The 72089-nt window shown below is 50.0% G+C and overlaps 1 protein-coding gene and 1 pseudogene across 1 annotated transcript; both read left to right on the top strand.

Moving 5' to 3' along the window:
• The first annotated feature begins 15086 nt into the window (after window positions 1-15086).
• Window positions 15087-25733, top strand: LOC116937967 (MAD2L1-binding protein-like). Its single transcript, XM_076059543.1, has 3 exons — window positions 15087-15148; window positions 20401-20707; window positions 23306-25733. Exons 2-3 carry the CDS (start codon window positions 20555-20557, stop codon window positions 23819-23821), a joined length of 669 nt encoding a protein of 222 aa, XP_075915658.1. The 5' UTR covers window positions 15087-15148; window positions 20401-20554; the 3' UTR covers window positions 23822-25733.
• A 4124-nt stretch (window positions 25734-29857) lies between these two features.
• Window positions 29858-38599, top strand: LOC116937966 (heat shock protein HSP 90-alpha-like; annotated as a pseudogene).
• The last annotated feature ends 33490 nt before the right edge of the window (window positions 38600-72089 follow it).

Genomic DNA, 72089 nt, shown 5'->3' with positions numbered 1-72089 from the left:
GTCAAAATGCAAACAAAAGAGACAACTCTGATAATAATATTGGCACTGTCCTTGAATTTTATTGGTCCACACCCGAGACGGCTTTTCTTAGAGCCTTCCCTGATCAACAAATTAAACCAATTTCAATGTTTATTTTGCCTCTATCAGCTACATTTGGCCCCAATCACGCGACAAAATGTTGCGCCTTTTGGCGTCATCATCACCTGGTCTAACACCGCAAGTGTGAGACGTCATCATCATCTGGTCTAACACCGCAAGTGTGAGACGTCATCATCACCTGGTCTAACACCGCAAGTGTGAGACGTCATCATCATATGGTCTAACACCGTGTGTGTGACGTCATCATCACCTGGTCTAACACCGCAAGTGTGAGACGTCATCATCACCTGGTCTAACACCGCAAGTGTGAGACGTCATCATCATCATCTGGTCTAATACCGCAAGCGTGAGATGTCATCATTACCTGGTCTAACACCGCCTGTGTGAGACGTCATCATCACCTGGTCTAACACTGCGTGTGTGAGACGTCATCATCACCTGGTATAACACCGCAAGTGTGAGACATCATCATCATCTGGTCTAACACTGCGTGTGTGAGACGTCATCATTACCTGGTCTAACACCGCAAGTGTGAGACGTCATCATCACCTGGTCTAACACCGCAAGTGTGAGACGTCATCATCATCACCTGGTCTAACGCTGCAAGTGTGAGACGTCATCATCATCTGGTCTAACATCAGAAGTGTGAGACGTCATCATCATCATCTGGTCTAACACCGCAAGTGTGAGACGTCATCATCATCGCCTGGTCTAACACCGCAAGTGTGAGACGTCATCATCATCTGGTCTAACACACCGCAAGTGTGAGACGTCATCATCATCACCTGGTCTAACACCACAAGTGTGAGACGTCATCATCACCTGGTCTAACGCCGCGTGTGTGACATCATCATCGTCTGGTCTAACACCGCAAGTGTGAGACGTCATCATCACCTGCTCTAACACCGCAAGTCTGAGACGTCATCATCACCTGGTCTAACACCGCAAGTGTGAGACGTCATCATCATCTAGTCTAACACCACAAGTGTGAGACGTCATCATCACCTGGTCTAACACCGCAAGTGTGAGACGTCATCATCATCTGGTCTAACACCGCAAGTGTGAGACGTCATCATCATCACCTGGTCTAACACCGCGTGTGAGACGAGGCTCTAAGGGAAGCTGTCTCGGGTGTGGACTTATCAATTCCACCGCCAATACATTATCAGAGCTGCCTGTTTTTTGTTTGCATTCCGACCGCAGCTATTGTGCTCAATGCACAAACAATGACTCCTTGTACACGAAAAACATTGGTGTCAGTTTTGTTGCCAGATGAAAGGGTTAATTTTTTTTTATCATATTGTGCTACAGGCAAACGAGGTTCAAATGGTGGAACAAAACGTTAATTTAGTGTAGTGTATAGTGTAATGTAGTGTGTAGTGTAGTGTGTAGTGTAGTGTATAGTAGTGTATAGTGTAGTGTATAGTGTAGTGTATAGTAGTGTATAGTAGTGTATAGTGTAGTGTATAGTGTAGTGTATAGTAGTGTAGTGTATAGTAGTGTAGTGTATAGTAGTGTATAGTAGTGTAGCGTATAGTAGCGTATAGTAGTGTATAGTGTAGTGTATAGTAGTGTATAGTGTAGTGTATAGTAGTGTATAGTAGTGTAGTGTATAGTGTAGTGTATAGTAATGTATAGTAGTGTAGTGTATAGTGTAGTATATAGTGTAGTGTATAGTAGTGTAGTGTATAGTGTAGTGTATAGTGTAGTGTATAGTAGTGTATAGTAGTGTAGTGTATCGTAGTGTAGTGTATAGTGTAGTGTATAGTGTAGTGTATAGTAGTGTGTAGTATATAGTGTAGTGTAGTGTATAGTAGTGTATAGTGTAGTGTATAGTGTAGTGTATAGTAGTGTATAGTAGTGTATAGTGTAGTGTATAGTGTAGCGTATAGTGTAGTGTATAGTAGTGTAGTGTATAGTAGTGTAGTGTATAGTAGTGTATAGTAGTGTAGCGTATAGTAGTGTATAGTAGTGTATAGTGTGGTGTATAGTAGTGTAGTGTATAGTAGTGTATAGTAGTGTATAGTGTAGTGTATAGTAGTGTATAGTAGTGTAGTGTATAGTGTAGTGTATAGTAATGTATAGTAGTGTATAGTGTAGTATATAGTGTAGTGTATAGTAGTGTAGTGTATAGTGTAGTGTATAGTGTAGTGTATAGTAGTGTATAGTAGTGTAGTGTATAGTGTAGTGTATAGTGTAGTGTATAGTAGTGTATAGTGTAGTGTATAGTAGTGTATAGTGTAGTGTATAGTGTAGTGTATAGTGTAGTGTATATAGTAGTGTATAGTAGTGTAGTGTATAGTATAGTAGTGTATAGTGTAGTGTATATAGTAGTGTATAGTAGTGTATAGTGTAGTATAGAGTAAAGTAGTGTATAGTGTAGTGTATAGCGCAGCGCGCGTGAGACCCACCCAGCTCCTCCCACATGGCGCGCTGGCACGCCAGGAAGCCGTCACGGATGGCGTGGCAAACTCCCGCGGGGTCGGCGGCGCCCCACAGCCCGGGCTGGGCGCGGATCGAGGGCCAGAGGCAGCGGCGGGCGAATCGAGCGGCCTGGGGGCCGCCGTGGCCGTCGAACACGGCCAGGAAGATGGCATCCCCGTCGCCCTCGGTGGAGACCTGTGGGCACGGGGCGGCGAGGGGAACGTCACGTGACGCGAGCGGTGCATTGTGGGTCGGTCCTAGGCCTCGACCGGCGACCCGGCGGACAAAGAGGACAAAGATCCCCCGTGCAGCCTTAGCGGACCGTGGAGGCAAGTGCCGTTAGCGAACGGCGCCCGCGATGGCCGCGAGGGCACACGAGGGGGTTGGTGGCCGGCACCACGCCCGGCCGCCTTTGTCTCCCCAGTGGCGATGTTCACGCACCGCACCAGGTACTCGTTTGAGGCCGAATCGACCTAGGGAGAGGCCCAGGACCGGTTGAGATAATCGTCACTGGGCGTTGGCCGTGAGCGGGAATCGAACCCGGGTCGCCAGGTTCATAGTGCAGCGCGCTAACCGCTACACTATCGCTCCCCACACACACAGAGACACACACAGAGACACACACAGAGACACAGAGACACACACACACAGACACACACAGAGACACACAGAGACACACACACAGAGACACACAGACACACACAGACACACACAGAGACACACAGAGACACACACAGACACACAGACACACACACAGACACACACAGAGACACACAGAGACACACACAGACACACACACAGAGACACACACACAGATACACACACACACAGACACACACACACACAGACACACACACAGAGACACACACACACAGACACACACAGAGACACACACACAGACACACACAGACACACACACAGAGACACACACAGAGACACACACACACACAGAGACACACACACAGACACACACACAGAGACAAACACAGAGACACACAGAGACACTCACAGACACACACACAGAGACACACACACACAGAGACAACAACAACAACCGCCATTCACCACTAAGTGGCGGTGACGTCACCACGATGCTTGTGCCAGGCTATGTGCACCGTGAGGCCACGTGAAGTGTCGAACGCCCGCTGGCAGGAGGTCACGGGGCAGACCCAGGTGCCACGGGTCGACTGACTGAGATGACTGGCTGATGCACCACCTGTGCCCCCTACTGTGCCAACCTGCTGTGCTTTAGCCACCCGGAGCTCCGCTCGTTGTTCTGAGCGTCGCTCCTCCGCCCTCCGTTGTTGTTGGAGGGCGACTGCCTCCAACTGCCCAGTAGCATCCTTCACGAGCCTCCTCCACAGAGGCCGATCTTGACACCGCTGGTACCAGTCATCGGCAAGTCCACTCAGCTCCACGTCCTCCTGTACCACATTACTCCATCTCTTCTCTAGCCCGTGCCGCGCCCGCTTAGACCCCTCAATCCGGCCAAACAAAAGCTGTTTCGGCATGCGGTGGCTGGGCATGCGGGCTACATGACCCAGCCATCGCAGCCTTGCCTGCCGGAGGAGCTCACCGATGGGATCCTGAACAGATCTTTCAAGGATTTGTGAGCTCCTCACACAATCCAGTCTGGTTAAACCCAGGATGGATCGTAGGCAGGCCAGCCTAAATGTTTCTAACCGGCGAAGATGTTCCATTAGGGGGGTCCACGTTTCGCAAGCGTAGAGAAGGGAGGGAATGACCGTGGACGAGAAGACCTGAAGCTTAGTGCGGAGCGACAGACCAGGTAGCTTCCACACAGCGTTACGCAACCGATGAAAAGATATTGCCGCTCGACTGATTCGGAGTGAGACCTCTGCTGTTAAACTGCAGCCAGTCATAAGCACACTGCCCAGGTATGGGAAACTCTCCACTCTCTCCACAACTGCCCCATCACCGATTGGGAGTTCTGGGGGTGGAGTGTCCGATGGTACGCAATACCCAGGCAGGTGCTTAGTTTTGGTGGGGCTGATGGTAAGGCCCCACCTCTTAGTGGCACGCTCCAGTCTCAGCAGCAGCAGCGTCTCCAACTCCTCCTCTGACTGAGCAGCTATTACCAAATCATCAGCATACATAACGTGGTTGAGCAATAGGGAGACATCCCTTGACCGCACCCGGGCATCGATTAGCCTCCCATTATATCTGTACCATATGGAGATTCCCCCGGTACAGCTATTGAAGGCTTCACGAACTACGTGGTCAAAATAGATGTTAAATAATGTGGGAGCCAGAGGACATCCCTGTCACACCCCAAGGTGTACAGGGAATGGCTCTGACTCCCGGCCACGTAGTTTTACCCGGGCCCGCTCACCATCATGAAGGTCCTTAATGATCGTGAGCAGAGGGTCAGGTACTCCAAAAGCACGAAGAACGACCCAGAGCCCAGGCCTACTGATGGTATCATAGGCCTTGACCAGGTCAATAAAGCAGAGATGTAGGTCTTGTTGGAATTCCCTACACCTCTGCTGTAGCAGACGGACAGAAAATATGGCATCTGTGCAGGACCGCCCTTTCCTGAAACCGGATTGGGGCTCCGCAAGCCTCTCCTCAGCGTGCCTGGCAAGGCGATGCTGAATAATCCTTGCCAGGACCTTTCCAGGCACACTGAGGAGTGAGATGCCCCTGTAGTTGTTACAGTCTGTGCGGTCCCCCTTCTTAAAAAGGGGGACCACCAGGGCATCCTTCCAATCCTGCGGAACCCGTCCAGTGGTCCAGACTGTTGTTATGATGTCATATAGGGCAGTCTGTGCACAAACGCCACCCTCCCTCAGCATTTCGCTTGGGAGATCATCTCTGCCCGCTGCCTTTCCTGGTCTCAGACTCCGGATCGCCTTCAATACTTCCTCAGCAGATGGCACCTCAGCCAGCCACTCACAGGGGGTGACTTCTTCCAATATTTGAGGCACCGCAGCCTCAGCAGGGTCATCCTCACTTTGTGCCACGATGTTTTCCCGGCTGAGGGATTTTCCCTCCCCCAGGACCTCACAGAAATGCTCAGCAAATCTGCAAACCTGTTCCTGGGGGTCGGAGATTGGATCACCGTTTTTTCCCCTAATGATGGTAATAGGTGTGGCGCTGCAGGTTACTTTTTTGATGGAGTTAAATAGAGATTTGTGATCACGGGCCACTGAGGCAGACTCCATCTCCTCAGCAACCCGCGACCACCACCCATCCTTGCAGCGCCTCACGGCTCTCCGAACCTCCGAGCGAAGGCTGCGGTAAGCCTCATTCTCTGACGTGGGATTCTGTAGCCGATGACGGTGGGCCTGTCGCTTTTTCTCAACCATCCTGGACACCTCCTTTGTCAGCCAGGGTCTCTGGGGAGGTCTGGACCGCGTACCCAAAGCAGCCATTGAAGCTGCATGAGTCACAGTCCTAAACCTCGCCCATTTACCCTCGACATCAGGAGTCGGGGACGATGCCAATCCCAGCCGCAAGCGATGATGAAATTCTCGCTTGCAACTTTCATCAGATAACTGAGACCAGGCCACTTTATGTTGGAATGGGGTCCTGGGTGTACACCCACCACCGGAGTGGAAGAATGGCAGGCGCATCTTACAGATGACTAGTCGATGGTCAGAGGGCAGATCAGCTCCACGGTAGGTCCTGGTGTCAAGGACATGGGCTCACATTCGCTGGTCTGTCACTATGTAGTCCAGTAGATGTTCTTGCTTGGACCCGGCATGCATCCATGATGTTGTGTGGATGCGCCGATGCCGGAACTGCGTGTTGGTAATTACAAGCCCATGGGCTTTACAAAAATCTAGCAGCCTCCTACCGTTGTTATTGAGCTGATCTGGCCCATGCCCTCCAATCACTCCAGACCAGGTGCCAGTATCATGACCAACTCGGGCATTGAAGTCACCCAACATGATGACTCTATCCCGAGGGGCCACTTTAGCCAGCACCTGTGACAGGAGGTCATAGAAGGCATCTGACTCATCGGCTTTGCCTGCATCACTCCACGGATGTTCATCTTCGGTGCGGGCATAAGTAACCACGACCACCATTCCTCGCCTCCGGTTGATGGGAAGGCGAGCCCAAAGTAGCCTGGGGCTTACAGCTTCCCAGACCTCACCGCTACACTCCCACGCCCCCTTCATTCTTTTGTTCAAAAGAAGACCCACACCCTGTTGTTTGGCAGTCTGCTGCCCCGAGTAGAGGACTGTCCACCCCTCATGGTGGCAGGAGCCAGAGCCGGTCCACCGAACCTCCTGAATGCCATATAGATCCAGGCGGTACCGGTCCAGCTCCCGACAGAGGAGTGGCAGCCTCTCCTCTGCAGTGAGCGTTCGAACATTCCACGTGGCCACCCGTAGTGGCTTTTAGTTGTTTCTGGAGTAGCCCCGAGGGTAGGTATTCAATCTCCTGGCTCTGCCAATTGGGGTTTGGCCAGGAGACGTCATAGATGCCTGGCCCCCCGGGGCCTCCGGCACAAGCTTATTAGTTACATATTTCAGTTTAATTCGTGGTAATTAATTGAAGGTGGAGGGGTTACCAGCCCCTCGCACCCGTCCAGAGCCCCCGTTTAGCCCCTGTGGTGGACACATATGCCATGAGGGGAGGAGCCAATCAAAATTGGATCTCCCCCCACAGCACTGTCCACGACAGAGTTGCCTGTCCGGCACACAGAGACACACACACAGACACACACACAGAGACACACACAGACACACACAGACACACACAGAGACACACAGACACACACACACAGACACACACACAGACACACACACACAGAGACTCCGCCCACCTCTGTGATGTGCTCCATGTAGCGCTGCCCCCCACGGTTGGAATCGGCGCTCACGATCAGCTTCAATGGGCTCGACATGGTGCAACCTTAACACACACACAGAGACAGACACATACAGACACACAGAGACACACACACATACACACACACACAGACACACACACACAGAGACACACACACAGATACACACAGACACACACACACAACAACCTGTGTCTCTATGTGTGTGTGTGTCTGTGTGTGTCTTTGGTGCAACCTTACCCCACACATACACACACAATAACCTGTGTGTGTCTGTGTCTGTGTGTCTGTGTGTGTCTGTGTGTGTGTGTCTGTGTGTGTGTCTGTGTGTGTGTCTCTGGTGCAACCTCACCCCACACACACACACAACAACCTCTATGTGTCTGTCTCTCTGTGTGTCTGTGTGTGTGTGTGTCTGTGTGTGTGTGTCTCTGGTGCAACCTCACCCCACACACACAACCACCTCTGTGTGTCTGTGTCTCTTGTGCAACCTCACCCCACACACACAACCTGTGTGTCTGTGTGTGTCTCTGTGTGTCTGTGTGTGTCTCTTGTGCAACCTCACCCCAAACACACACACACAACCTGTGTGTGTGTCTCTGTGTGTCTGTGTGTGTCTGTGTGTGTGTCTCTTGTGCAACCTCACCCCACACACACACAGACACACAACCTGCGTGTCTGTGTATGTCTGTGTGTGTGTAGTCGTGCTCTCAGTGCGGGCTACTCACAACACTGATGACAAATGTCGCCGTGACTACCACGTTTTTGCCGTCGTAAAATGACAGATTAATAATAAACAAAAATTAGGTTAATAATGAAAAATGACAGATTAATAATACACACAAATTAGGTTAATAATGAAAAATGACATATTAATGACAGACTCATAATCAACAATGACAGATTAATAATGAAAACCACAGACTAATCATGGAAAATGACAGATTAATAATAAACAGAAAAGCCTTAAAGCTCTAAGCGTGTTGTGGTGGCAGCAGCAGCAGCAGTGACAAGGCACACCACGTAACGTTGCCGGGGCAAGCCAGGGCAAGCCAGGGCAACACACGCCTCACACCACACACACAGCCTCACACTACACACACACAGCCTCTCATTTACACGCCGACCCCCCTGGTTCCATCTGTGGGGGGCTAGTGCCCCCCTCCACACTCCCCATTAGGTGGGGGGGGACTGATCTCCCCCTCCCCACTCCCCACTAGGTGGGGGGGGGGCTGATCTTCCCCTCCCCCCTCCCCCGCGAGCGGGTGGGGTGACATCAGCACCCCTCCACCCCCCCCACTCGCCGCTGGCGGCTGCTCAGAGTTAATTATTTATTTATACTAAGCCGTTGTGTCAACAGCCAACGGGCGCTGGACGGCCCTCCCCCACCCACGTGACCCCCCCACCCACGCGCGTGGGTGCGGGCAGCCGTAGTAGGGTAGTTTAATATGCACGCGCTGGGTAAGCAATTAATTAATTAATCTCTGCGCGCTCGCTTGCGGTGAAAGTCAAACGTCCCTCTGTTTAATTATTTATTTACGGGTGCCTATGCTGATTAAAGCCACCCACACACACGCACAGCGTGGTACGCCGATCGCTGTCCCACCGCTCTTCACAAAGATCCCCCATATAACCTTAACAGACTGTAGGGGCAAGTGCTGTTAGCGAGCAGCACCTATGAAGGCCGTAACCGCTCTTCACACATGCACACACACGCACAGCGTGGTACGCCGATCGCTGTCCCACCGCTCTTCACACACACACACACGCACACACACACACGCACACACATGCGTCACAAAGTCAGTAGTCTGCGCTAAAATTTATTTCCCGTGTATGTCCCCCTCCAGCCAGCAGCAGCCCTTCCTCCTCTCTCACCTACCCGTCTCAGAGTGCGTCCACCGCCTGAGCCCGAGCCGACCGAACTGACCTCCTTTGTCCGTGTCCGCCGCTCACCTCTGCGGCCGCTGCCGCCGCTGCCCGACGGGACCGAGGGAGATGTTTCTCTCTCTCGCCTTGGGGGACTGTGTCGTCGATCGCTCTCAGCTCCACCCTGCAGGCGTCCCGAGCGCGGACCCTGAGGACGGCTAGCTCCTCTCTCTCTCCGCTGCCGCCGCTCCAGAAGGACTCTGCCACAAATTCTCCCTCCTGCACCACACTTATATATGTAGCAAGCCCCTTAACCCCGCCCCCCAACCCCCCTGGGTCATGTGACATCATCCCACTCATCCAATCGAATCCTCTTTGCGGCCGTTAGGAGCGCTCTGGCCGTTAGGGATGGGGGGAGGGGGGAGTCACGTCATCCCCCTGTTGTATATATAGGTGTTATGAAAATTGATGAAAATAATGAGAATTAAATGAAATTTGAAATCAGCATAATTTATCCGAAATTATGTTAATTGTGTAATTATGCGCATAAATTATGCTGATTCGAGAGATAATCGTATTAATTTATGCGAGTGGGCGTGGTTATGATAATGCAGGTCATTATGGATTATAAGGTCGAGCCTCGGTGACGAGGATTGTGTTATGAATTGGAATAACGCAATTAATCGTATGCAGTGACGCAGGCATTGTGAGCGTGAATGAGAGAGAGTCGATTCGACTCTGCTCTTTAATTCCGTATTATCGATAAGGATACGATTACTCTCGATTGAACATTATGAATTATGTGTGTTATGGATTATGTGTGGTGATAGTGTGCTTATGATAGGTCCCCAGGATTCAGATCTCATACACAGAACAATATTATGCAGAATTTCAGGAAGAATCACACACAAACCTTCTGCTTTGATCAATTTTATTTTCTAGCTAACTTTAATTTTTGGATAATATGAAAAATCAATCTCGGGATGTTGGAATTTCAACACAGCGTTAACATGATACCATCACGATTGCGTTGTTTCACCTCGATAGCGGCACCTGTGGTTAATTCCCGACGCGTAACGCAATCGATCAGTTGTTGAGAGAGAGATTAAAAACAAGCGAACTATTCTATCAAAACCTTAACCTTATAATATGCAAACTCGTATTCTTGAATGATTACACAGCACGGCACTCGGTCTTTGATTCGTATCCAATCCTTAACACATTCTGATATGCGAAATTATTATGCTTGAAATCGTCAGCACAGTACCACGGCGATGTTCGTTCAATTAAAGCGTTCGACTGAAATAATTCTGATTGCCTCATCAACGTAACTCAATGGGTGGCGATGTTTTTCGTTATCAGCTAATAGTTGACGCAGTTATCATGAGTCTTGTATGTTTAATGGGAGGGTTGTTGATTTCTTGCGTTGAGCAAACACCTAGGTTGATTTCCTTGTCAAAAAAAATGTTTATTCGTTGTGTAGCGGTGGGGGAGTGAGAAGGGAGTGTGGGGGAGGGGCATACGAACGACTGCCAGTTTCTGTCCACCGCTGGCTGGATGAGTCAGCACGATGCTCGCCGTCGTCGCGCCGATGGGTGTTGAGTGCGGGGCCGCTGCCCTCTCAGCCCTGGTGACGCGAAGTTGCGTGCTGTAGCACGCTGGTGGCACGCTGTTGGCACGCGCTGGTGCTGGTGGCACGCTGGTGGCGCGCTGTTGGCACGCGCTGGTGCTGATGCTGGTGCTGATGGCACGCTGGTGGCGCGCGCTCCCTCTCCTTGAAGATGCGCGAACGCGCCCGTGCTGGTTCGCTGATAGCAGTTTCTCTCCACTGCTGGCTGAGCTGCTGCACGCTCTTGCTTGGCGTTGCTGGCCGCGCTCTTTCTCCTTGAAGATGCGCGAACGCGCCCGTGCTGGTTCGCTGACAGCAGGTTTCCTCCACTGCTGTATGACTCACTTTTGTTGATACATCGCGACTCAGCGATCCTCGCTACTCAGCGAGGCTCGGAGCCAGCCGCTCCATGCGATTGCTCGTCCCGTGGACGTCTTGACTCGCTGATCTGTCTTGACTCTTGACTTAACTTCACTCTTTTGAAAATGCGGCTGACCGTTATATTCAAAGACAATTCTCTCTGCGCAGTGGAAAAGGGGGGGCGGGGTCTGTGTGTGTGAGTTCGTGTGTGTACAGATGGCTCCTGCGATAACGATGTTTACCCTGGCGTGAAATTCCTCTCTCGCGCTCTTCGGGAGAGACACGGTGGTAGGGAGTACCTATCTCTTTATACTTTCGACTTTATATTTCTCAAATACCATTTGGTCCCATGTTCGCCAAGACTCGTGTTTGTAACTACGTCCTCCCGACACCCCTCTCGGGTTACCGAGGTTCGCATTGATATGATGGAGTTATTAGAAAGAAAAATAATTTTCATCCTGAGTTTAAGAGGTCCGTTTCCAGATTGTTGGAATCCATATCCCTTGGTTCTGTAAGGTTCTATAATGGAATATCGTTTAAGGTTAACACGTTATTATTAATGTTATATTGCAATTTTCTTTAAAACTTTGTTTGCCTTGTTGCCGTTTGTGGGGTGGGGTGTGTCTCCTCATCAAACCCGGCTGGCTTTTCCGGATGGCCCCTTGTGATAAGGTGTAATTCCTGCTTCTCCGCGCTGTGAGAGAGACAAAGGTGGTCGGGGTTGCTTGGGATATTGTTTAAACTCTTTCGTAAGTTTGCCCGTTCGCCTCATTCCTTCTCGATAACCTTTGATGTGACTCGGTATTTTGTCTAAAAGCTTTGTTTTAACAGTAAAAGTAATAAAGGTGAAAATCATTTGATAGCGAATTAATTATTGGATAATAATTCACTGATGTATCTTGTGGCCTGGTCTTGATTGGAGTGAGCGCGAGGACCGCTAACTTTAGCTTTTTCTTGTTATTGCATTTTAAATTTGAACCGTTGTTTTAATGACAAAGGAAAAAAATATATATGGTTTAACCCGTGGGCGTCCTCGTTTCTGGCTTGCGGAGGGCTTCCCTCTGTGTGACCTCCCTTAGGGCACATCAAACTCTTGTTCATCTGGAGATCTTCGCAGATAGCTGCTAACATCCTCGCCTCGAGAGTTTTATTATTTCTTTATTTTTTAATGGTCTGTTTATGATCGACATCTGGTTTTTCGTGTGCCTGGCTTACGGGTTTTATTGATTTTTTTTTTGTTAAAAAAAATATTATATATAACGCAAATATTATTGTTAATATCAATTTTGGAAAAGACTCATATACAACAACTACCTCGCCTGGTCTACAGGAGGTTGTGGGTTCGACCCCGACGCCTACTGCTGCTGTATATTTGCATCTCTCTCCCCATGGTCGCGTGGATTTTTCTAATCCACATTTAGAATCAACATCGATGACCCGTTTAGAGTATTTGACTGCCGCTATAAATGTCCACGTGATGATGATGATGACGACGCTTCGCCACTCAGTTGAGCTGTCGTCTGTGATGGTCGGGTCGCTTCTGAAAAAGTGGTACACAGCAGCTCAGTTGGCTGTACACAGGCGGCACCCTGGTGCCACCCGGTGTGCCACCAGTGTGCCACCCGGTGTGCCACCAGTGTGCCACCCTGGTACCACCCAGTGTGCCACCAATGTGCCACCAGTGTGCCACCCGGGTGCTGCCCAGTGTGCCACCAGTGTGCCACCAGTGTGCCACCAGTGTGCTACCAGTGTGCCACCCGGGTGCTGCCCAGGGTGCCACCAGTGTGCCACCAGTGTGCCACCAGTGTGCCACCCGGGTGCTGCCCAGGGTGCCACCAGGGTGCCACCCAGTGTGCCACCCGGGTGCTGCCCAGGGTGCCACCCGGGTGCTGCCCAGTGTGCCACCCGGGTACTGCTGCAGCACTGGACGGTGTGCTCCGCGATTGGTTTGTTATTTTCGCTGTTCAATGGTGGTGGGTTTTTTACATTTTATTTTTAACAACCTTGGACCTTATTGCTTTTTTTATATATTTGTAGTCACCAAATCATGGGGGTTTTGATAACAAAAAGGGATATGCACCGGAGGGCATCCCATGCCTATCCCCAGAGTCACACGAGGACACGCTGCACAGCAATAACAAACAACCCCTCTAATGCCCGATGATGCTGGATGTAATTTCCAGTGAAACGTCGTATTAAAAAAAATGTGTAAATGTTGTGGATTCACTCTTCAACACACCGGTGGGCTAAAGTAGTGAGCTATTTTGTCTTTTGTCAACGTGACACTTTTTTTGCTGATTGGCCGTGTCGGGTGGTGGAGGGTTATGACACCCACCCATCATCCACTCACCCACTTACACACCCACTCACTCACCCACTCACTCAGCCACTCACCCACTCACTCACTCACCCACTCACTCAGCCACCTATCCACCCATTCACTCAGCCACCCCACCCACTCACTCACCCACCCACTCACTCACTTACCCACTCACTCACTCACCCACTCACTCAACCACTCACTCACTCAACCACTCACTCACTCAACCTCCCACTCACTCACTCAACCACTCACTCAACCACCCACTCACTCAACCAGCCACTCACTTACTCATTCACCCATCATCCACTCACCCACCCACTCACTCACCCACTCAACCACCCACCCACTCAATCATCCACGCAGCCACTCACTCACTCACCCACCCACCCATTCACTCACCCACCCACTCAGTCACTCACCCACCCACCCATCCACTGGCCCACCCATCCACCCACACCCACCCAGTCACTCACCCACCTAGTCACTCACCCACCCACTCAGTGACTCACTCACCCACTCACTCACACTCAATCACTCACCCACTCACTCAATCACTCACCCACTCAATCACCCACTCACTCATTCACCCACTCACACCCACTCACTCACCCACTCATTCACCCACTCAATCACACTCACTCGCTCACGCTCACTCACCCACTCACTCACCCACTCACTCACCCGTTCACTCACTCACCCACTCACGCTCACTCACCCACTCACTCATCCGTTCACTCACTCACCCACTCACTCACCCACTCATTCATTCACCCACTCACTCACGCTCACTCGCTCACTCACTCACGCTCACTCACTCACTCACCCACTCACTCGCCCACTCAACGACCTCCACTCAGGAGCAGGCCGCGTGTGTCGGGGTAGAGTGTGGACACTCACAACCTCTCCCAAGGCACCTGGCCCGTGTGGAGAAGTAGGCTAAGTTTACCCACTAAGAGGGCCTCTCTTAAGAGTTCCTTCTGCTTGAGCAAATAACGTGGTGATGCTGCGCTGTCAGTGGTGCACAAATAGCAAAACGACTCACCACCGCACGAGTCAATAATACTGATTTTTCATGGTAAAAACAGTGCACGTTGTGATTGAAGCTTCCAGTCAAAGTCTCCTCCGCCAGCCGTGAGTGGTCTGAGCAAGCAATTGCAGGGGCTGCGCCTTTACACACACACACAGATCCCCCGTGTAGCCCTGACAGACTACCGGGGGTATTGTTAGCGAGCGCCTATTAAGGCCGACACGGCACACCGTGGCCAACGCCACGCGCCCGTCCGCCTTTGTCTCCCCAGTCGCGACGTTTACTACGCACAGGTACCCAGGGTGCTCATTTGAGGCCGAGTCGACCTAGGGGACTCCCAGGACCGGTTCAGAATGATCGTCACTGACGGTGTTGTCCGTGAGCAGGAATCGAACTCGGGTGGGCCGGGGTCGTGGGGTGACTCGCTGACCACCGCTCCTCCCCCCCCACCCACCCACTCACGCGCACGCGCGCGCATTTCGCACGAGGCGGCCACCGATTGGTCCCCCCAAGAGGGGGCCGTCCTCAAGGCCACTCCCCCACCCCCCCCCCACGTGGTCCTGTAGACCACGTGACACGCCTCGAGGGCCTTCACTCCGTCAGTAGCACTTGGCAACGCTGGTAAGCACCACAACACTTTTATACATTTATTATTAACTTTTATTTATTATTAACTTGTATTTATTATTAACTTATATTTATTATTAACTTGTATTTATTATTAACTTTTATTTATTATTAACTTATATTTATTATTAACTTATATACATGATTAACTTTTCTACATTTAAAATGAACTCTACATCACCGACATCGATTAAACAACACTCGGTGATTGGTGACTGCGGCTGCCTTAGAGAGCCCGAGGTGTTATCGTCGATTGTTTAATGATATAAACAAAATCTTTATAATAATTAAGGTCTTAAATGTTAAAAGTTACAAGTATAATGAACGTCTTGCGAGCTTTTAGACGTTAACTTTGTTGTTGGGGGTTTTCCCGCCTTTTTTTGCGCTGGAAAATCAATTGGAGCATAACAAGATGTGGTTATTAATGATAATTATTACAGTACTACTAATACTGTATTCATCGCTTCTTTTATCGATCCAAATCGGAATGACATCGACGCGACCGAGTTGGAAGATGGCTTTAGAGCGTTTTGGTGAGGAAAGTGCGATGTTATGTAATAGTCGATAACGCCTTGTTAATAATAATAACAACAACGTACAGTGGTACCTCGGTACGCGTCGTTAAATCGTCCCAGAAGGTAGGAGGACTTATACCCAAAATGACGAACACCAAACGCAATTTTTCCCCAAAAGAAATAAAGTGAAAGGAAATAATCCGTTCCAGAGTGTAAGAAATGATATTTTATATGGCATATTATACATTAGTGGAGTTGTATAATATAATGTAGACTCTACTTTTGATTTAAAGATGTCGTGACTGCAGTAATTCTTATTCTTAGCTCTTTCGGTAAAGTCACGTTGAAGGGAAACAATAATAATATATATAAAACAATATATTGTTTCCCTTCAACGTGACTTTACCGAAAGAGCTAAGAATATAGACTCTACTTATTACTAAAATGCATACACACATTAAAATAAATGCATAAATAAATTGAAATAAAAATAAAATTTAACGTCACTTTACCTCGCTGAGAGGAGTTGATAGCCTACGAGGATGGTGGTGAGGAGGAGGAGCAGGAGGAGATGTTATTCTTTGGAAGGAGAATTCCCCTTCCATTAAAACTTCAGGAAGCTGAAATTCTGGGGGATTTTTTTTAAATCTCATGTCTTTTTTCTTGACTCGGCCCTGGTTGAGGCTCACCAGGTTTGAGTTTTACTAAAAGCCTGTCCATTGAAGTTTGTTTTTTTGCCTTCTAAGAACGTTCCTGAAGTGTGACATTGTCTGGTCATTCCACACAATACTCTTACGGCCTTGTCAGAGCTTTATTGGGGTGGTATTTTTCTTGCAACACTTTGCACTTCCATGCATTTTACACACGTTTCTTTAATCAGTGAAGTGGGGGCTTCCTCTATCTCCTCCTCGCCTGAAGAGAGTGCCTCCATCTTCACCTGGTGTTCCTCCCTCTCAAGCTGCCGCAGCTCCTCAGTGGGTGCAGCTCTTCCTTGTGCTCCTCCACTAACTCCTCCACATCATCATCACCATTGACCTCCAGGCCCATGGACCTGCCCAGAGAGACAATATCCTCCACAATAGGCACAGCCTCAAAGCCCTCAAAGTCCCTTTCAGTTACGGCTTCTGGCCACAAATTCCTCCAGGCAGAGTTTTTTTACTTGCTTCCTGCCAGGTTTTTGTGTATAAGAGTTATATATATTCTTAGCTCTTTCGGTAAAGTCACATTGAAGGGAAACAATAAAATATATATAAAACAATAAAAATTCTCATGACGTTTCGACCATAACACAAACGGTCGTCATCAGGTGCGTCGGTTTGCATTTATTTATTTTTAACGGTGTATTTATTTATAAAAAAACGTCAGCGCCACGCGCAGCGATTTGGCAGTTTATTTAGAAGGACGAGTCCATCTATGTTCTGAAAAGAGGAGGGGGGAGACGAAAAATTAATGTATGCTGTCTGAAAGCCACTGTAAGCGTGAACAATCAATTAAGACCTGAAATGGCTTAGCAATCATTGGAAAGATTTGATTAACTATTTCAGGTCTTAATTGATTGTTCACGCTTACAGTGGCTTTCAGACAGCATACATTAATTTTTCGTTTCCCCCCTCCTCTTTTCAGAACATAGATGGACTAGTCCTTCTAAATAAACTGCCAAATCACTGCGCGTGGCGCTAACGGTTTTTTATAAGTAAATAAATACACCGTTTAAAAATAAATAAATTAATGCAAACCGGCGCGCCTGATGACGACCGTTTGTGTTATGGTCGAAACGTCGTGAGAATTTTTATTGTTTTATATTTTTTTTATTATTTTATTGTTTCCCTTCAACGTGACTTTACCGAAAGAGCTAAGATTATGTTTGAAACTTGTTTGGGCTTTGGTGTAAGCAGATGTGGTTTTTGTACCACTGCCTCTACTAAACGTAATGGCAGTGTTTTCATTGCAGCAGGATATATTTTTAATCGATCACCACGCTCTATGACTGCGTGTCGTCCTCTGTTTTGTTCAGTAAAGCTCAAGTGCCAGGAATGCAGAAATAAATCACTTGAGAAATTGCGACGAGTCCTTCGTACCTCAAATGCCAGACCCACGTCAATCTAACCTCCCCTCAACGCTTCACCGCAATTGTCTTTCCCCCAGCACCTCCGATTAGCACGCTTGGCGACGTACGGTGCGAAAGATATTCTGCGTAATAAAATGACCTCGCCACAATCATCCCTAAACTCGGTCTGACCTCACAACAATCACCCCTGTCCTCTTTTCACCACAAGCCTAACCTCCTGTAAAGGCATGCCCTAACTCCAGCCCATCGGTCAACGCCTTCCACAACGCATATATTTATTACTATGATTGTTTACCGACTCGAGACCTTTAATACCACAGTCATTTCAACTTGTAAGGCGCCGCTGAGCAGTATTCACTCTTGCCGAGAGAGGGCGGGAGGAGGAACCACGTGTTTTGTGTTTTTATGTTGTGGTTGCACCCGATTCAAGAGCCAGATGGCTCACAGGGCTATACCAAAAAATAAACTGGACTGAAACTGAACCACAGACGAGAGGCTGAGCCGGTGAAGGCGTTATCGGCCAATTCATGAGCGTTTACATCTGGGAGGGGACGAGCATACGGGGGGAGAAGCCCTTCCATGCAGGTGGGGCCCGTGGAGCCCACAGCTTGGCTCTGCAGTAGCGCCTCCTTGCGACCCAGGGCACGGGCTCACTGCCGACACCCACGGGAAGGGAGTTGCGCAACGTCCGCGTGCGATGATTCACCAACCCTGGCTGGGTGGGAGGGGTTGATTAGGTGGGGCGAGGGGTGGAGGGTTGGAGGGGTGGGGGGTTTGAGGGGAGGGGTAAGGGGGTTTGAGGGGTTGGGAGAGTTTCATAGTTTTCATTTATTTTGTATAGCCCTGTGAGCCATTCGGCTCTTGAATCGGGTGCAACCGCAACAAACAAAAAAACATGAACAAGAAAACATCTTAAAGTGACTTTGTGCATGTGCAAACAGAAAATACAGGGAAAAAAAATCAAAATATTGAAGGGAGTGGAGGGGAGGTGAAGGGAGGAGTTTGGTAATGAGTAAAACTTAGCAGGACCCTCTGGCTATGCACAAACCCCTCCCCTCGACTCCCCCTTACCTCATCATTGGAAACCTCAATTGCCAGTAACAAAATATGATCATTGTTTTTTTTTACCCTTTTATCTGGCAACAAAACTGACACCTTTTTTTACAAGGAGTCATGTTTACATTGACCACAATACCTGCGGTCGGAACGCAAACAACAAAACAACAACTCTGATAATGTATGTGGCACAGTCCTTGAAATTGATTGGTCCACACCCGAGACAGCTTTCTTCAGAGCCTCGTCTCACATGGTGTTGGACCAGAAGATGCCAAAAGGCGTCACACAACTCAAAGACAATGCACCATCAGAGTATGAGAGCTCGGGGTAAGCATTTACACCATTGGAAACCTCATTTGCCAGTAACAAAATATGATAATTGTTTTTTTTACCCTTTTATCTGGCAACAAAACTGACACATTTTTTTACAAGGAGTCATGTTTACATTGACGACCCCCCTCAACCCCCCCCAACCAATCCCTCCCCTCAACTCCCGCTAACCTATTCTCAGCTCTTTCAGACAGCAAACATTAATTTTTCGTCTCCCCCCTCCTCTTTTCAGAACATAGATGGACTTGTCCTTCTAAATAAACTGCCAAATCGCTGCCCGTGATGCTAACGGTTTTTTGGGTTTTTTAAAAAGAAATAAAACACCGTTTAGAAATAAATAAATACCGACACTTCTTTCAAATGTTTCTTGCCGTTGCTTTTCACACCTGATGATGACCGTTTGTGTTATGGTCGAAACGTCGTGAGAATTTTTATTGTTTTGTATATATTTTATTATTTTATTGTTTCCCTTCAACGTGACTTTACCGAAAGAGCTAAGAATATGAATTACTGCAGTCACGAAAGCTTTAAATAGAAATTCCCCCTTACCTCTCCACGCAACGCCTCTCACCACCCCCCTCAAACCCCCCCAACCAACCCCTCCCCTCACCACCCCTCTAAAACCCCCCCAACCAACCCCTCCCCTCACCAAACCCCTCCCCTCACCAAACCCCTCCCCTCACCCAACCCCCAACCAAACCCCTCCCCTCACCCAACCAAACCCCTCCCCTCACCACCCCCCTCAAACCCCCCCAACCAACCCCTCCCCTCACCAAACCCCTCCCCTCACCCAACCCCCAACCAAACCCCTCACCAAACCCCTTCCCTCACCAAACCCCTCCCCTCACCAAACCCCCCTAACCAACCCCTCACCAAACCCCTCACCAAACCCCCCTAACCAACCCCTCCCCTCACCAAACCCCTCCCCTCACCAAACCCCTCCCCTCACCAAACCCCTCAAACCCCCCTAACCAACCCCTCACCAAACCCCTCCCTCACCAAACCCCTCCCCTCACCAAATCCCCCTAACCAACCCCTCCCCTCACCAAACCCCTCCCCTCACCAAACCCCCCTAACCAACCCCTCCCCTCACCAAACCCCTCCCCTCACCAAACCCCTCCCTCACCAAACCCCTCCCCTCACCAAACCCCCCTAACCAAACCCCTCACCAAACCCCTCCCCTCACCAAACCCCTCCCCTCACCAAACCCCTCCCTCACCAAACCCCTCACCTAAGCCGCGCCCCTTCTTCCCGTCGTGTCCTTTTCTGGTGGGTAGGCCACGTGACGCCGTTTTGAACTGTTCAGTTTATTAACTGTGAGACGACTAACGGGCCAGCGGAGCCGGGCGAGCGAGGGGAGTGAGAAGAAGAGGAAGAAGAGGAGAGAGGAGGAGGAAGGAGAGGAGGAGGAAGGAGAGAAGAGTGGCGGCGATGTCGGCGCGGCGCTGCGAGGTGACGGTGCGCGGCGCCGTGAGCCAGCGGAGCCTTGGCGCCCTGGTCTGGGAGATCTTCGCTCACGCCCTGTACCAGCGCGGTCAGCTGCCGCTTCCCTACCCGCAGCTGCTGCACTTCCACAGCCACCTGGTGAGGGGAGTGGTGAGGTGGGGGTGGAGTGTTCAGGGGTGGAGTGTTCAGGGGTGGAGTGTGCAGGGTGGAGTGTTCAGGGGTGGAGTGTTCAGGGGTGGAGTGTTCAGGGTGGAGTGTTCAGGGGTGGAGTGTGCAGGGTGGAGTGTTCAGGGGTGGAGTCTGCAGGGGTGGAGTGTTCAGGGGTGGAGTGTTCAGGGGTGGAGTCTGCAGGGGTGGAGTCTGCAGAGGTGGAGTGTGCAGGGTGGAGTGTTCAGGGGTGGAGTGTGCAGGGGTGGGGTGTTCAGGGGTGGAGTGTTCAGGGGTGGAGTGTGCAGGATGGAGTGTTCAGGGGTGGAGTTTTCAGGAGTGGAGTGTTCAGGGGTGGAGTGTTCAGGGGTGGAATGTGCAGGGTGGAGTGTTCAGGGGTGGAGTGTTCAGGGGTGGAGTGTGCAGGGGTGGAGTGTTCAGGGGTGGAGTGTGCAGGGGTGGAGTGTTCAGGGGTGGAGTGTGCAGGGGTGGAGTGTTCAGGGGTGGAGCGTGCAGGGGTGGAGTATGCAGGGTGGAGTGTTCAGGGGTGGAGTGTGCAGGGTGGAGTGTTCAGGGGTGGAGTCTGCAGGGTGGAGTGTTCAGGGGTGGAGTCTGCAGGGGTGGCGTGTTCAGGGGTGGAGTGTTCAGGGGTGGAGTGTGCAGGGTGGAGTGTTCAGGGGTGGAGTCTGCAGGGTGGAGTGTTCAGGGGTGGAGTCTGCAGGGGTGGCGTGTTCAGAGGTGGAGTATTCAGGGGTGGAGTGTGCAGGGGTGGAGTGTTCAGGGGTGGAGTCTGCAGGGGTGGAGTGTGCTGGGTGGAGTGTTCAGGGGTGGAGAGTGCAGGGGTGGAGTGTTCAGGGGTGGAGTCTGCAGGGTTGGCGTGTTCAGGGGTGGAGTGTTCAGGGGTGGAGTGTTCAGGGGTGGTGTGTTCAGGGGTGGAGTGTTCAGGGTTGGAGTGTGCAGGGTGGACTGTTCAGGGGTGGAGTGTGCAGGGGTGGAATGTTCAGGGGTGGAGTGTTCAGAGGTGGAGTGTTCAGGGGTGGAGTGTTCAGGGGTGGAGTGTGCAGGGGTGGCGTGTTCAGGGGTGGAGTGTGCAGGGGTGGAGTGTTCAGGGGTGGAGTGTGCAGGGGTGGAGTGTTCAGGGGTGGAGTGTGCAGGGGTGGCGTGTTCAGGGGTGGAGTGTGCAGGGGTGGAGTGTTCAGGGGTGGAGTGTGCAGGGGTGGCGTGTTCAGGGGTGGAGTGTGCAGGGGTGGAGTGTGCAGGGGTGGAGTGTGCAGGGGTGTAGGCTTTGAGGGTTCAGCAATTTGGGTTTCGGTGTGTGGGCGCAAGGTCACCGATTGGTTTAGACCTGACCCCGGGTCGTGTGTGGAGGCGGAGCGGCTGTGGACGCGAAGGGTGGACACGAGCGGGCTACATTCGACATGAAATTAAGGTTTTAATAATTTCGGTGATGTTTATACAGTAATAGAAATCTCCATATATATAAAAGGCAAAGTTGTGATTGTGTGTCTGTTCGAAATGTTTAGCGTACTTCCCGACATGCAACAAACTGGAAATTTGCCATGTGGGTACTTTCCAGACTGTACACCATGCAAAAATTATAAAAATACACTTTCTTATTTTTCGGAGGGGGGTTGGGGAGCTCAATAATGCATTTATTTTTTGCACGGCAAGTGAGCTGTGATTTCAGTTCTGTCACGTGACCCACGCATGTGGAAGCGTAACGCATTGTAGTGTAGTGGTTAGCGTTGTCTGTGTTTGTGTGTCTGTGTGTGTCTGTGTGTGTGTGGAAGAGTAACGCATTGTAGTGTAGCAGTTAGCGCGCCGCACTACAAACCCGGCGACCCGAGTTCGATTCCCGCTCACGGCCACCACGATTATTTGAACCGGTCCTGGGCCTCCCCTAGGTCGACTCAAACGAGTAACTGGTGTGGTGTGTGAACATCGCCACTGGGGAGACAAAGACGGCCGGGCGTCCCGGGCGCAGCCAGGTAGTCAAGCTAGTGAGATTATAAAAAGTAAAGATACATTTTATCATTATGGCTGGTGTCCTTCACGTGTTAGATGATGCTGTACCCATGGAGTACAGTCGCTGAACTACAGCATCTCTTAAGGACTCGTACATGTGGCGATGGTGGCGAGGTGGCAGTTTAATGTTGGATGGGGTGATAGTCGATGTTGCTGCTGATGTTAAATGTGATGGTGGAGGTGAATGTGATGATGGATAATATGTGCCGGATATAGTGGTGGTGATAGTATGGTGTGACAGGTGACTGTTGCGATGTTTGTGGTAGAGGCCGACCGAAAACGAAACCAGACCGAAAGTTAAAAATTTACTTTCGGCCGAAACCAAAACTATGCCGAAAGAGGCCATTTGCCAACTTTCGGCGCCCAAACCGAATTTCGGTCGGCCTCTAGTTTGTGGTGACGGTGATGGTAGAGGTGGATATATTGATGTGGGACACAACGTAATAATGCTGGACGTGATGTTTATAATATCCGCAATTGCATCTCAGGGCAGCAGTTCTGTTGGTGGCTGAAGACCGTGGCTTTCGTCCTGGTGTGAACGCCTCCCTCCCCTCTTCCCTGCAGGCAGAGGTGCCCCCCAGGTTAAGGCAAGAAGCACGCATGCTGACGGCCCTGCGCGAGCTGAGCGGCCACCTGGAGACGCTCTTCTCCCTGTCGCACGTGCCCCGGGTCCTCATCCTGCTAGGGCCGAGCCCCATGTCGCCGCTTGAGCTCTACGAGCTGGACTTTCACGAGCTGGCGCTGGGAGGCAGCGGCGATTCACTGTGCCACGCTCGCTACAGCCGCCACGTGTTTCACTCACTCTTCGTGCAGAATGTGTTTGGCGAGCCGCGCGCTCTGCCTGTCACCTCGGCCACACTGCTGCTGTGGGCGCACAGGGACTGCGGCGTCGACTGGTTCAATCCCAAGCTCAACTACAAGCTGCCCAACCGCGGGAGGAGGGTCGTCGTCGCGTTTAGCAACAGCCTGGAGGAGCCGCTGGGCACGGCCCTCGGCCAGCCATGCGAGAACGACTGCGTGTGGTTCCAGGCCCCTGTGGCCATCAAGGGCGTCCTGGACAGTGGGTCAGGCCAGGGTTAGAGGGGCTGATGGATGGGACCAGCTAGGCCAAAATTCTAGGGATACTGCAAATTTTAATATTACTTATTTCAATATTATATCTGAATCTCCTTCCTTATGGTCAATCAAGGCCAACTATTAAAGATTCTGCCGTAAACGTATTCATCCATTAAATTGCCTAGTCTCACGTTTATATTTGGGGCAGTGCGAATTCACGCGCTACGTGGTTTTAATTTCGGAGCCGCAGTTGCACACAGGAGAGTCTCTGATTCGCAACTTGTGCATCGGGCGTTTGCAACTCGCGTGCTTCGTGTGGGTCCGGGTATGTGCTGCCCCGTTGTTCCCATGGCAGTTGGAAGCCAGGGAAGTCGAGCTGGAATATAGTGCTTGCAAGGGTGTCCAGGGTATGGGGACACTTTAGTACATCGTACGATTCAAGGTCTGCAATAACACAATTTTTTTTGTTCCTGGGTAGTGAGTGTTATTTCCTAATTGCTTATGCCTCAAAAGTACAGAAAATGGCTATTATTCCCCACAAACTTTGCTTTTGTGACCAGGAGAGTGATATTTAGAAATTATCCTATTTTCCAGAACATTCCAGATAGATTCAGTGCTGAGTAAACTTGTAGTAACTTCTAGAACATTCTGGAACTTTCCAGTAATATAAATAGTATAAATACAGGGGCCTTAAGCCCACCAGTTCAGTTTAGTTCCAGCTGCCTAAGTGGATACATATCTGCATTTTTCTGAGATGGCATCAAGAGGCTGCAAGCATCCGGCAGACGCATTTTGCCATGTCTGCGGCCAATTTATCAAGACAAGAGCGAAAAAGTACTCTGTGGAAGCATTACATATACATACACAGATACTCAGCTATTGTGAAAGCCTGGTGGGCCGTTTGCCCATTTCTCCACTAACAAAATTATAAGAGGCTTGCAGAAGTCTAAAGAGTTAAGAAATTGGGGAGTAAATATTTGATATAAAAGGTTCCCGAAAATTGTCGACCCCCCCCCCTCAAAAGCAAAGTATGTGCTTTGGTAACAAAGTTTGTGGGGAATAATAGCCATTTTCTCTACTTTATAGGCATAAGCAATTACGAAATAACACTATCCATTTCCAAAATAACATCACATTGTGATAATCTATACTGATTATGGTTTTTAAAATGTTATTTCCTGATTATTTTGTGAGATAAACTTTGTCATAAAAGTTGTCAATTTGTAGCCGTTACCCACAACATTGGTGCTTTGCAAAATGTCATGCAGAGTAATTGAACAGTGCTGGTTTTCATGATAATGTTAATAGTTCATTTATTTAATAGTTTTTGTTTTCATTTTACCGAAAGCATATACATGGTGAATGTTATATGTTGAAAAGTTTTAATGTTTGCAAGACTCATAGGCTCATGCTGGATGAACTGCAGTGGAAAGAGTTTACCGGTCTTTATTGGCACTGGAAGCCATCAAGGGTATAAAGACTGTCAAGGCAGCAGGCATTCGGACATCTGCACTGAACAGTTAAAGAATGTTGCACTAAAAACAAGGGATTGGCTCTTGAGAATGTTAAATTTCTTTGCTCATACCCAAGACACGGAAGACTTGTCACGTTTCCAAAGCCAGGAAAAGACCCATCTGACCCTAAGAGCGTCTGACCAATGTCCTTGTTCTGCTACCTCTTCAAACTTTTTGAGAGACTTATCTTGAAGCAGCAATCACCTATACTGGAGGAACAACTCTTTCCAGAACAATCTGATTTCCAGCCGCGCAAGTCCTGCACTGGCCAAGTGCTAAACCTCACCCAGTACATAGGAGACGGTTTCAAGAACAACCAAATTACTGGTGTCGCCTTGGTCAACCTATCAGCAGCATATGCCACTTGTTAACCAGATGTGTGTTAAATTTTAGTATTTGGGTGCTATAAATTTCCACATACACCGCTTCGTTGAGCTATCAGTTATGTCCAGATGGCTTTTGAAAAAGAGCTATATAACTCAGCAGGCCTTACCTGGTAGAATAAAACATAGTTTTAAATCGTGTTTTTACAGTCGCTGCTAAACCCAAAGCATATTACATCTACAGACCATACCCACCCTACAGCCTGTGTTCAAACCACAGACCATGCTCAACCCATGAAGTGTGTTCAATCCACAGACCATGGTTAACCCATGCAGTGTGTTCAATCCACAGACCATGCACAACCCTTAGCGTGTGTTAAATCCACAGACCATGCCCAACCCATAGCGTGTGTTAAATCCACAGACCATGTCCAATCCATTGCGTGTGTTAAATCCACAGACCTGTGTTCAATCCACCGACCATGATCAACCCATAGCGTGTGTTAAATCCACAGACCATGTCCAATCCATAGCGTGTGTTAAATCTACAGACCTGTGTTCAATACACAGACCATGCCCAACCCATAGCGTGTGTTAAATCCACAGACCATGTCCAATCCATAGCGTGTGTTAAATCTACAGACCTGTGTTAAATCCACAGACCATACCCAAACCATAGCGTGTGTTAAATTTATAGACCATGTCCAATCCATAGCGTGTTAAATCTACAGACCTGTGTTCAATCCACAGACCATGCCCAACCCATAGCATGTGTTAAATCCACAGACCATACCCAAACCATAGCGTTTGTTAAATCCACAGACCATGCCCAACCCATAGCGTGTGTTAAATCAACAGACCATACCCAAACCATAGCGTTTGTTAAATCCACAGACCATACCCAAACCATAGCGTGTGTTAAATCCACAGACCATGTCCAATCCATAGCGTGTGTTAAATCCACCGACCTGTGTTCAATCCGCCGACCATGCCCAACCCATAGCGTGTGTTAAATCCACAGACCATACCCAACCCATAGCGTGTGTTAAATCCACAGACCATACCCAACCCACAGCGTGTGTTAAATCCACAGACCATACCCAACCCATAGCGTGTGTAAAAATCTACAGACCATACCCAACCCATAGCGTGTGTTAAATCCACAGACCATACCCAACTCATAGTGTGTGTTAATCCACAGACCATACCCAACCCATAGCGTGTGTAAAAATCCACAGACCATACCCAACCCATAGCGTGTGTTCAATCCACAGATCATACCCAACCCATAGCGTGTGTTAAATCCACAGACCATGTCCAACCCATAGCGTGTGTTAAATCCACAGACCATACCCAACCCATAGCTTGTGTTAAATCCACAGACCATACCCAACCCATAGCGTGTGTAAAAATCCACAGACCATACCCAACCCATAGCGTGTGTTAAATCCACAGACCATACCCAACCCATAGCGTGTGTTAAATCCACAGACCATACCCAACCCATAGCGTGTGTAAAAATCCACAGACCATACCCAACCCATAGCGTGTGTTCAATCCACAGATCATACCCAACCCATAGCGTGTGTTAAATCCACAGACCATGTCCAACCCATAGCGTGTGTTAAATCCACAGACCATGCCCAACCAATAAGCGTGTGTTAAATCCACCGACCATGCCCAACCCATAGCGTGTGTTAAATCCACAGACCATGCCCAACCCATAGCGTGTGTTAAATCCACCGACCATGCCCAACCCATAGCGTGTGTTAAATCCACAGACCATACTCAATCCCTGGTGTGTGTTAAATCCACAGACCATGCCCAACCCATAGCGTGTGTTAAATCCACAGACCATGCCCAACCCATCGCGTGTGTTAAATCCACAGACCATGCCCAACCCATAGCGTGTGTTAAATCCACAGACCATGCCCAACCCATAGCGTGTGTTAAATCCACAGACCATACCCAACCCATAGCGTGTGTTAAATCCACAGACCATGTCCAATCCATAGCGTGTGTTAAATCCACAGACCATACTCAATCCCTGGTGTGTGTCAAATCCACATACCATGTCCAATCAATAGCGTGTGTTAAATCCACAGACCATGCCCAACCCATAGCGTGTGTTAAATCCACAGACCATACCCAACCCATAGCGTGTGTAAAAATCCACAGACCATACCAAACCCACAGCGTGTGTTAAATCCACAGACCATGCCCAACCCATAGCGTGTGTTAAATCCACAGACCATGCCCAACCCATAGCGTGTGTTAAATCCACCGACCATGCCCAACCCATAGCGTGTGTTAAATCCACAGACCATACTCAATCCCTGGTGTGTGTTAAATCCACAGACCATGCCCAACCCATAGCGTGTGTTAAATCCACAGACCATGCCCAACCCATCGCGTGTGTTAAATCCACAGACCATGCCCAACCCATAGCGTGTGTTAAATCCACAGACCATGCCCAACCCATAGCGTGTGTTAAATCCACAGACCATACCCAACCCATAGCGTGTGTAAAAATCCACAGACCATACCCAACCCATAGCGTGTGTTAAATCCACAGACCATGTCCAATCCATAGCGTGTGTTAAATCCACAGACCATACTCAATCCCTGGTGTGTGTCAAATCCACATACCATGTCCAATCAATAGCGTGTGTTAAATCCACAGACCATGCCCAACCCATAGCGTGTGTTAAATCCACAGACCATACCCAACCCATAGCGTGTGTAAAAATCCACAGACCATACCAAACCCACAGCGTGTGTTAAATCCACAGACCATGCCCAACCCATAGCGTGTGTTAAATCCACAGACCATGTCCAACCCATAGCGTGTGTTAAATCCACAGAGCATACCAACCCATAGCGTGTGTTAAATCCACAGACCATACTCAATCCCTGGTGTGTGTTAAAATACACAGAGCATACTGGCCTTAGAGAACACCGCTCGAGCACGTGTGTGCCACTGTTGTCGAGTGCCCGCCACAACAATCCATCTCCCCAGCCCGCCGCGGGCTGCCTGCCACACGGCACAATGGAGCCGAACTGCGGCGAACAGAGCGCCCAGTGAGGCCCGGCGAGCCCGTGTCCCCGTACTGCTCGCGGCCCGGTGAACAGCACAAAGACCCCGCTAGCTGGAGCCACGGGCCACGATGACCGCCGGGCGTGTGGCTCCGCTTCACGTGAGCCCGTGTTGCGGCTACTTCTAGAAGCGTCCTCGGTCGGGGTTCTTAGGGTTCGCCGTAGTGGAGTGATTCACGCCGACACGCAAAGGGCTCCGCAATGTGGAGTGGGATGCCGACGCGTTCCGACTCAACGCGTGCCAAGACCGAACTCAGCAGTGGATTCAAACGAAGGTCACAAAGAAGAATGCCCGTAAAATAAAATAGTTATGTTTTCTGTTACACGTTTAGTAGTCTATGGGTAATGTTTTTACCATTACATTCCATCGGCATTGCTGGTACCACGATAGTCTATGGGCATTACTGACACACCACGGTAGTCTATGGGCATTACTGTGATACACCACGATAGTCTATGGGCATTACTGTGATACACCACGATAGTCTATGGGCATTACTGTGATACACCACGATAGTCTATGGGCATTACTGTGATACACCACGATAGTCTATGGGCATTACTGTGATACACCACGGTAGTCTATGGGCATTACTGTGATACACCACGGTAGTCTATGGGCATTACTGTGATACACCACGATAGTCTATGGGCATTACTGTGACACACCACGGTAGTCTATGGGCATTACTGTGATACACCACGATAGTCTATGGGCATTGCTGTGATACACCACGATAGTCTATGGGCACGTGGAAGCGAAAGCGCTTTGAGAATTCTCGAGAGCGAGGGGGCGGGGCTTTGAGAATTCTCGAGAGCGAGGGGGCGGGGCTTTGAGAATTCTCGAGAGCGAGGGGGCGGGGCTTTGAGAATTCTCGAGAGCGAGAGGGCGGGGCTTTTAGAATTCTCGAGAGCGAGGGGGCGGGGCTTTGAGAATTCTCGCGAGCGAGGGGGCGGGGCTTTGAGAATTATTGAGAGCGAGGGGGCGAGGCTTTGATAATTATCGAGAGCGAGGGGGCGGGGTTTCGCGAAACTTCCACCAATCACCGGAGCACGCCGGGGCGAGACCCCCGCCCGCGTCTTCTCGAAATTTCGCGTTCGCTATAAGCAGCGGCGCCGGCAGCCGCCGCGCTCACAGAAATCTGCCGCAGCCACCGCGAAAGCGCGAACCACTGCGCCTTGACGACTTCTCACTGCTACGGCAGAACGATACGAGGTAACGACGGCGTTATTGAGAGCAGTGTACGGTGTATGCGTCGTGCTCGGCGATGCTTGTAATGTTGAAGTAGCGACTGTCGGCTGGCTACTCGGAGGTGCAGTGGCTGCTCGGTGTCACGTCGAGTTGCACCACCACTCGGTCGGCCGTAAACCGGAGACCATCGGGCGGCGCCCGCCACTGACGGGGGACGCGAGAGAGCGAGCGAGGCGGTGGTGGGTGCCGTGGGGGTGCCGTGGGGGTGCCGTGGTGGGGTGCCGTGGTGGGGTGCCGTGGGTGGATGCCGTGTAGGGTGCCGTGGTGGGGTGCCGTGTGGGTGCCGTGGGGGTGCCGTGGTGGGTGTCGTGGGTGGGTGCCGTGGGGGGGTTCCGTGGGTGGATGCCGTGGGGGGGTGCCGTGGTGGGGGCCGTGGATGGATGCCGTGGTGGGGGCCGTGTGGGGGTGCCGTGGGTGGGTGCCGTGGGGGGTGCCGTGTGGGTGCCGTGGTGGGTGGGCGATGGTGCAGGCGGAGCGGTCAGCGGGTGGTGCCCGTGAGAGGGAACATTCTGGAAGGTCCATAGGGACTCTGTGCCTGCATAGGGGCTCCGTGTCTGCATAGGGGCTCCGTGTCCGCACAGGGGGCTCCGTGTCCGCACAGGGGGCTCCGTGTCCGCACAGGGGGCTCCGTGTCCGCACAGGGACTCCGTGTCCGTACAGGGGGCTCCGTGTCCGCACAGGGACTCCGTGTCCGCACAGGGGGCTCCGTGTCCGCACAGGGGGCTCCGTGTCCGCACAGGGACTCCGTGTCCGCACAGGGGGCTCCGTGTCCGCACAGGGGGCTCCGTGTCCGCGTGTCCGCACAGGGGGCTCCGTGTCCGCACAGGGACTCCGTGTTCGCGTGTCTCCACAGGGGCTCTCTAGAGGCTCAGTGGGTGCCCCCACGCGTCTCCTCTCCTGCGCTGCTATCTCCACAGATGCCCGAGGTGTCGGAGACGACGCAGCCCATGGCGGGCAGTGGCGAGGAGGCGGAGACCTTCGCCTTCCAGGCGGAGATCGCCCAGCTCATGTCCCTCATCATCAACACCTTCTACTCCAACAAGGAGATCTTCCTGCGCGAGCTCATCTCCAACAGCTCCGACGTACGGAACCACTCACACCCCGCTCCTCGCACACACGGACACACCATGCTCCACACACACGGACACACCCCGCTCCACACACACGGACACACACCGCTCCTCACACACCCTGACACACGGACACACCAGGCTCCACACACACGGACACACCCCGCTCCACACACACGGACACACACCGCTCCTCACACACGGACACACACCGCTACACACACACCCTGACACACGGACACACCAGGCTCCACACACACGGACACACCAGGCTCCACACACCCTCACACACGGACACACCCCGCTCCACACACCCTCACACACGGACACACCCCGCTCCACACACCCTGACACACGGACACACCCCGCTCCACACACCCTCACACACGGACACACCCCGCTCCACACACCCTGACACACGGACACACCCCGCTCCACACACCCTCACACACGGACACACCCCGCTCCTCACACCCTCACACACGGACACACCCCGCTCCACACACACGGACACACGGACACACCCCGCTCCACACACCCTCACACACGGACACACCCCGCTCCACACACCCTCACACACGGACACACCCCACTCCACACACCGTCACACACGGACACACCCCGCCACACCCCTGACGCCACCGGCCCCCCACGCTATTAAGGGGGAGGGGATGCTAGGACCCCCCCCACCCGCCCCTTCACACATCCAAAGTATCGTATGGGCCGCTTGCGGTCTAATTGTGATTTTAGATTAACGTTGCTGCTGTCATTGTGAGTGGCCCCATGTCCACTGCTACTGTGTAGACTGCTTGCCAATACACTTCCATGACTGACAGTGTGGAAATGAGGCCTTCATCCAACAGTAGATTGGCAGACATCTTTGCAATGTATTATTTTATTTACTCCGCTTGTTTACCTCAGAGTCCTAAGACTCGTTTTCAGGAGGGTCCTGCAAAGTTTTTGTGGTTGGGGACGATGTTACTTGGTGTGTGTGATCCAAATTGAGTAATTTGCCGGTATTCTTTCAGCCAGCATTGGGATGTTTTTGGCCAATATCTCGATATAGGAAGTTGATGCGTTCCTGGAGCTTCATTTGTATATCAAAAGTTGTTACATTGAATAGCATGTACGTTAGTACTCTGAGGGTGCGTTCCAATTTCATACAATAAACATTCAATAACTTCCCATTCGTATCAAGATCATTTATATTGAAAATATTTTATTCTGTACAGTATTAAAATACAAAAACCGTCATAATTAAAAGAAACCGTGTAATGTACTGAAAAAATATTCACACTAGCCAGTGTAGTCTTCGGTGCAGTCATGAGGGGCTACATTGCCCACCAAACACCATATCACCGTAACAGTGTATTGTTGCATGCTGATTGGCCGAGACGAATGTAGACACAATTTCTATAGCCGATCTCAATGCTCATAAAACTGTATCTTGTAATTTTATTCTTATTTATATTGAACTGTAGATGGGCTATTTTATTTATCAAATTTCAGTGAATTTATTTTTTGCCATTAATATAATAGTAATAAATCCAAAGTTTGTATATCGAAAATTTGCTTATCGAGGTATTATTTACCAAGTTACATAACCAAAGTATTGTTCGCTATGGGAGGAAACCTGAGCAAACCTGATGAAGCCCATGAAAAATAGGGGGAGAGTGTATAAACTCCAGGCACCCTCATAGTCAGTAATAAAACCCAGGCCCTTCTTGCCGTGAGGCACATGAGTTGCCACTGTGCCGCCACCCTGCCGCTTAGTCGTAGATTCCGGAATTTGGTCGAGCCGTGAATGTGATGGTCGTGGATGTGGTAGCATGCGTCGATCTGCTGTTGCCATGGCATTGTAAACATCACTGTGCGGTCCCCCGTCTGCCCAGGCGCTGGACAAGATCCGCTATGAGAGCCTCACTGACCCCAGCAAGCTGGACACTGGCAAGGAGCTCAAGATCGACATCGTCCCCAATAAGATCGACCGCACACTCACACTCGTCGACACGGGCATCGGCATGACCAAGGCCGACCTCGTCAACAACCTAGGCACCATCGCCAAGTCGGGCACCAAAGCCTTCATGGAGGCCCTGCAGGCGGGCGCCGACATCTCGATGATCGGCCAGTTCGGCGTGGGCTTCTATTCTGCCTACCTGGTGGCCGAGCGCGTCACCGTCGTCACCAAGCACAACGACGACGAGCAATATGTGTGGGAGTCTTCGACCGGCGGCTCGTTTACCGTGAGGCCCGACAACGATGGTGAGTATGAGCTCCCGGTGGAGCACGCGTGGCTCTCGCCATGCCGCACGCCCAGCACACCCCGCTGCCGGGTGATGAGTTTGCTAATCTCGAGTGGCTGCGATGATGCGGTGCAGGGGAGCCTCTCGGTCGTGGCACCAAGATCGTGCTCCACATTAAGGAGGACCAGACTGAGTACCTGGAGGAGAGGTCAATTAAGGACATTGTCAAGAAGCACTCCCAGTTCATCGGCTACCCCATCACGCTTTACGTGAGTAACGTGCTGCGTTTCGTACATTCGACCAACTCGGACCGCAGTCCGTTTGTTTCATCGCTGTTTTGGTGAGCAACCTCCATCGTATGTCGTCTGAAGTTTGGGTAATCCGTCTGTTGCAGGTGGAGAAAGAACGCAACAAGGAGGTGAGCGATGACGAGGAGGATAAGGAGGAGGCGGCTCCTGATAAATCTAAGAGAGGTCTGACGACGACACTCCCAACATCGAAGACGTAGGCTCCGATGAGGAGGAGGACAAGGCCAAGGACTCGGACAAGAAGATAAAGAAGAAGATCAAGGAGAAGTACACGGACAAGGAGGAGCTGAACAAGACAAAGCCGCTGTGGACACGCAACCCGGACGACATCACGGCGGAGGAGTATGGCGAGTTCTACATGAGCCTCACCAACGACTGGGAGGACCACCTTGCCGTGAAGGTGAGCGTGGTGGTGCCGTTGTCTCTGGACATAGTGGAGGTGACGAGCCAGGGCCTCGTGGCTGCCGTATGTGGCCTGGCGTGTGTTGCCCGTCTGTTGACTTGTGCGATGATGCGGCCCAGAGGGTAGCATGTTCGCTGCTTGTTACAGAGGTTTGTTCAATTGTTAAGAGGCCTGCCTGGTTATAACTGCGGGGTGTATGAACCGTAAAAATACGCTATATCTGCCTCGGTGTACGGTTCAGAGATTGTGTGACGTAATTTGTGTTGTGGCATCATAGTCCAAATTCACTACATTTGTAACGTTAAACCACAGCGTTGCTTAATTGGAACAACAAGTGGCAACATTGCCTCCCCCCTCCTCCACCCAACTGTGAAGCAACTGCAGACTTCAAAAGGTGCCTTCGTGATGAGGGCCATGCGCCACAGGAAATGCGCAAGTACAAAATGTACTGAATGCCTATTGCACATGGCGTGTTTGTGCTACAGCACTTCTCGGTGGAGGGGCAGCTGGAATTCCGGGCGCTGCTCTTCGTCCCCCGGCGGGCGGCTTTCGACCTCTTTGAAAACAAGAAGAAGAAAAACAACATCAAGCTGTACGTTCGACGTGTCTTCATCATGGACAACTGTGAAGACCTCATCCCGGAGTATCTCAGTAAGCGGGGATGCATGCAGGCTTGAGAGCAACTCGTAAACAATGTCATTTTTTTCCTCCCTTAAAGCACTTCTATTCAATGGTTTCTCTAGAGTTTTTACAGTGATAAATACTAAAGCCGTGAATGTTCACCGTGTGCAGACTTCATGAAGGGAGTGGTGGACTCCGAGGACCTTCCCCTTAACATCTCGCGTGAGATGCTGCAGCAGAGCAAAATCCTCAAGGTGATCCGCAAGAACATCGTCAAGAAGTCCATGGAGCTGTTCGCGGAGCTCGCCGAGGACAAAGATAACTACAAGAAGTTCTATGAGCAGTTCTCCAAAAACATCAAGGTGGATGCTCTCACCATTTGCCGAATTTCTGCAGCGGTGTGGATTTGAATATTTTGCGATTCGTGCTTTTCCCGTCGTTCAGTTCGTCAGGGGGAAATCTGACCCTGTCGCTCTGCCTTTTATCGTTATTCCCCACAGCTGGGAATCCACGAGGACTCTCAGAACCGGAAGAAGCTGGCGGAGCTGCTCCGCTACCATACGTCCATGTCGGGCGAGGACATGTGCTCGCTGAAGGACTACGTGTCTCGAATGAAAGAAAACCAGAAGCACATCTACTACATCACCGGTGCGGGCAGACACGCACGTGCCAACAGCACCACACGCGCCACGACACCACACTCCATGGCACCACACACGCACTGCTGCACGACACACGATGCTCTTCACACAGCCTGCTAGCACTTCCTGGCTAAGAACGTTGCCCAAGTATTGAACTTAAGTGTAGACTGTACAAGTAATCTAATTGTGAAGCTTTGCAGACTGTTAATCGTCCCTCGGTCTATAAATAGCATTCCACTTTGTGGTTGTTAACAGTGGTTCTCCTTTAGATTAGTCTTCGTCAAAGGAATCTGGAATGGGACTGTAAACGGGAGATGAGCATCGTCGCGATGCTCATTTGAGCGGGAATTTGCCAAACCGTTAGACGAGGCCGTGGTGCCGGAAGGCTAATTTGTGAACCGCGATTTCGCTCGCAGGCGAGTCAAAAGCGCAAGTGGCCAACTCTGCGTTTGTGGAGCGCGTGCGCAAGCGTGGCCTGGAGGTGGTGTACATAGTGGAGCCCATCGATGAGTACTGCGTGCAGCAGCTGAAGGAGTTTGACGGGAAGACCCTCGTCTCCGTCACCAAGGAGGGCATGGAGCTTCCGGAAGATGAGGAAGAGAAAAAGAGACAGGAGGAGGCCAAGGCCAAGTTTGAGAATCTCTGCAAGGTGGTCAAGGAGATCCTGGAGAAGGTGGAGAAGGTGAGCACTCGGCAGGACTTGTGATGTGAACCTGTCTGGGGTGGGGAGCCACCCCCAAACTGAAACTAAATTATTTTTAGCTTACCAGGCAAGGCCCACTGAGCTATACAGCTCTTAGAAGCGATCTGGCCACAAATGATAGCCCAATGAAGTGGCTTATCATGTGGAAATTTCTAGGAGCTATATACTCTCGATCCATGTTTCTAAATGTGGAGAGAACAACCGGAGGTATTGGAGAAAAATCCATGTGACCACGGGGAGAACATGCAAACTCCAAATATCCAGGTGTCAGGACTGGGATCGAACCCACGACCTGTATACCAGGCGAGGTAGTTAACATCTCAACACTGCGGCACCCAGTTCCTACCTCGCTGTGCTTGTTATAATTCAATGTAGAGTAGGTTTATGGTTGATGCAGCACTCCATCCAGTCACTTATTCAACGATGGTCAGTCCCCTCATCAATCTTCTATCGCTACGACCATGGTTTACTGTCCCCATCAACTTGCCCCTGATCCCTGCACCCAATGTTTGGCCTCATCGACACTTCGACCAATCCCAGTTCCTGTAAAAACACTTTCTGCGTCTTCACCTCACACTGCGCCTCTTTGAAATACCCTCCCCATTGTTTCCTTTTCCAAGCCTTGCATAACCTTCATCACTTCAAGACACATGTCACACTCTTACCTATTACAATTTTGATAGTACTGATAGTACTGTTTGTTGCTGGCCGCTTGACGTATTTGGGCCTGTGCTCGGCTGCTGTCAAGAAAAATCCACTTGACGCTTGGATGATTTCCACGAGGGCTCTGCTCACTTTTTTTCTGCGTAAATACAACGGCACTTGTCCACCGTGCTCATTGTTAATGCGCGTTCCCTTCTGTGCCGTGCAGGTGACCGTGTCAAATAGGCTGGTCTCCTCTCCGTGCTGCATCGTGACCAGCACCTACGGCTGGACGGCCAACATGGAGCGCATCATGAAGGCGCAGGCCTTGCGAGACTCCTCCACCATGGGCTACATGGCCGTCAAGAAGCACCTGGAGATCAACCACGACTACCCCATCGTGGAGACCCTGCGTCAGAAGGTGGAGGTGGACAAGAACGACAAGTCGGTGAAGGACCTGGTCATCCTGCTGTTTGAGACGGCGCTGCTGTCGTCTGGATTCACGCTCGAGGACCCACAGACGCATGCGAGCCGCATCTACCGCATGATCAAGCTGGGACTTGGTAGGCCTCGCATCGATTCCCTCTCGCAACAACTTGCAATTCCCCACCGTTAAATAGGCAACAAAATACAAAGAGAATTGGCCTCATTCCCGTTTCTCTCCATATACACACAGGCTTCTCGGAGTGTAATTTCAGCAGCATTTGGTACTACACGAGCCAATTCTGGACCAGTTTTGATGATCATTGTCCCATCAGCAGAGCCAGGTTTGCTTGAACCAATGCTGCTGAGATGTTTATGTTTTTAACATGGGTACTATCCATAATACATAGTCAAAGCTTTTTTGGGTACTAGTTTTTGTATATTGTACATAACACAATAATTACACTTAGCTATGCGAAGGAGGCATGCTGTCTGCTTATTTTATTTTTTATATCCCCCTTGCCACCACTTCTATTTTGTGTCAAAATGAGGTGGCTTGGGTGAGGGCAATTATTTTAATGGTCATCTTGTGTAGGTGATGTAATGGTGTAGACTGCCCATCCTGACCATCCTGCGAGGGTGACTACGGTCCCCAGAGCTGATAACAGCCGCTGCGTAGGCCACACTAGTTGACACATTACACCTGCTACACAAGGTGTGACCGCTCTCCCCAGTGAGGTGGGGTTGTTGGATGTGGAGCGTTAAGTGGAGCCTGTGTGTGTGGCAGGCATCGATGACGATGAGTCGACAATTGAAGACATCCCTGCCGGTCCCGCAGACGACCTTCCACCCCTGGAGGGCGACGACGAGAACGTGTCGCGCATGGAGGAAGTCGACTAGAGGAGGAAGAAGCCCCCCCCCCCGCCCTGTTCTCCCTCACACGATGTTATTCGTTGTGACCCTAGGGCTCTGCACATTCATAACAATTTTAAAGCGTTCACAAATATGAAGACTGGACCATGTAAAGGCTCCCAGTGTCTTTTCTTTTTAACCCACATGCCGAGTGAGCATGGCTCCACAAGCCCAAAACGTGAAGTGGTCACAGCAACAAACAGCACTTTCTTTCAAAGTTGTCATGGATCCGAGTGAACAGATTTTCCCGAAATTGAGCAAGATTCTTACAAGAGTGGGCAAAGCGATGAAGTATGATGGGAGGAGGGTATTTACAAGTGGAGCAGTGCGGTGAAGGAAGTGCCGCGTCCTGATTAATTATCCTACAGAGGTGTGTTGATTTCTGTATACTGTTAATGCTTCTATATAGTTCTGTGCTTATTCCATAGGCTGTTATTCCACTGTAAATGGTCGGTGTGCAGACAGCTGCTGGGAGAGTGGGTATGTCGACAAAACTCCCCTCCCTTTGCAGAACAAGCTACGATATACTGCATGCAGTGAATTTAAGTTATGTTTTTTTAAACGTTGGCTGCACCGTTGTCAATTCCATTCTGGTGCTTCTTTTAATTTCCTTGGATATTTTTTAATAAAAATTACACGCACATTACTGGGTTTATTCCTAAATGCGTCATGGCTGTTCATTGGTTTCTCGGCGGTGGAGCGAGTGGCTCGGAATCTGAAGGTTGTGAGTTCAAATCCTGATTTTGGGGTTGACTCGGCCCAACGTCCCTCTGGGATACAATAAGCAACACTGGGGAGAAAGCCAACGGTGTTTATACAATGGAGATACTTTTCTCACATGGGAATGAGGAATTTAAAATTGAGCTGCAAATGGGAGGTGACCGTTACCTCATTGCTCATTTGAGCAGAACAATGTAGCGCCACGTAGCGGCTGCGAGGGCTGTGGTTATGTGCACAGGGGTTACCCTGCGTGTCCCCTCGCGTTACAGTACTTTGTAGACCTGGCAATCTTGAGATGCTGCTGGCTGTGTTTCCAGCCCAAGGGTCTGCAGCCTGGTAGGTGACAAGGGGGTGCTGGTGGGGCGAGTTGCCTACAGATGGGGAACTAGTGCCGATGGGTGATGATGGTGGGTGACTTTATTTTTGGCACAGGTAAACCTCGGCAATGCATGGCCATTTTCGTTGGGGACATGGTTATACAGAAACCTGGTTACAGCAAAATATAAAAAACTACTGTATTGCAAGATGCCGAATGGCAAGGTCGTGTGCATTATCCTGGTGATACAACCAGCACAAAGAACGCGGTGAGTAGAATGCACCACATACAACAAATGGTGCAAAACAGCACCGGTAAGATTGTCAAAAACTTAGTCTTTAAAGCAAATCAATTGGTAAGTTGCTACCAGAACGATAGTGGGTGGCAATGACCACTGTCTGCTGTTGGAGGCGGAGCGAGGTGGGTGGACTCGGGAAGGCTGCTGTTGAGTCGTGGTTCTACTGATTGTGGTGGTGACCTTTCCAGTGTCACAGCAGCGGTATACGACACGAGAAATGCACTGCGACCAGAAATGAAGCCACGTGACGCAACGAGTGGGGGTGGAGCACAATATTTTTCAGGTGGCAGTTTTAATACAAAAACAACAATAATGCATTCGCTTTTCAACGGTGGCGAGTTGTACCCCACTCAGGTCGCCACCTGTGCACGGTTTGGCCCGGCCCAGTCCAGGAATTGACGTCTGTGTTCAGGTGGCAGCAGGAATTGATTTGTACCCAGATCTGATACCGGTACGATATTGTGTTGAACCATACCACATGAAAGTGCAGTTTCCATAGACGCCGTGTCTCTTTGGTCACGTAGGTACGTGACTTTACCGAAAGAACCAAAGTATGGATCCTTGCAGTCACGAAAACTTCAAATCTAGAACGCCGTGTCTGAATGATGACATGCGTTGTGCGGATTTGGCCTACAGTGGGGGAGGTGTGGATTTCCTGGTGACACCGAGGAGGTGAGGGACCCCCCAGTGATCCCATCGAGCTTATTGGAGGCTTACACCCTCGAAAATAGAATCTCAAATCCCTGGTGGGCGCTTGCCCCCCTAATCCACCCCGACATCCCGTCCACCAGGGCACCGTGGTGGCGAGATGTTAACTACCTTGTCTGGTATGCAGGAGGTCGTGGGTTCAATCCCGAGCCTAACGCCTGCTGCATCTTTGAAGTTTGCGTGTCTCTCTCCCCGTGGTCGCGTGGATTTTTCTCCGGGTCCTCCGGTTTTCCCCTCCACATTTAGAATCAACGTGCGTTTAGAGTATTTGGCTGCTATAATTTTACACGTGATAAGCCACTTCGCTGAGCTATCATTTTTTGATAGCCAAGTCACTTATAAAAAAGAGCGATGTAGCTCGGTGTGCCTTACCTAGTGAAAGGTACATATCTTAAATAGAGTTTGTTTGGGTTAGATCGCATAAATATTCATGCGTCGTTAAGCCCGCCACTGCCCGACACAGCCAGAAGTAAGGTTTGTCACGTAAACAAAACGTGCCAATTAGTTACTAGTTCAGCACACTGGTGTGTGGGAGAGTAAACCCACGACATTTACAATTCAAGTACGACGTTTCGCCGGTGATTACAAAACCAGCCTCAGGCGACAGCCAGGATTGTGGATAAATCCTTCTGTTTCGGCGTTAAATAGAGGAATAAAATGTTATATCGTCAATGTGAGCAAATCAAGTCCAGGGGGTAGGGGGGTAAGGAGCAGATTAGTGGATCTCTATTATTGATCTATTCACAGTCAACATACAGAATGCACATAACGTATGCACATTAACGACCTGAGGACACGAAAATCGTCTCAAAAACGCCAGAGGCCCACCTCGCTTGCGGGTTTACTCTCCAACGCACCGGTGCTGCTGAACGAGTAACTAACTATTCTTGGGTCTTTCGGTAAACTCACGTCGATAGGTTAAAAGAAAACCTATCTACGTTACTTTACCCGTAAGACCCAAGAATATGAATTCCTAGCAGTCACGAAAGCTTTCGGTCAATGAGTAACTAATTGACGCGTTTTGTTTACGTGACAAATCTCACTAATTGGCCGGGTGGTGACGGGCTTAATTACACAACCACCCCATCCTCTATTAGGAACAGGTAACAAGCTGAGATTAGGAGCACTCCCTTTAAGAGTGTGCTCCTAATCTCAGCTCATTACACCTGGGAGCCAGAAATCTTTCTGATTGAGAGGGGGTCAAATACTTATTTCCCTCATTAAAATGCGAATCAATTTATAACATTTTTGACATGCGTTTCTCTGGATTTTCTTGTTGTTATTCTGTCTCTCACTGTTCAAATAAACCTACCATTAAAATTATAGACTGATCATTTCCTTGTCAGTGGGCAAACGTACAAAATCAGCAGGGGATCAAGTACTTTTTTCCGTCACTGTAGGCACACAGAGAAACAACGCCTCTGTGTTGAGGCCTTAAACAGAGAGAGAGAGGGGGGCAGAGAGAGAGGGGAGGGGGTGTAGAGAAATCCGCGAGTCAACGCAAGGCCGTAGCCATGGAGTCAACATTGGGGGGGACCAAATCTACCAGGGGCTCTGGGGTCCTCCCCCAGGAAAAAAAAAATATCTCAATTTGAAAACTAATTTCCTGACATTTACTAAAATATTGAAAAATTTCACTAACACATGGGATGGAATTTTTGTATTATTTGATACAATAATGTATAATATTGTATTGTATTTACATTGTTCTGTTGTTTATTTTTTTTACTTTTCTTGTTTCATAGTATGTAATGGCAGAGATTAGGGGTTCATAAAGTACAAGGCAATCATACAAACACAAATCTACGTATTGTTATATGAAGACAAGTCCACATTTTGTGGCCAAGGTTTAGCGAAATTGTTGTTTTTATTAACATAGCATAGCAATTATTATTTAAAAATATATATTTTTATAGCAATATATTGGGGGGGACATTTTGAGCATGTTTGATTATTGGGGGGGGGATATGTCCCCCCCTAATATATATTATAATTATTATTACATATTATAATTATTATAACATTATAATTACGGCCTTGTGTCAAAGAGAGATTTGGAACTTTGGTGACTGCAGGAAATAATAATAACACGAGCACACGCAGAGAGAGAGAGAGAAAGCACACTTATATTCTTGGTTCTGTCGGTAAAGTCACCACGTAGAAGGGAAACAATAAAATAATAAAAATATAAAACAATAAAATTCTCACGACGTTTCGACTGCAACACAAGAAGCAATCATCATCAGGTGTGAAAACCACAGCGCGAAAACCACAGCAAGAAAATGTGAATACCTTGGTGACAAGAAAATGTTCTTGCTGATGGTTTTCACACCTGACGATGATTGCTTGTGTTGCAGTCGAAACGTCGTGAGAATTTTATTGTTTTATATTTTTATTATTTTATTGTTTCCCTTCTACGTGGTGGTGACTTTACCGAAAGAACCAAGAATATGAATCCCTGCAGTCAAGAAAGCTTTAAATCAAAAGCACACTTAATCAAACAAACTGAGTAAAACTCGGAAATGTAATGCAATGCAACACAGAGAGTCGGTCAACACACAATAAACGCATAGCCTGGTAGATTACTTTCTTACAAAGATTGTTCAACTAAGCGAGATAATTAAAGTAAACGCGATCAGGCGAGGGCAGGAGGCAAGGCCCCGCGTGGCTAGGCCCCGCGTTGTAAAGTTCCAACCTGGACATCGATTCCCATGCTCGCTGCTACTCAACTGACATCCCTACGAGAGAGAGCGAGGCTCTACCTGGGTAAACAACAACAACAACCACCACCACCACAACCGCGATGAGAATTTCTCACCTCGGATTTCAGTTCACGCGCGGAGCGGCAGATTTGTTACCTCATGACGTCACGCGGCAGCAGGAGATGACGTCACTTGCGTGGTACGAGACACTCCCCTCCCGCGACGAGCGGGTCTTAATTTAAATAAATTATGTTAATGAGCCCGGCCCATACGTGGAGGGATGGTGGCGTGGGTGCTGAAACCCGTCGCAATAAACTCGCAACGGCCTTCACGAATATATTATGTTAATGAGCCACCAGTCACCGGGCGTAGCTTTGCCCAAATAAGGATTGTACTTGAACAGATAACGCAAGTTGACCCAGGCAGAGGTGACGTCACGCTCAAGGGTGCGGTAGACGGGGTGGGGTGAATACCTTGGTGACATGACGTCACTGGCGAGGTACACCTCCCCCTGGCGTTTCACGCCGATGAGGTGATGCTGAGTAGTGACGTCACAGAGCGGGATTGGAGTTTAAGTTGATTTAGATTCATTTTCCATTGCTCCCTCCCTTGAACTCAGCAACAACAACGTGGACATTGCATCCCACTGGAATTTTTAGCACACAGCGTTGGTGTACGGTGCTTTTTTCAGGAACATTTTGCTGTTTTTTTCATGGATTTTCTGTTTGCAGAGTCACACAAAGTAGTAACTTTAAGATGTGTTTCTTGTTCTTGTTTGTGTTTGTTGCACTTGATTCAAGAGCCGAATGGCTCACAGGGGTATACCAAATATATATCAACTGAAACTATTGTGTACACACTGTGTGTGTATGTAAACTGTGTGTGTACACTGTGTGTGCGTACACTGTGTGTGTGTACGCTGTGTGTACACGTACACAGTGTGCACTGTGTGTGTGTACAGTGTGTGTACACACAGTGTGTGTGTACACACACTGTGTGTACACTGTGTGTGTGTACACTGTGTGTGTGTACACTGTGTGTCACTGTGCCTGGCACAAGCGTCGTGGTGACGTCACCGCCACTTAGTGGCGAATGGCGGTTGTTGTTGTGTCACTGTGTGTGTGTGTACACTCTGTGTGTACACTATGTGTCACTGTGTGTGTCACTGTGTGTGTATATACACTGTGTGTGTACCCTGTGTGTGTACACTGTGTATACACTGTATGTGTGTAAACTGTGTGCGTGTACAGTGTGCGTGTACACTGTGTGTGTGTACACTGTGTATACACTGTGTGTGTGTACGCTATGTGTGTATACACTGTGTGTGTGTACACTGTGTGCATGTGTACACTGTGTGTACACTGTGTGTACATTGTGTGTGTACACTGTGTGTGTGTACACTGTGTGTACACTGTTTGTGTCCGAACCCCCGGCAAGGCCATCTACTTAATGAGGAGAGAAAATTCACACGAAATGTCCTTTTCAATGAAGTCTTCCAGATGTAAATTGATACAAGCTTTTAATGAAGAAATAAAATAATCTAATTCAAAACACAACACAATTCAAAGATGTTTCATTTTAAAACTTCAAAACGGAGCATGGGGTACTTGCGTGAATGCGTCCTTCGTGTGCCGTAAATGTTGTGACTTTCCTGGCCTGAAGGCCGTCAATGTGTTGGACCATTATATTCAACCGCATTAATTGATCAATCTAAACAGTTTTCGTTGAAACCTTCTGCTGCCAGGCCACCAAGATTATACGGCTTACCAAAAATACATAAAGTAGATACACCCCTTCGTCCCATCGTCTCTACTATCAACTCCCCCACCTACAAACTGGCTCGTTTTTTGTCTGAAACCCTGCGTCCTTTCACTGGAAAAACCACCTCTGCGGTACAAAATTCTACTCACCTGGCATCGACAATCAAGGGTATTTCCCTGTCCCCAGACGACCTGCTTGTCAGTTTTGATGTAGTTTCCTTATTCACCAAGGTTCCTGTAGCTGACACCATTGCAATCATTGAAGACTTGGTTCATCAAGGACTAAACACTGAGGTACCCCCCCTGGTGAGACACTGTTTAACCAATACATACTTCACTTGGAATGGAACTTTCTACAAACAAACTGAGGGCACCCCAATGGGCTCCCCCCTCCGGTTATAGCTAACATTTTCATGGAGAAATTTGAGACTTACGCCATCCAGACTGCCACTCTGCGCCCAACCTTATGGAAGAGGTACGTGGATGACACTTTTGTCATCTGGCCACATGGCCGGCCTGCTCTACACCAATTCTTCGTCCACATCAATTCCATACACCCAGCCATCAGATTTACCATGGAAGTAGAAATAGATGGCAAGCTACCTTTTTTGGATGTCCTGATTAAAAAGAGACCTGATGGTTCAATGAGCCACTCTGTCTACAGGAATGCTACCCATACGGATGCTTATCTGAAACCGGATTCCCACCACCATCCATCACAGAAGAATTCTCTCATCAAGACTCTGTATCATAGAGCCCAATGCATATCCGACCAGGAACACATAGGCAGTGAACTCAAGCACGTACACCAAGCTCTTAAGGCTAATGGTTACTCCGACTATACAATCCGCAAAGCTATCACTCAAACCATGAAGAAGGACCCTCTTGAGGAGCCTTTCAAAACCATCACTTTACCCTACATTGCGGGGATCACAAAAAAGATCTCCAAAATCTTGAATAAACACAAGATCCAGGTCCGTTTCAACACATTACATAAAATCCGTGTTCTGGTTCCGTCTGTAAAAGATGTGATTCCGGACATACAATACCCTGGTGTCTACAAACTAAGTTGCCTCTGTGGTAGTAGTTACATTGGAGAAACCAAACGCCATGTCTCAGACCGCATTCGTGAACACAAAGCAGACCTTAAACACGGTAGGACCAACACCTCGGCCGTGGCAGATCATTGTTATAATTCAGTAGGCTCACATGACATTGACTTTTCCAAGACAGAGGTTCTTTGTAAGCCATCTGGCTACCATGAGAGATTCGTTCATGAGGCTATCCACATATACAAGCACAGAGACAATTTCAACCGAGAAGATGGATTCTGGCCTAGCAATCATTGGAAAGATTTGATAAACCATTTCAGGTCTTAATTGATTGTTCACGCTTACAGTGGCTTTCAGACAGCATACATTATAAAAAAAAAATCGTCTACCCCCTCCTCTTTTCAGAACATAGATGGACTAGTCCTAAATAAACTGCCAAATCACTGCGCGTGGCGCTAACGTGTTTTTAATAAATAAATAAACACACCGTTTAAAAATAAATAAATTTATGCAAACCGACACACCTGCAGACGACCGTTTGTGTTATGGTCGAAACGTCGTGAGAATTTGTATTGTTTTATATATTTTATTATTTTATTGTTTCCCTTCAACGTGACTTTACTGAAAGAACTAAGATTATGAATTACTGCAGTCACGAAAGCTTCAAATAAAAATTTAACCGCCTCTACGGGGCGGGTTTTCACATAACTTTAAGATCCTTCAACAAACTCCGGGATAAGAAGGCTCAGCTGATCGAGTCTCTCACCTTCCTGAAGAGATGCCGCGACTCTGGGGTAATACCAATCGCATTTACACTGACCTCTGCTGCTGTAACTTCTTCTAATGCGAAACGAATTCTTTTCAAAACTAGCTTAGCTCTTATCTCAGAAAAAATCAGACTTATACGCACCGAACTAGATCAGTTAGACAAGACACTCTACAAATCACACTTATCATTGACGGCAACAATGTCCACATCGGATTGGGAACATGTAGACAATATGACTGCCTCTTCAGCTGCTACTATGTCGAACAAATGTAAGGACAACCTAATTTCCAAATTTAACCTCCTCTTCAACAAAAGACCGGACCCACACACCAAAAAGTTAGACGTTAACAAAGTCGTAATTAATCGCAGTAACAGTTCTATTTCCGATGGTCTGAAATCCGTTTTAGCTAAAGGTCTAAACTTTGCAGTCACACCTAAACAAATACCAGTTAATGATATAATTGCCCAAGTAGACGTTGCTCTCAGGGGCCTGAGTCACATCGCTGCAGACGTAGCAAGATCTGAAATCGCTGCAACCCTCAAAAACGCTAAGTTGCCAGCTAGCAACCTCAGCAAAGATGAGCGTTTTGAATTATATAAATTAAAAAAGAGGGATGATATTGTAGTCCTCTCAGCTGACAAAGGCAATGCTACTGTCATCATGGATAAAATAGAATACAACAACAAAATTAAAGAATTACTCGACGATGGTAGTTATACAAAAATAAAAAGAGATCCCACCAACAGCCTCGTCACACAAACCAACAAAATAATTTCTGATTCAACCGCATTAATTGATCAATCTAAACAGTTTTCGTTGAAACCTTCTGCTGCCAGGCCACCAAGATTATACGGCTTACCAAAAATACATAAAGTAGATACACCCCTTCGTCCCATTGTCTCTACTATCAACTCCCCCACCTACAAACTGGCTCGTTTTTTGTTTGAAATCCTGCGTCCTTTCACTGGAAAAACCACCTCTGCGGTACAAAATTCTACTCACCTGGTATCGACAATCAAGGGTATTTCCCTGTCCCCAGACGACCTGCTTGTCAGTTTTGATGTAGTTTCCTTATTCACCAAGGTTCCTGTACCTGACACCATTGCAATCATTGAAGACTTGGTTCATCAAGGACTAAACACTGAGGTACCCCCCTGGTGAGACACTGTTTAACCAATACATACTTCACTTGGAATGGAACTTTCTACAAACAAACTGAGGGCACCCCAATGGGCTCCCCCCTATCTCCGGTTATAGCTAACATTTTCATGGAGAAATTTGAGACTGACGCCATCCAGACTGCCACTCTGCGCCCAACCTTATGGAAGAGGTACGTGGATGACACTTTTGTCATCTGGCCACATGGCCGGCCTGCTCTAGACTAATTCTTCGACCACATCAATTCCATACACCCAGCCATCAGATTTACCATGGAAGTAGAAATAGATGGCAAGCTACCTTTTTGGATGTCCTAATTAAAAAGAGACCTGATGGTTCAATGAGCCACTCTGTCTACAGGAAAGCTACCCATACGGATGCTTATCTGAAACCGGATTCCCACCACCATCCATCACAGAAGAATTCTCTCATCAAGACTCTGTATCATAGAGCCCAATGCATATCCGACCAGGAACACATAGGCAGTGAACTCAAGCACGTACACCAAGCTCTTAAGGCTAATGGTTACTCCGACTATACAATCCGCAAAGCTATCACTCAAACCATGAAGGACCCTCTTGAGGAGCCTTTCAAAACCATCACTTTACCCTACATTGTGGGGATCACAAAAAAGATCTCCAAAATCTTGAATAAACACAAGATCCAGGTCCGTTTCAACACATTACATAAAATCCGTGATCTGGCTCCGTCTGTAAAAGATGTGATTCCGGACATACAATACCCTGGTGTCTACAAACTAAGTTGCCTCTGTGGTAGTAGTTACAATGGAGAAACCAAACGCCATGTCTCGGACTGCATTCGTGAACACAAAGCAGACCTTAAACACGGTAGGACCAACACCTCGGCCGTGGCAGATCATTGTTATTATTCAGTAGGCTCACATGACATTGACTTTTCCAAGACAGAGGTTCTTTGTAAGCCATCTGGCTACCATGAGAGATTCGTTCATGAGGCTATCCACATAGAGACACAGAGACAATTTCAACCGAGAAGATGGATTCTGGCTTAGCAATCATTGGAAAGATTTGATAAACCATTTCAGGTCTTAATTGATTGTTCACGCTTACAGTGGCTTTCAGACAGCATACATTATAAAAATAAAAAAATTCGTCTCCCCCCTCCTCTTTTCAGAACATAGATGGACTAGTCCTAAATAAACTGCCAAATCGCTGCGCGTGGCGCTAACGTTTTTAATAAATAAATAAATGCGCTGTTTAAAAATAAATTTATGTGAACCAACACACCTGAAGATGACCGTTTGAGTTATGGTCGAAACGTCGTGAGAATTTTTTATTGTTTTATATATATTTTATTATTTTGTTGTTTCTCTTCAACGTGACTTTACCGAAAAAACTAAGAATATGAATTACTGCAGTCACGAAAGCTTTAAATCAAAACGTGGACATTATTGTGTATACACTGTGTGTGTGTACACTGTGTGTGTGTACACTGTGTGTATACACTGTGTGTGTGTACACTGTGTGTATACACTGTGTGTGTGTACACTATGTGTGTACACTATGTGTGTGCACACTGTGTGTGTGTGCACTGTGTGTATACTGTGTGTGTATACACTGTGTGTGTGTACACTGTTTGTGTCCGCATTGAACCGAACCCCCGGCAAAGGCCATCTACTTAATGACGAGAGAAAATTCACACGAAATGTCCTTTTCAATGAAGTCTTCCAGATGTAAATTGATACAAGCTTTTAATGAGGAAATAAAATAATCTAATTCAAAACACAACACAATTCAAAGATGTTTCATTTTAAAACATCAAAAACGGAGCATGGGGTACTTGCGTGAATGCGTCCTTCGTGTGCAAATGTTGTGACTTTCCTGGCCTGAAGGCCGTCAATGTGTTGGACCCTTATTGGTGCACAGCGTCTCAACAACAGCAGTGGGGTTTGCTTCAACCGATAGGTAACGAACATCCAGACGTGAATCAGCAAGGAGCATTTCTAGTCCTAGCTAGACAAAATCTACGTCAACACGTAAGACAAAAGTACAATTCGTGTTGTAGAGAATGTACCTCCTCCTATACGTGTAACTTTCAAGTGGTATGCCTTGTAACTGATGAATAATCCGAGCGTGCTCCCTATTTCAAAGACAATGAGTTGCTCCAGAGGCAGACGCTTCGTGAAACACAAAACACCCTTTGACCTGTATCACAAGAACAACGGGTCTCACCCGAGTTCTCTGTACAGGTTACTTCCAAACACACACACACACTTTGTCCTAACATCACTTATTCAATATTTGACCCTCAGACAAAATGTTACATGTACGCGCACAATCAGACAAGTATTAATTCTAAATTATTGACGGGCATATTGACGGGCATATTAACATTGAATTACTGCAGCGAAATTGACTGCATCACGTTACATCGTATTAACAAGAAGTTATTTTACAAATACGCACCGTCTGCTTAACCGTGTATGTACACCATACTATTGTTGCGTCATTCAAAACGAGTAGGCCGTTGCATGCTGGCGTCTGGGTCAAAATGTATCAAATTCTAAACATTACGCTACAAATAATAGATGAGGGCGCTTCGATGGCAACACAAGCAATCGTCATCAGGTGGGACAAGCACAGCAGCAGGAAGAAACTGCTGGAGTAGGCGCCTACTACTTCAGCAGTTTCTTTTGCTGTGGGTGTCCCACCTGATAATGATTGCTTGTGTTGTGATCTAAACGCCGTGATCTGTTATGTTTCTACCCACGTGGTGACTTTACCGAAATAACTCAAGAGTGTGGATTCCTGCAGTCACGAAAGCTTCGAATCAAGATTGCCTACAAACTACACAACCGAGATGACGCATCAATCATCGCCCCCTACTGACAGGCTCTTGTCCACATGCAGGCCGGTGCAGGGCCACCACCTTGTGCCACACAGGGGCAGCTGCTACTTGGGGATGCTCTTCGAGTGTTCAGACGAGGTACGACACGAAACTTTGAGTTGCTGAGGCGATAAAGCAAGCACCGTGTAAATACCATTGTTATAACATAGTGAATGCTTGGGAGCTTATTGTCTCTCGCTCCTGGTTACAGATCTACCCAACCAATGGGCCCACAAAGTGTTCAACTTCACGTTCTTGTCATTAAAGGCCTGTGACAAAGGTGCATCTATTGGAGCGACATCGTCTCTGGCTTACACATCTACCGGGTCTCCACTTGACTTTGTATTGTCTCGGAGGAAGTCCACCCACACCTCCACTTCCACAAACTGCTGGGAGTTGCTTCGCTCTGCCTCACAGTCAGAATTCTCCTCCTGCTTCACGTTGCCTCCATCGATGTGAAGGTCCCATTTTGGATGTGAATCTTCATCTTCACATTTTACCTTCACTTCTTCGCTCTTCACCATCACTTCTTCACATTTTACCTTCACTTCTTCACTCTTCACCATCACTTCTTCACATTTCACCATCACTTCTTCGCTCTTCACCATCACTTCTTCGCTCTTCACCATCACTTCTTCGCTCTTCACCATCACTTCTTCCCTCTTCACCATCACTTCTTCCCTCTTCACCTTCACCTCTTCACATTTCACCTCGATAACTTTAAAAGTGTCCAAGCTGGGATTTTCTTCCGGTTCGTGTTTCATGAGGGATGGGCTCATTGCGGCACTTTGACTTTCACAAGCTGATTTCAGACTGCACTCCTTGCGGATCTTCTGATGCTTCTGTGTTCTCTGGTGTACTTGAAGATTTGATGATTGTGAAAATGCCTTCCCACACACACTGCACTTGAAGGGTTTCTCTCCTGTGTGTGTTCTCTGGTGTTTTTTAAGAGTAGATGAATCTGAAAATGTCTTCCCACACACACTGCACCTGAAGGGTTTCTCTCCCGTGTGTGTTCTCTGGTGTGTTTTAAGAGCAAATGACTGTACAAATGCCTTCCCACATACAGTGCACTTGAAGGGTTTCTCTCCCGTGTGTGTTCTCTGGTGTGTTTTAAGAGCAGATGAATCTGAAAATGTCTTCTCACACACACTGCACTTGAAGGGTTTCTCTCCCGTGTGTGTTCTCTGGTGTTTTTTAAGAGCAGATGACTGTGCAAATGCCTTCCCACACACAGTGCACTTGAAGGGGTTCTCTCCCGTGTGTGTTCTCTGGTGTGTTTTAAGAGCAGATGAATCTGAAAATGTCTTCCCACACACAGTGCACTTGAAGGGTTTCTCTCCCGTGTGTGTTCTCTGGTGTTTTTTAAGAGTAGATGAATCTGAAAATGCCTTTCCACACAGACTGCACTTGAAGGGTTTCTCTCCCGTGTGTGTTCTCTGGTGTGTTTTAAGAGCAAATGAATCTGAAAATGTCTTCCCACACACACTGCACTTGAAGGGTTTCTCTCCCGTGTGTGTTCTCTGGTGTCTTTGAAGATGAGATGAATCTGAAAATGCCTTTCCACACACACTGCACTTGAAGGGTTTCTCTCCTGTGTGTGTTCTCTGGTGTATTTTAAGAGCAGATGAATCTGAAAATGGCTTCCCACACACACTGCACCTGAAGGGTTTCTCTCCCGTGTGTGTTCTCTGGTGTGTTTTAAGAGCAGATGACCGTGAAAATGTCTTCACACACACACTGCACTTGAAGGGTTTCTTTCCCGTGTGTGTTCTCTGGTGTATTTTAAGAGCGGATGACCGTGAAAATGCCTTCCCACACACACTGCACCTGAAGGGTTTCACTCCTGTGTGAGTTCTCTGGTGGGTCTGAAGAACTGATGGCCATGCAAATGCCTTGTCACACACACTGCACTTGAAGGGTTTCTCTCCTGTGTGTGTTCTCTGGTGTGTTTTAAGAGCAGATGAATCTGAAAATGGCTTCACACACACACTGCACCCGAAGGGTTTCTCTCCCGTGTGTGTTCTCTGGTGTGTTTTAAGAGCAGATGACCGTAAAAATGTCTTCACACACACACTGCACTTGAAGGGTTTCTCTCCCGTGTGTGTTCTCTGGTGTTTTTTAAGAGTAGATGAATCTGAAAATGCCTTCACACACACACTGCACTTGAAGGGTTTCTCTCCCGTATGTGTTCTCTGGTGTGTTTTAAGAGTAGATGAATCTGGAAATGTCTTCCCACACACAGTGCACTTGAAGGGTTTCTCTCCCGTGTGTGTTCTCTGGTGTATTTTAAGAGCAGATGACCGTGAAAATGCCTTCCCACACACACTGCACCTGAAGGGTTTCACTCCTGTGTGAGTTCTCTGGTGGGTCTGAAGAACTGATGGCCATGCAAATGCCTTGTCACACACACTGCACTTGAAGGGTTTCTCTCCTGTGTGTGTTCTCTGGTGTGTTTTAAGAGCAGATGAATCTGAAAATGGCTTCCCACACACACTGCACCTGAAGGGTTTCTCTCCCGTGTGTGTTCTCTGGTGTGTTTTAAGAGCAGATGACCGTGAAAATGTCTTCACACACACACTGCACTTGAAGGGTTTCTCTCCCGTATGTGTTCTCTGGTGTGTTTTAAGAGTAGATGAATCTGGAAATGTCTTCCCACACACAGTGCACTTGAAGGGTTTCTCTCCCGTGTGTGTTCTCTGGTGTATTTTAAGAGCAGATGACCGTGAAAATGCCTTCCCACACACACTGCACCTGAAGGGTTTCACTCCTGTGTGAGTTCTCTGGTGGGTCTGAAGAACTGATGGCCATGCAAATGCCTTGTCACACACTGTGCACTTGAAGGGTTTCTCTCCTGTGTGAGTTCTCTGGTGCTGTGTCAAATTTCCAGTCCGATCCGTGCTGTATGCACGCTGGTCGCATTGTTGACTTGTCGTACCGAGCTGCTGTGCTGACTGCCTTTGCTCCATCAGACCAGCGTCAGCTTCAGACATAAAATAAGAATATCCACACCATCTACACGTCAGTATCGAGCCATGGAGGAATTAATATAGAGTCACACGTGACTTACACGTCTATATTCATTCATGTATTCACGACTAGCTGTACTACCCGGCTTCTCCCAAGACTTGGATCCACCACGTCCGGCCGCCTTTGTCTCCCCAGTGGCAATGTTCACACCACAGCAGTTACTCGTTTGAGGCTGAGTCTACCTAGGGGAGGCCCAGAAGCGGCTCAAATAATCGTCACCGGTGGTGGCCGTGAGCGGGAATCGAACTCGGGTCACCGGGTTTCGGAGCACGGCGTAGCGCTAACCGATACACTACAATGCGTTACGTTTCCACACACAGACACACACACAGACAACAACAACAACCGCCATTCGCCACTAAGTGGCGGTGACGTCACCACGACGCTTGTGCCAGGCTATGTGCACCCTGAGGCCACGTGAAGTGTTGAACGCCCGCTGGCAGGAGGTCACGGGGCAGACTCAGGTGCCACGGGTCGACTGACTGAGATGACTGGCTGATGCACCACCTGTGCCTCCTACTGTGCCAACCTGCTGTGCTTTAGCCACCCGGCGCTCCGCTCGTTGTTCTGAGCGTCGCTCCTCCGCCCTCCGTTGTTGTTGGAGGGCGACTACCTCCAACTGCCCAGTAGCATCCTTCACGAGCCTCCTCCACAGAGGCCGATCTTGACACCGCTGGTACCAGTCATCGGCAAGTCCACTCAGCTCCACGTCCTCCTGTACCACATCACTCCATCTCTTCTCTAGCCCGTGCCGCGCCCGCTTAGCCCCCTCAATCCGGCCGAACAAAAGCTGTTTCGGCATGCGGTGTCTGGGCATGCGGGCTACATGACCCAGCCATCGCAGCCTTGCCCGCCGGAGCTCACCGATGGGACCTTGCCCAGATCTTTCAAGGATTTGTGAGCTCCTCACACAATCCAATCTGGTTAAACCCAGGATGGATCGTAGGCAGGCCAGCCTAAATGTTTCTAACCGGCGAAGATGTTCCATTAGGGGGGTCCACGTTTCTCAAGTGTAGAGAAGGGAGGGAATGACCATGGCCGAGAAGACCTGAAGCTTAGTGCAGAGCGACAGACCAGGTAGCTTCCACACAGCGTTACGCAACCGATGAAAAGATATTGCCGCTCGACTGATTGGGAGTGAGACCTCTGCTGTTAAACTGGAGCCGGTCATAAGCACACTGCCCAGGTATGGGAAACTCTCCACTCTCTCCACAACTGCCCCATCACCGATTGGGAGTTGTGGGGGTGGAGTGTCCGATGGTACAAAATACCCAGGCAGGTGCTTAGTTTTGGTGGGGCTGATGGTAAGGCCCCACCTCTTAGTGGCACGCTCCAGTCTCAGCAGCAGCGTCTCCAACTCCTCCGAATGTGCAGCTATTACCAAATCATCAGCATACATAACGTGGTTGAGCAATAGAGAGCCATCCCTTGACCGCATACACACACAGACACACACAGACAACGCTAACTGCTACACTACAATGCGTTACTCTTCCACATGCGAGGGTCACGTGACAGATTTGACGTCACAGCTCACTTGCCGTGCAAAAAATAAATGCATTGAGCTCCCCTCCCCCCCCCCAACAAAAAACACAAAAATGTATTTGTATAATGTTTGCACGGTGTACAGTCTGGAAAGTACCCACATGGAAAATTTCCAGTTTGTTGCATGTCGGGAAGTACGCTAAACATTTTGAACAGACGCACACAATCACAACTTTGCCTTTTATATAAATTTGGAGATGCAGTGAAAAACTTTCCCAAATTCATCAAGCGGTTTCAGTTTTGGGATTTTCAGTTTGATTTATTTTGGTTATAGTCCCGTGAGCCATTCGGCTCTTGAATCGGGTGCAACCACAACAAGCAACAAAACAAAAACACTACCAAGAGAAACATCTTACAGTGACTATGTGTGACTCTGCAAACAGCACTGTCATGGCACGCAATGAGAGGGCAAATGTCATAAATATTCCTGTAAGTCCTTGCATCTTCAACATTAATGTTGCCATAGAAACGTTGTGGGGTTTTTTGCTTCATTTAAAAAAAGAAAAATTATTATCTGTTATTTTATTTTCTATCTACGTGACTTTACCGAAAGAACCAAAAATATTAATTCCTGCAGTCACCAAAGTTTTAAGTCAAAACATTCACACACGTTAACAAAGCCTCACCTTGTGTTGTTGCGGGCAGGTCGCTTCTGATAACAAGAGCGGTATAGCAGCTCAAGCGGGCTTGGCCTGCTAGCAAAAGAAAATAAAAACTGCGTGAATATTTACAATAAAACAAAGTTACAAAGTGGCGAGCCGGGTGAAGACAAATTAAACTTAAGCGAGATAATTAAAGTGAATGCAATCAGGCGAGGGCAGGAGGCAAGGCCTCGCGTGGCTAGGCCCCGCGTTGTAAAGTTCCAACCTGGATGTCGATTCCAATGCTCGCTGCTACTCAACTGACATCCCTACGAGAGAGAGGCTCTACCTTGGTAAACAACAACCACCACCACAACGATGAGAATTTCTCACCTCGGATTTCAGTGCGAGCGCGCCACGGCAGCTTCCTGTTGCCTCGCGACAGCAGGAAGTAGTATGACGTCACTTCCCTCCCACGAGCGGCTCTGTAACTAAATAAATTATATTTTTGATTTAAAGCTTTCGTGACTGCAGTAATTCATATTCTTAGTTTTTTCGGTAAAGTCACGTTGAAGAGAAATAACCGAAAAAACTAAGAATATAAATAAATTATGTTAATGAGGCCGGCCCATATGTCGAGCGATGGGGGCGTGGGCGCTGAACCCGTCGCAATAAACTCGCGACGGCTTTAACGAACACATTATGTTAATGAGCCACCAGTCACTGGGCGTAGCTTTGCCCAAATAAGGATTGCCACTGGAACGATATCGGCAGTGACCCGAGCGGAGGTGACGTCACGCTCAAGAGCGCGGTGGACGGGGGAGGGGTGAATACCTTGGTGACATGACGTCACTAGCGAGGTAGACCTCCCCCTGGCGTTTCACGCCGATGAGGTAATGCAAAGTGGTGACGTCACAGAGTTGAAGTTTATTTAGATTCATTTTCCATTGCTCCCTTGGGTGTGTGAGCTCAGCAACAACATGGACATTATTGTGTATACACTGTGTGTGTGTACACTGTGTGTACATATAGGGTACACACTGTGTGTATACACACAGTGTGTACCCTATATGTACACTGTATGTGTGCACTCTATGTACACTGTATGTGTGTACACTGTGTGTACACTGTGTTTGTGTATACTGTTTGTACACTGTGTATACACTGGGTGTGTACACTGTACACCATGTGTATACAGTGTGTACACTGTGTGTGTACACTCTGTGTACATTGTGTGTGTACACTGTCTGTGTACACTGTGTGTACATTGTGTGTACACTGTGTGTGTGTGTACACTGTGTATACACTGTGTGTGTACACTGTGTGTGTACACTGTGTGTATACACTTTGTACACTGTGTGTGTGTACACTGTGTGTGTGTGTACACCGTGTGTGTGTACACTGTGTATGTACACTGTGTGTGTACACCGTGTGTGTGTACACTGTGTATGTGTAGTGATGGTAGCATCACTACTGTGTACACACGCACAAGCGTGACGTCACTATGCGGGGAAGCGTCATGACCACGCGGGTCTACACACATGCATGACGTCATCCCGGCTGGAGGCGGGAATGACGTCAGGGCCGGTTCTGGGCTCGGGAGGCCACGAGGGTGGTGTGAGGCCGTGGCACTCTCTGTGACCCCGGCTGGACACATGACTGGACCCCAGTGGGGGCCGGGGGGGCCTAGGGGGCACCTCGGAGGGCACGTGGACAGCAGGGGGGCTTCGAGAGGGTTCTCGAAGGGAGGCGTGGCCAGGGCGGGGCCCGGGCACGCCGAGGCCCATATAAGCAGCCTCCTCACGAGGTTCGAGGCTGCCCGTATCAAGAGCGAAGATGCATCGTGAAGACCCCAAGAAGAGTCAAGTCTCCAGTCAGCGGACCTGGCAGTAGCCCACCTGGCTGGGTCACGCTAGAGTATTTGAGAAGTATGTGTTAAATTTCGATTTAAAGCTTTCGTGACTGCAATGATTCATCTTCTTTGGTTCTTTCGGTAAAGTCACGTAGAATGAGAATAAAATAATAAATTGATAAAATAAAATAACATAACACAATAATATTCTCACGACGTTTCGGCCACAACACAAGCGGCCTTCATCAGGTGAAGGGACGAGACTGTCTGGTAGGACAGCGCTGGAGTGAAAGAGCCACGTTCAGATCATGACCTTTAAGCTGTGTGAGAGGAAACAAAGCGCCTTGACAAAGGAATTAGCATAGAATTTAGCATTGAAATAGCTGAATGATTAGCTTGTGACTGGTCACAGAAATAGCTATGTTAAAAGTTAAAGCATACACATCCGCAGAGGCACCCCTTGATAAAGGAATTAGCATAGAATTTAGCATTGAAATAGCTAAGTTAAAGCATACACATCCGCAGAGATACCCCTTGACAAAGGAATTAGCATAGAATTTAGCATTGAAATAGCTGAGTGATTAGCTTGTAACTGGTCACAGAAATAGCTACATTAAAGTAAGAGCATACACATTCACCGAGGCACTTAGTACAAATCAAACAGGAGAATTGAGCATTGAAATAACTAGGCGAATTTAGCATTGAAATAACTGCGTGATTAGCTAGTGACTGGTCACAGAAATGACTATGTTGAAGTCAAGGCCTACACATCTGAGCTATTCACAGTACTATATAGTGAACCAATAAAAAACTAAAATATAAATTACCTTAATGTTATTAATAAACTCTATATTCTCCAATCAGCTAAGCTACCAACAATAAGTCGTTATATATCACAATGCTATATGGCGAAAAAATGGGTGGATTCTTACCCTCAACTTTAGCACCACGGATAGCTACGGGCCCCGTTCAGACGGACGAGTTCATCCATGGTCGGAACAGAGGAGGGGGAGAGAGACAGCTGCGAGGCGCTATTATACTCATGTTGTAAACCATACCATTAACCGTGGTGTGAGAAGTATTAAGAGTCAATGCTGGCGAAAGAGCTGCGGTCTGAAGGTCATCGTAAAAATACAATTAATTAAGAACAGAAATGATTTAAAACATCTTTCCTGTGGTTACTAAGCCAGAATCCATCTTCTCGGTTGAAATTGTCTCTGTGCTTGTATATGTGAATGGCCTCATGAACGAATCTCTCATGGTAGCCGGTTGGTTTGCAAAGAACCTCCGTCTTGGAGAAGTCAATGTCATGTGAGCCCACTGAATTGTAACAGTGATCTGCCACGGCAGAGGAGTTCGTCTTACCGTGTTTCAAGTCTGCTTTATGTTCGCGGATGCGGTCCGAGATATGTCTTTTGGTTTCTCCAATGTAGCTACTACCACAGAGGCACTTTAGTTTGTAAACGCCCGGGTACTGTATGTCTGGAAGAGCATCTTTTACAGATGGAACTAAATCACGGATTTTGTGTACTGTGTTGAATCGAACCTGGATCTTGTGTTTATTCAGGATTTTGGAGATCTTTTTAGTGACCCCTGCAATGTAGGGTAAGGTGATGGTTTTGAGTGGCTCCACAAGAGGATCCTTCTTCATGACTGGAGTGATGGCTTTGCGGATTGTGTAGTCGGAGTAACCATTAGCCCTGAGAGCCTGGTGTACGTGCTTGAGTTCACTGGTAATGTGTTCCTGGTCGTAAATGCATTGGGCTCTATGGTATAGAGCAGGGGTCGGGAACCTATGGCTCGCGAGCCAGATGTGGCTCTTTTGATGATTGCATATGGCTCGCAGATAAAACAAAATATTCTCACTTGTTTTAATCCATCCATCGATTTTTCACTGCGCATGTCCTGTTCAGGGCTGCAGGAGCAATTGTCCATTATTTTAATTGGATGATACTGGCCTACGTTTGCCGTTGCTGGGTAAAACAGGTAAACGCCCCCTTTTGAATCAGTCTGAGACTGCGTCTGCTCGGTCATTAGCTCAAAGCTAACCCTTCGACGAAGAAGATGGCGAAAAGAAAAAAAGACGACGAGTATCGTACATTTCAGGACGAATGGACCGAAGAATTCGCCTTTGTGGAGAGAGCGGGTTCTGCGGTGTGTCTAATTTGCAATGACAAAATTACATCGTTGAAACGGTCGTATGTAATGCGGCACTTCGACACGCGCCACGCTACCTTTGCATCAAAATACCCTGCGGGAGACAGCAGAAAGAAAGCGTGCCAAGAGCTTCTGAGCAGGGTGCAAGCTAGCCAGCAGCAACTCCGCGTATGGACCCGGCAAGGTGACTATAATTCGGCTAGCTTTGCTGGTTCTTTAGCAATAGTGAGGAACGGAAAACCATTCACAGATGGCGAGTATGCTAAAACGTTCATGCTGGATGTAGCCAATGAACTTTTTGATGATCTTCCGAACAAAGACAAGATAATCAAACGGATACAAGACATGCCTCTGTCGGCAAGAACTGTTCATGATCGTACCATCGTGATGGCAAACAAAGTGGAGGAAACGCAAGTGAAGGACATAAATGCAGCGCCGTTCTTTTCTCTGGCTTTGGATGAGTCAACAGACGTGAGCCATTTGTCGCAGTTCAGCGTGATTGCAAGATATGCTGTTGGTGACACACTGCGCGAAGAAAGTCTTGCTGTTCTGCCATTAAAAGGGTCCACAAGAGGTGAGGATTTATTCAAGTCTTTCATGGAGTTTGCTCAAGAAAAAAGTCTACCTATGGATAAACTTCTCTCAGTGTGTACTGATGGTGCTCCGTGTATGGTGGGGAAAAACAAAGGATTTGTGGCGCTTCTCCGTGAACATGAAAATAGACCCATCCTAAGTTTCCATTGCATTATACACCAGGAGGCACTTTGTGCTCAGATGTGTGACAGGCAGTTTGGCGAAGTGATGTCGCTGGTCATTCGTGTGATCAACTTTATTGTTGCCCGAGCCTTAAATGATCGCCAGTTTAAAACACTGCTGGATGAAGTTGTAAATAACTATCCTGGTCTGCTTTTGCACAGCAATGTGCGTTGGTTGTCAAGAGGGAAGGTGCTTAGCCGTTTTGCGGCTTGCCTGAACGAAATCCGGACTTTCCTTGAAATGAAAGGCGTCGAGCATCCTGAGCTAGCCGACACCGAGTGGCTCCTCAAGTTTTACTATCTCGTAGATCTGACTGAACATCTGAACCAGCTCAACGTGAAAATGCAAGGCATTGGAAATACAGTGTTATCCCTTCAACAAGCTGTATTTGCTTTTGAAAACAAGCTAGAGCTTTTCATCACGGATCTTGAAACAGGTCGTTTACTACATTTTGAAAAACTGAGCCAATTTAAAGATGCATGCACAGCAAGTGAGCCCATTCAAAACCTTGATCTCCACCAGCTAGCTGGCTGCACATCCAGTCTCCTACAGTCCTTCAACGCACGCTTTGGAGAATTTCGTGAGCACACTCGTCTTTTTAAGTTCATCACCCATCCAAACGAGTGTTCACTGAACACAGCCGACCTGAATTACATCCCTGGTGTCTCCGTCAGAGATTTTGAAGCAGAAGTGGCTGACCTGAAGGCCTCAGACATGTGGGTGAATAAGTTCAAGTCACTGAATGAAGATTTGGAAAGAATCACACGACAGAAAGCGGAGTTGGCGAGCAAGCACATGTGGACAGAAATGAAAAAACTCCAACCCGAAGACCAGCTGATTCTCAAAACTTGGAACGCGCTTCCTGTCACATACCACACACTGCAGCGTGTGAGTATTGCTGTATTGACCATGTTTGGATCTACGTATGCATGTGAGCAGTCATTCTCACATCTTAAAAACATCAAGTCCAACCTACGATCACGTTTAACGGATGAAAGCCTCAACGCTTGCATGAAGCTTAACCTCACCAAGTACCAACCCGACTACAAAGACATCAGCAAATCCATGCAGCACCAGAAGTCGCATTAATGGTGAGTGTTATAACAACATTATTTAAAAGAATAAATTCAGAGGCTTATTATACTGACATTTAGTTGAATTCACTTTTAAAATATATTATATGGCTCTCACTGAAATAAATTTCCAAATTTTTTGCTTTCATGGCTCTCTTAGTCAAAAAGGTTCCCGACCCCTGGTATAGAGTCTTGATGAGGGAGTTCTTCTGGGATGGATGGTGGTGGGAATCCGGTTTCAAGTAAGCATCTGTATGGGTAGGTTTCCTGTAGACAGAGTGGCTCATTGAACCATCATGTATCCTTTTAATTAAGACATCCAAAAAGGGTAGTTTGCCATCTTTTTCGACCTCCATGGTAAATCTGATGGCTGGGTGTATGGAATTGATGTGGTCGCGGAATTGGTCTAGAGCAGGCTGGCCATGTGGCCAGATGACAAAGGTGTCATCAACGTACCTCTTCCATAAGGTCGGGCGTAGAGTGGCAGTCTGGATGGCGTCAGTTTCAAATTTTTCCATGAATACGTTGGCTACAACCGGAGATAGGGGGGAGCCCATTGGGGTGCCCTCAGTTTGTTTGTAGAAAGTTCCATTCCAGGTGAAGTATGTGTTGGTTAAGCAGTGTCTCACCAGGGGGGGTACATCAGTATGCAGTCCTTGATGAACCAGGTCTTCAATGATAGCGATGGTGTCAGGTACCGGGACTTTGGTGAACAAGGACACCACATCAAAACTGACAAGCAGGTCGTCTGGGGACAGGGAAATGCCTATACTATGCACTACACTATACACTACTATACACTACACTATACACTACACTATACACTATACTATACACCACACACTACTATACACTACTATACACCACTATACACCACACTATACACTACACTATACACTACACTATACAATACACAACTATACACTACACTACACACTACACTATACACTACACTTTACACTACACTATACACTACACTATACACTACACTACTATACACTACACTATACAGTATACACTACTATACACTACACTACACACTACACTACACACTACACTATACACTACACTATACACTACACTACACACTACACTATACACTACACTATACACTACACTATATACTACTATACACTACACTATACACTACACTACACACTACACTATACACTACACTATACACTACACTATACACTATACAATACACTACACTATACACTACACTATACACTACACTATACACTATACAATACACTACACTATACACTACACTACACACTACACTATACACTACACTATACACTACACTATACACTACACTATATACTACTATACACTACACTATACACTACACTACACACTACACTATACACTACACTATACACTACACTATACACTACACTACACTATACACTACACTATACACTACACTATACACTACACTATACACTACACTATACACTACACTATACACTACACTATACACTACACTATACACTACACTATACACTACACTATACACTACACTATACACTACTATACACTACACTATACACTACACTATACTGTGTGTGTGTGTGACTGTGGCTGGCTCACCACTCACTCACTCACCCACTCACCACTCACTCACCACCCACTCACCACTCACCACCCACTCACTCACTCACCACTCACTCACCCACTCACTCACTTACCCAACCACTCACTCACCCGCTCACTCACCCACTCACCCACCCGCTCACCCACCCACTCACTCACTCACCCACCCACCCACTCACCCGCTCACTCACCCATCCACTCACCCACTCACCCACCCACCCACTCACCCACTCACTCACCCATCCACTCATCCACTCACCCACCCACCCACCCAACCACTCACCCACTCACTTACCCAACCACTCACTCACTCGCTCACTCACCCGCTCACTCACCCGCTCACTCACCCGCTCACTCACCCACTCACTCACTTACCCAACCACTCACCCGCTCACTCACCCGCTCACTCACCCACTCACTCACCCACTCACTCACTTACCCAACCACTCACTCACCCGCTCACTCACCCACTCACCCACCCGCTCACCCACCCACTCACTCACTCACCCACCCACCCACTCACCCGCTCACTCACCCATCCACTCACCCACTCACCCACCCACCCACTCACCCACTCACTCACCCATCCACTCATCCACTCACCCACCCACCCACCCAACCACTCACCCACTCACTTACCCAACCACTCACTCACCCGCTCACTCACCCGCTCACTCACCCGCTCACTCACCCACTCACTCACTCACCCAACCACTCACTCACCCGCTCACTCACCCGCTCACTCACCCGCTCACTCACCCAACCACTCACTCGACCACTTACCCAACCACTCACTCACCCGCTCACTCACCCGCTCACTCACCCGCTCACTCACCCACTCACTCACCCACCCACCCATCCACTCACCCACTCACTCACCCACTCACCCACTCACTCACCCAACCACTCACTCACCCATCCACTCATCCACTCACCCGCTCACTCACCCATCCACTCACTCACTCACCCACTCACCCACCCACTCACTCACCCACTCACCCACCCACCCACTCACCCGCTCACTCACCCATCCACTCACCCACTCACTAACTCACCTGCTCACTCACCCGCTCACTCGCTCACCCGCTCACTCACCCACTCACTCACTCACCCACTCACTAACTCACCCGGTCACTCACTCACCCGCTCACTCACCCACTCACCCAACAACCCACTCACCCGCTCACTCACCCGCTCACTTACCCAACCACTCACTCACCCGCTCACTCACCCGCTCACTCACCCGCTCACTCACCCGCTCACTCACCCACTCACTCACCCAACCACTCACTCACCCGCTCACTCACCCATCCACTCACCCACCCACTCACTCACCCGCTCACTCACCCACCCACTCACTAACTCACCCGCTCACTCACCCGCTCACTCACCCACTCACTCGCTCACTCACCCGCTCACTCACCCACCCACTCACCTGCTCACTCACCCGCTCACTCACTCACCCGCTCACTCACTCACTCACTAACTCACCCGCTCACTCACTCACCCGCTCACTCACCCGCTCACTCACCCGCTCACTCACCCGCTCACCCACTCACTCACTCACCCACCCACTCACTCACCCGCTCACTCACCCACCCACTCACCCGCTCACTCACCCACCCACTCACTCACCCGCTCACTCACCCACCCACTCACCCGCTCACTAACTCACCCGCTCACTCACCCACTCACTAACTCACCCGCTCACTCACCCACTCACTAACTCACCCGCTCACTCACCCGCTCACTCACCCACTCACTAACTCACCCGCTCACTCACCCACTCACTCACCCACTCACTAACTCACCCGCTCACTCACCCACTCACTCATACACTCACCCACTCACTCACCCGCTCACCCACTCACTAACTCACCCGCTCACTCACCCATCCACTCATCCACTCACTCACCCGCTCACTCACCCGCTCACTCACCCGCTCACTCACCCATCCACTCACCCACTCACTTACCCAACCACTCACTCACCCGCTCACTCACCCATCCACTCACCCACTCACTCACCCACCCACTCACTCACCCACTCACCCACCCACCCACTCACCCGCTCACTCACCCATCCACTCATCCACTCACCCACCCACCCACCCAACCACTCACCCACTCACTCACTCACCCACTCACTCACCCACCCACTCATCCACTCACCCACTCACTCACTTACCCACTCACTAACTCACCTGCTCACTCACCCGCTCACTCACTCACCCGCTCACTCACCCACTCACTAACTCACCCGCTCACTCACTCACCCGCTCACCCGCTCACTCACCCATCCGCTCACCCACTCACTTACCCAACCACTCACTCACCCGCTCACTCACCCATCCACTCACCCACTCACTCACCCACTCACTCACCCATCCACTCACCCGCTCACTAACTCACCCGCTCACTCACCCGCTCACTCACCCACCCACTCACCCGCTCACTCACCCGCTCACTCACCCATCCACTCACCCACTCACTAACTCACCTGCTCACTCACCCGCTCACTCGCTCACCCGCTCACTCACCCACTCACTAACTCACCCGGTCACTCACTCACCCGCTCACCCGCTCACTCACCCATCCGCTTACCCACTCACTTACCCAACCACTCACTCACCCGCTCACTCACCCGCTCACTCACCCGCTCACTCACCCACTCACTCACCCAACCACTCACTCACCCGCTCACTCACCCATCCACTCACCCACTCACTCACCCGCTCACTCACCCACTCACTAACTCACCCGCTCACTCACCCACTCACTCACTAACTCACTAACTCACCCGCTCACTCACCCGCTCACTCACCCACTCACCCACCCACCCACTCACCCGCTCACTCACCCACTCACTCACTCACCCACTCACCCACCCAACCACTCACCCACTCACTCACTCACCCACTCACCCACCCACCCACTCACCCGCTCACTCACCCATCCACTCATCCACCCACCCACTCACCCGCTCACTCACCCATCCACTCATCCACTCACCCACCCACCCACCCAACCACTCACCCACCCACCCACCCAACCACCCACCCACCCAACCACTCACTCACTCACCCGCTCACTCACCCACTCACTCACTCACCCACTCACTCACCCACTCACCCACCCACCCACTCACCCGCTCACCCACCCACCCACTCACCCGCTCACTCACCCATCCACTCATCCACTCACCCACCCATCCACTCACCCACTCACTCACCCACCCACTCACCCGCTCACCCACCCATCCACTCACCCGCTCACTCACCCATCCACTCACCCACTCACCCACCCACCCGCTCACCCACCCACCCACCCAACCACTCACCCACCCAACCACTCACCCACCCACCCAACCACCCACCCACCCAACCACTCACTCACTCACCCGCTCACTCACCCACTCACTCACTCACCCACTCACTCACCCACTCACCCACCCACCCACTCACCCGCTCACCCACCCACCCACCCACTCACCCACTCACCCACCCACCCACTCACCCGCTCACTCACCCATCCACTCATCCACTCACCCACCCATCCACTCACTCACCCACTCACCCACGCACCCACTCACCCGCTCACTCACCCATCCACTCATCCACTCACCCACCCACTCACTCACTCACCCACTCACCCACCCACTCACTCACCCACTCACCCACCCACCCACTCACCCGCTCACTCACCCATCCACTCATCCACTCACCCACCCACCCAACCACTCACCCACTCACCCACGCACCCACTCACCCGCTCACTCACCCATCCACTCATCCACTCACTCACCCACTCACCCACTCACTCACTTACCCAACCACTCACTCACCCGCTTACTCACCCATCCACTCACCCACTCACTCACCCACCCACTCACTCACCCACTCACCCACCCACCCACTCACCCGCTCACTCACCCATCCACTCATCCACTCACCCACCCACCCACCCAACCACTCACCCACTCACTCACTCACCCACTCACTCACCCACCCACTCACCCGCTCACTCACCCACTCACTCACCCACTCACCCACTCACCCACCCATCCACCCACTCACTCACCCACTCACCCACCCATCCACTCATCCACTCACCCACCCACCCACCCAACCACTCACTAACTCACCCGCTCACTCACCCGCTCACTCACCCATCCACTCATCCACTCACTCACCCACTCACCCACGCACCCACTCACCCGCTCACTCACCCATCCACTCACCCACTCACTCACCCACCCATCCACTCACCCATCCACTCATCCACTCACCCACCCACCCACCCAACCACTCACCCACCCACCCAACCACCCACCCACCCAACCACTCACTCACTCACCCGCTCACTCACCCACTCACTAACTCACCCGCTCACTCACCCACTCACTCACTCACCCACTCACTCACCCACTCACCCACCCACCCACTCACCCGCTCACCCACCCACCCACCCACTCACTCACTCACCCACTCACTCACCCACTCACCCACCCACCCACCCACTCACTCACTCACCCACTCACTCACCCACTCACCCACCCACCCACTCACCCACTCACCCACCCACCCACTCACCCGCTCACTCACCCATCCACTCATCCACTCACCCACCCATCCACTCACTCACCCACTCACCCACGCACCCACTCACCCGCTCACTCACCCATCCACTCATCCACTCACCCACCCACTCACTCACTCACCCACTCACCCACCCACTCACTCACCCACTCACCCACCCACCCACTCACCCGCTCACTCACCCATCCACTCATCCACTCACTCACCCACTCACCCACTCACTCACTTACCCAACCACTCACTCACCCGCTCACTCACCCATCCACTCACCCACTCACTCACCCACCCACTCACTCACCCACCCACCCACTCACCCGCTCACTCACCCATCCACTCATCCACTCACCCACCCACCCAACCACTCACCCACTCACTTACCCAACCACTCACTCACCCGCTCACTCACCCGCTCACTCACCCGCTCACTCACCCACTCACTCACCCACTCACTCACCCATCCACTCACCCACTCACTCACCCACTCACTCACTCACCCAACCACTCACTCAACCACTCACTCACCCATCCACTCATCCACTCACCCACCCACCCACCCAACCACTCACCCACTCACTTACCCAACCACTCACTCACCCGCTCACTCACCCGCTCACTCACCCGCTCACTCACCCACTCACTCACCCACTCACTCACCCATCCACTCACCCACTCACTCACCCACTCTCTCACTTACCCAACCACTCACTCACCCGCTCACTCACCCATCCACTCACCCACTCATCCACTCACCCATCCACTCACCCACCCACCCACCCAACCACTCACCCACTCACTTACCCAACCACTCACTCACCCACTCACTCACCCGCTCACTCACCCGCTCACTCACCCACTCACTCACCCACTCACTCACCCATCCACTCACCCACTCACTCACCCACTCACTCACTCACCCAACCACTCACTCACCCGCTCACTCACCCGCTCACTCACCCGCTCACTCACCCAACCACTCACTCGACCACTTACCCAACCACTCACTCACCCGCTCACTCACCCGCTCACTCACCCGCTCACTCACCCACTCACTCACCCACCCACCCATCCACTCACCCACTCACTCACCCACTCACCCACTCACTCACCCAACCACTCACTCACCCATCCACTCATCCACTCACCCGCTCACTCACCCATCCACTCACTCACTCACCCACTCACCCACCCACTCACTCACCCACTCACCCACCCACCCACTCACCCGCTCACTCACCCATCCACTCACCCACTCACTAACTCACCTGCTCACTCACCCGCTCACTCGCTCACCCGCTCACTCACCCACTCACTCACTCACCCACTCACTAACTCACCCGGTCACTCACTCACCCGCTCACTCACCCACTCACCCAACAACCCACTCACCCGCTCACTCACCCGCTCACTTACCCAACCACTCACTCACCCGCTCACTCACCCGCTCACTCACCCGCTCACTCACCCGCTCACTCACCCACTCACTCACCCAACCACTCACTCACCCGCTCACTCACCCATCCACTCACCCACTCACTCACCCACCCACTCACTCACCCGCTCACTCACCCACCCACTCACTAACTCACCTGCTCACTCACCCGCTCACTCACCCACTCACTAACTCACCCGCTCACTCACCCACTCACTCACTAACTCACCCGCTCACTCACCCGCTCACCCACTCACTAACTCACCCACTCACTCACCCAACCACTCACTCACCCGCTCACTCACCCATCCACTCACCCACCCACTCACTCACCCGCTCACTCACCCACCCACTCACTAACTCACCCGCTCACTCACCCGCTCACTCACCCACTCACTCGCTCACTCACCCGCTCACTCACCCACCCACTCACCTGCTCACTCACCCGCTCACTCACTCACCCGCTCACTCACTCACTCACTAACTCACCCGCTCACTCACTCACCCGCTCACTCACCCGCTCACTCACCCGCTCACTCACCCGCTCACCCACTCACTCACTCACCCACCCACTCACTCACCCGCTCACTCACCCACCCACTCACCCGCTCACTCACCCACCCACTCACTCACCCGCTCACTCACCCACCCACTCACCCGCTCACTAACTCACCCGCTCACTCACCCACTCACTAACTCACCCGCTCACTCACCCACTCACTAACTCACCCGCTCACTCACCCGCTCACTCACCCACTCACTAACTCACCCGCTCACTCACCCACTCACTCACCCACTCACTAACTCACCCGCTCACTCACCCACTCACTCATACACTCACCCACTCACTCACCCGCTCACCCACTCACTAACTCACCCGCTCACTCACCCGCTCACTCACCCATCCACTCATCCACTCACTCACCCGCTCACTCACCCGCTCACTCACCCGCTCACTCACCCATCCACTCACCCACTCACTTACCCAACCACTCACTCACCCGCTCACTCACCCATCCACTCACCCACTCACTCACCCACCCACTCACTCACCCACTCACCCAACCACCCACTCACCCGCTCACTCACCCATCCACTCATCCACTCACCCACCCACCCACCCAACCACTCACCCACTCACTCACTCACCCACTCACTCACCCACCCACTCATCCACTCACCCACTCACTCACTTACCCACTCACTAACTCACCTGCTCACTCACCCGCTCACTCACTCACCCGCTCACTCACCCACTCACTAACTCACCCGCTCACTCACTCACCCGCTCACCCGCTCACTCACCCATCCGCTCACCCACTCACTTACCCAACCACTCACTCACCCGCTCACTCACCCATCCACTCACCCACTCACTCACCCACTCACTCACCCATCCACTCACCCGCTCACTAACTCACCCGCTCACTCACCCGCTCACTCACCCACCCACTCACCCGCTCACTCACCCGCTCACTCACCCATCCACTCACCCACTCACTAACTCACCTGCTCACTCACCCGCTCACTCGCTCACCCGCTCACTCACCCACTCACTAACTCACCCGGTCACTCACTCACCCGCTCACCCGCTCACTCACCCATCCGCTTACCCACTCACTTACCCAACCACTCACTCACCCGCTCACTCACCCGCTCACTCACCCGCTCACTCACCCACTCACTCACCCAACCACTCACTCACCCGCTCACTCACCCATCCACTCACCCACTCACTCACCCGCTCACTCACCCACTCACTAACTCACCCGCTCACTCACCCACTCACTCACTAACTCACTAACTCACCCGCTCACTCACCCGCTCACTCACCCACTCACCCACCCACCCACTCACCCGCTCACTCACCCACTCACTCACTCACCCACTCACCCACCCAACCACTCACCCACTCACTCACTCACCCACTCACCCACCCACCCACTCACCCGCTCACTCACCCATCCACTCATCCACCCACCCACTCACCCGCTCACTCACCCATCCACTCATCCACTCACCCACCCACCCACCCAACCACTCACCCACCCACCCACCCAACCACCCACCCACCCAACCACTCACTCACTCACCCGCTCACTCACCCACTCACTCACTCACCCACTCACTCACCCACTCACCCACCCACCCACTCACCCGCTCACCCACCCACCCACTCACCCGCTCACTCACCCATCCACTCATCCACTCACCCACCCATCCACTCACCCACTCACTCACCCACCCACTCACCCGCTCACCCACCCATCCACTCACCCGCTCACTCACCCATCCACTCACCCACTCACCCACCCACCCGCTCACCCACCCACCCACCCAACCACTCACCCACCCAACCACTCACCCACCCACCCAACCACCCACCCACCCACTCACTCACTCACCCGCTCACTCACCCACTCACTCACTCACCCACTCACTCACCCACTCACCCACCCACCCACTCACCCGCTCACCCACCCACCCACCCACTCACCCACTCACCCACCCACCCACTCACCCGCTCACTCACCCATCCACTCATCCACTCACCCACCCATCCACTCACTCACCCACTCACCCACGCACCCACTCACCCGCTCACTCACCCATCCACTCATCCACTCACCCACCCACTCACTCACTCACCCACTCACCCACCCACTCACTCACCCACTCACCCACCCACCCACTCACCCGCTCACTCACCCATCCACTCATCCACTCACCCACCCACCCACCCAACCACTCACCCACTCACCCACGCACCCACTCACCCGCTCACTCACCCATCCACTCATCCACTCACTCACCCACTCACCCACTCACTCACTTACCCAACCACTCACTCACCCGCTTACTCACCCATCCACTCACCCACTCACTCACCCACCCACTCACTCACCCACTCACCCACCCACCCACTCACCCGCTCACTCACCCATCCACTCATCCACTCACCCACCCACCCACCCAACCACTCACTCACTCACCCACTCACTCACCCACCCACTCACCCGCTCACTCACCCACTCACTCACCCACTCACCCACTCACCCACCCATCCACCCACTCACTCACCCACTCACCCACCCATCCACTCATCCACTCACCCACCCACCCACCCAACCACTCACTAACTCACCCGCTCACTCACCCGCTCACTCACCCAT

The sequence above is a fragment of the Petromyzon marinus genome, unplaced genomic scaffold, assembly GCF_048934315.1.
Source record: "Petromyzon marinus isolate PM22_M1 ecotype Great Lakes invasive population unplaced genomic scaffold, UKy_Petmar_22M1.pri1.0 PM_G_Scaffold_11, whole genome shotgun sequence".
In the NCBI taxonomy this organism is placed as follows: Eukaryota; Metazoa; Chordata; class Hyperoartia; order Petromyzontiformes; family Petromyzontidae; genus Petromyzon; species Petromyzon marinus.
This window is presented reverse-complemented; position numbering and strand designations above follow the sequence as displayed.

Coding starts and splice junctions, on each gene's coding strand:
- LOC116937967 (XM_076059543.1), top strand. CDS start 20,555: ATGTCGGCGCGGCGCTGCGAGGTGACGGTGCGCGGCGCCGTGAGCCAG. Junction 20,708..23,305: donor TGCACTTCCACAGCCACCTG/GTGAGGGGAGTG, acceptor TCTTCCCTGCAG/GCAGAGGTGCCCCCCAGGTT.